At 49.9% G+C, this 69,295-nt stretch overlaps 4 protein-coding genes across 5 annotated transcripts; 2 read left to right on the top strand and 2 right to left on the bottom strand.

The window, feature by feature from the left end:
* Nucleotides 1-16,833: 16,833 nt before the first annotated feature.
* Nucleotides 16,834-35,616, top strand: JSRP1 (junctional sarcoplasmic reticulum protein 1). The gene is made up of 7 exons (XM_065422020.1): nucleotides 16,834-16,849; nucleotides 23,805-23,942; nucleotides 26,783-26,829; nucleotides 31,384-31,537; nucleotides 32,182-32,334; nucleotides 33,968-34,059; nucleotides 35,071-35,616. The coding sequence occupies exons 1-7, from the start codon at nucleotides 16,834-16,836 to the stop codon at nucleotides 35,614-35,616; spliced, it is 1,146 nt and encodes a 381-aa protein (XP_065278092.1).
* Nucleotides 35,617-38,725: 3,109 nt separating this feature from the next.
* AMH (anti-Mullerian hormone) lies at nucleotides 38,726-47,956 on the bottom strand. Its single transcript, XM_065422278.1, has 5 exons — nucleotides 47,326-47,956; nucleotides 44,832-45,010; nucleotides 41,328-41,451; nucleotides 40,745-40,928; nucleotides 38,726-39,641 (listed from the first exon to the last, which is right to left on the bottom strand). The coding sequence occupies exons 1-5, from the start codon at nucleotides 47,954-47,956 to the stop codon at nucleotides 38,726-38,728; spliced, it is 2,034 nt and encodes a 677-aa protein (XP_065278350.1).
* A 2,282-nt stretch (nucleotides 47,957-50,238) lies between these two features.
* Nucleotides 50,239-60,597, bottom strand: SF3A2 (splicing factor 3a subunit 2). Of its 2 annotated transcripts, none has more exons than XM_065422065.1 (9): nucleotides 60,488-60,597; nucleotides 58,031-58,202; nucleotides 56,833-56,904; nucleotides 55,299-55,345; nucleotides 53,791-53,900; nucleotides 52,847-52,896; nucleotides 52,204-52,344; nucleotides 51,542-51,610; nucleotides 50,239-50,722 (listed from the first exon to the last, which is right to left on the bottom strand). In XM_065422065.1, the coding sequence occupies exons 2-9, from the start codon at nucleotides 58,154-58,156 to the stop codon at nucleotides 50,387-50,389; spliced, it is 951 nt and encodes a 316-aa protein (XP_065278137.1). In that variant the 5' UTR covers nucleotides 58,157-58,202; nucleotides 60,488-60,597; the 3' UTR covers nucleotides 50,239-50,386. The 2 variants fall into 2 exon arrangements, with proteins under 2 accessions (XP_065278137.1, XP_065278136.1); XM_065422064.1 differs by having other exon boundaries at nucleotides 60,493-60,597.
* Nucleotides 60,598-60,782: 185 nt separating this feature from the next.
* PLEKHJ1 (pleckstrin homology domain containing J1) lies at nucleotides 60,783-68,921 on the top strand. Its single transcript, XM_065422243.1, has 6 exons — nucleotides 60,783-60,876; nucleotides 62,073-62,140; nucleotides 64,224-64,290; nucleotides 67,046-67,136; nucleotides 67,700-67,763; nucleotides 68,856-68,921. Exons 1-6 carry the CDS (start codon nucleotides 60,783-60,785, stop codon nucleotides 68,919-68,921), a joined length of 450 nt encoding a protein of 149 aa, XP_065278315.1.
* Nucleotides 68,922-69,295: the final 374 nt, after the last annotated feature.

The raw sequence follows: 69,295 nt of genomic DNA, 5'->3' as shown, positions 1-69,295 counted from the left end.
GTGCCTCCTGCTGGTCAGTCCAGGAATTAGCTCATGCCAGCCTCAGAGCACCTCCTGCTGGCCAGTGTCTCTCCTGCCTCAGGCCATGTCCCTCCCAGACCCCAGTGCCCCTTACCTTGGGGTGCTGCCCCACAGCAGTGCCCCCACACTCTGGGTCTCCCTTCCCAGGGGAACCCCCTCTGCTTATGTCCCCCTTGCCTAAGTGGCTACTGCCAGTTGTCATCTAGCCCCCCGTTCTCTGGGGCAGACTGCAGTCTAATGGCCACTCATCATTGGCAAGGGGGTTGGACCAGCTGCCTCTGCCTATCCCCGGGCTGCACCTCCACAGCCCCAGTACCTCCTTAGGCCTTAACAAGGCCTCAGCCTGGGGAGTCACCAGGCTGGAGCTCCCCAGCTCCCCTTGCCCAGTACTGCTCTGCTTCAGGTACCCTGGACACCAAGACAGCTAGGTCCAGCCCACTCCCTTAGCCCTTATATCAAGGCCAGCTGTGGCCTGATTGGGTGTGGCCACAGCTGTGGCTGCCTCCCCAATCAGCCGATCTCAGCTGCCTTTAACCTTTTCCCCTAGGAGCGGGGTAACTGCCCCCTACATAGAGCAAGAATGAAATCCTTGTTTCCTGACTCCCAACCCCATGAGTCTGACTTTATCGCTGAAGTCTGTTGCATTCTCCAGCCAGTGGGTTTCAGGCCAACCCCAGCATGGGAATGGATTGGACTGCTCTGACAAGTGTGGTGTTCTGCTGGTAGTGAGAGGCCATGCTCAGTAGTGACGAACCCACACTGCATTGGAGAGATGCTTTCAAGATAAACATCTCTCTCTGCACCTGAGAGTCTTGCTTCTGCCTCTTCGAGCAGCTTTCCGCCACGCTTTGAATCTCCCCAGCGAGCATAGCAGCTTTCTGAAAGAGGCAGTGCCCAGTGTAAAGCAAATTGCAGTGGAAATACCTAGGGTAAAAGGCAATGCTGAAGTCTGAGGGTGCTGGGCTTCTCTCTGCAGTTTGGGGAGGAATGTGTCAGCCTTGCATAGTGAATAGTTTGTGTTTCTTCAAAACTCCTTTCACCTTAGGGACTCTCAAACATGGTTTGTGGTGAAACCCGAACAGATACTTATAGGATTTGGAGTGGGGTGGGTGGGGAGAGAGAGTCAGGGTCCTCTACTTATAGCATTGGGGAGCTCCTTGTATCATTCCATTTCCCCAACCTTATTTTACTCCATTCATCTCCCTCAAAGACCTGGTGTCACATCAGTTTTCCCTCTGCCTGTTGGTGCCACTCCTTGAGTCAACCAGAGAAAGCAAGTAAGCAACAGCATGCGCCCTCCACAGCATTGTGAGCCAGCAGGCAGGGTTCTCCTTTGGCTTCAGACCTGGAGTCCCCACTACGTGACAGCGCAGGCACCAGACCAGTGCCTGGCCTCACTGTTCAATTCATGTTGTTTGCCTGTTATTTGAAACTTGGCTCTGACGTTTAAATTAGATACATTAGCAACATCCTTTCACTTAGTTTTGAGTTCTTTGCATTGTCTTTTCTGGCATGCTCACGCTCTCCAAGCAGAGAGCCAGTTTGTTTCAGCTGTTTCAGTGATGGTGGATGCATGGTAAAGGTGCCTCCAGAAACATGCCTCTTGATCCCCTGTAGGCAATTTAAGGCATTCCCCCTGCCTCACATCACTCTCTTGCCCATGGCTTTTAAAAAGGCCCTGGACACATTGTACATATAGCCAGGGCAGAGCCAGATTCATACCTGGTGTCATACCACCTTTTGAGGGACATCGCTCATTCTAACCCCAAAGTTACTTTGCTTCACACGAAGTGGCAGCCCCTCTGTTTTATTGTTGAAAATAATTTACATCAGAAATAAAGAATCATGAAACTAAGATTATGGAAAGTGCCAGTTCCGCTAAGGAATGAAATACCACAGCGTTTCAAGTTTTCTGCATGAATATTTTGTGTGTGTCTCATGTAGGGTCTTTGGCATGCATTGCATCCCACCTTTGGGCCTTGGCAGGGTGAGAGGCATGTCCAAGTCTCAGGAAAGTGTGAGATACATTCATTGGCAATTTAAATAGTGGAGTAATCTGGGCTAGTGGCGTATGGGGCCAGATTCTGATATCAGTTGCACGGCTGTAAATACAGAGTAATGCCATTGACTTCATTGAAGTTGTTCTGAATTGATATCGGTGTAATTGAGATCACAGTGTTGATGCTAATGGGTGAGAAATTTGAAGTGCATGTGTAATTTACAACACTTAGGAATTCAGTGGGTATGCAAAACCAGTATGATTTACGTGCTAAAGGAAAAGCAGACAACTGCAGGGTATAAGATAAATAAATCTCCAAATATTTTACCTTCCATTCTCTTTTTGGCTGCTTTTCCTGTTATACCTTCACCTCCCACCGTCTTGGTGTGTAAATCACACCCTTCACACACCTATTGAATTCCAAATCAGTGCAAGTTACACAGCTTTCCTCCTTATGCTGATTTCTGGTCCATTTACATCCCGTAAATTCAGCCACTGATGAAGGTGGCATTGGATTGGGTTATTTTTACAACAGGGTTAGTTTCACCCCTTCAATTAACATTCCAGATTTATCATGAATCATGCTCTTTTATGGAAATCCTTGGCAGAGTAATTCATGGGAAATTTGTTTCAAGGTGCAGCTTTAGCCACTGATTCTGAACTTGCATACAGCAGTAAAACTGGTATAAATCCACTGAGTTAGTAGAGTTGCTTCTAATTTACACTGGTGTAAGTGAGAGTGGACTTGTACCCTTTTGTATAGAAAGCCTATCCTTCTAACAAGTTAAGTCAGTTATCCATTATCCAAGAGGATTTCAGGTAGTCTCATCCCAAAAAAAATTAGACCGTTCTCATCTCACAGATGACATCAAAATTCTCCTTGACATGATGGGTCAGAGTTTCAAAGGGGCTTCAGAAAAAAGCATTCATAAAATTTGCTAATGTACCCGTACCATGTGCAGAACAGCTGCTTTTGTATGTCTGATCACATGTATCCAATCATCATGTGTACATCCACAGTCTCTTCACTGTTTTCCACATAAAGCCTTGAATAATTATTCCCATGTGTCTGTCTAGCTAATCCTATTTATGGAGTTGCCCTTCACCATGGTATCTAAGCTTTTAACTTTTATCCTTAAGTTATTCACTTCTTAGACCTACCTTGGAGCAATTACTCAATGAAGTTCTGCCCCCAAAGTGATATTAAAGGAAATTCTCATGAAACAGCACTACAGAACTTCAACCTTTCCTGAGGCCAAAAACTAAATCAGCCCAGTGTGGTGTGATCAGTCGAATCTCCTCCTGTAATTCTCAGCCTGGCTATATTGTTCATCCCCCTGCAAAAGTCATTAGTTGCCTCTTACGTTCCTCTGCCATTCACTGTTATATACCAGAGCAAATCACACACTCCATTGTAGCCTGGTGCTGTTTTATTGGACAATCTAGTTTTAAAGGGAGTCTTTTTCAATCTCTTGTTTGTTATCTACTGGGCCAACACACGGCTTCTATTTCTTGTCCTAGTAACTGTAAAATGGAGCAGTCCAAGGGTTACAATGGAACAGTATGAGAGCAGTTAGTTCCCCAGCAGGGAGTGGCCTCTGTGTGAAATTAAAGGGGTAAATTGTCCCTGTAATCTGTGGGTTTCTACAGCACCCATTACTGCAAATACAGGAATAATTAGCTCCTAGGCTTGTTCCATTCCAGTTAGGCATCAGGATTGTTCCTTGGCCCTCATGTTGTGTGCTGGATTCATTATTCACCGAAAGAGGCTTATTCCTAAAGATTTGCTGTGAGTGCATGGTCCAGGGGAAGATTGTCTCTCTCCAAATCTTTTGAAAGGGACAGAGTTGGTTTAAAGTTATATAATGCTCTTGCCTTTTGCGACTAAAACTCCAGAGATTACAGAACCTGAAATAATGATTTGTACTTCAGTAATGATCAAAGGCCTCTCAAGATTGAAGTCCCATTGTGCTAGTTCAGGGGTGGCCAACTTGAGCCTGAGAAGGAGCCAGAATTTACCAATGTACATTGCCAAAGAGCCACAGTAATATGTCAGCAGCCCCCCATCCGCTCCCCCCCCCAGTCCCAGAGCCTCGGTCAGTGCCTCCCCCTCCCTCCCCGCAGTTCCTGATCATCTGTTTCATGGTGTGCAGGAGGCTGGGGGGGGGGGGGAGGAGCAAGGGCACAGCAAACTCAGGGGAGGGGGTGGGAAGGGGTGGAGTGGGGGCAGGGCCTGTGGCAGAGCCAGGGGTTGAGCAGTGAGCACCCCCCCCGGCACATTGGAAAGTTGGCGCCTGTAGCTCCAGCCCCGGAGTCGGTGCCTGTACAAGGAGCCGCAGATTAACTTCTGAAGAGGCTCCGGAGCCACAGGTTGGCCACCCCTGTGCTAGTTATTGTTTGCGATGACCGGGAGAACTGCATGGTGAATTGCCTGCTGAGTGCAAAGGTTGTGAGCCTCTCAAGACATTGAGATAGACCCGTGCAGTGCAGAGGAGGAGCCAGTGATCTTGGTACATGTAGGACTACCAGTGACATAGGGAAAGGTAAAAGAAAGGTCCTGCAGGCCAACTTTAGGCTGCTAGATAAGAGATTAAAGTCCAGGCCTCCATGGTAGCATTCTCTGAAATGGTTCCAGCTCCACGTGCAGGGTCAGACAGACAGAACAGCAGGGTCTCAATGTGTGGATGAGACGATGTGTTTGGAGGAGGGGTTTAGGTTTATTAGGAACTGGGAAACCTTTTGAGAGAGGAGGAGCCTGTAAAGAAAGGATGGGCCCCCCCTAAACTAAATCAGAACCAGATTGCTGACATGTAAAATTAAAAAGGTTGTAGAGGAGTTTTTAAACTAAGGGCTGGGAGAAAGCCGACAGCTGTAGAGGAGTAAACAGTTCAACTGGAAACACCCTTCAAGGATGAATTTGTTAAAGGGGAAACTGCAGGGCCGGCGCTTCCATTTAGGCGACCGCACCAGGATTTGGAGGGGCGGCGTTTTGCCGCCCTTGGCGGCAATTCGGCGGCGGGGGGGTCCTTCCGTGCTCCGGGTCTTCGGCGGCAATTCTGCCGCGGATCCTTCACTCGCTCCAGGACCCACCGCCGAAGTGCCCCGAAGACCGGGAGCGCGGAAGGACCTCCCCGCCACGGAATTGCCGACGACGACCAGGAGCACGGAAGGACCCCCGCCTAGGGCGCCAAAAACCCTGGCGCCGCTCCTGGGAAACTGTCAGGGGCGGCGAGTTATATGGGGCCGTGGTGCCCGTGCTCCAGCAAATTCAGGGCCCAGGGAGGGAGGAGGGGAGCAGGCGCACACGTGATGGCAGCCCCTCCCCTCCGGCACCCACCACAGGGGAGACGGGGGGGCTTCCTGGACCTGAGGGGGGCCTGGCCCCTAGGAGCACGTACAGTGTGCCAGGTGAGTGTGCTGCCGGGGGGGGGGGGGGGCGGACAGGGCTGGGAGGACTGTGGAGTCCTCCTCTCTGGCCCCAGCCTCAGGGCAGCCTGCCTGCATCCCAAACTCCTCATCCTCAGCCCTGCCCCACCCCAGAGCCCGCACCCCCAGCCAGAGCGCTCACCCCCCACTACCCAACCCTCTGCCCCAGCCCTGAGCCCCCTCCTGCACCGTGACCCCCTCATCCCTGGCCCCACCCCGCAGCCCTCACCCCCGCACCCCAACCCTCTGCCCTAGCTCAGAGCCCCACCCAAACCCCTCATCCCCAGCCTGAGCCCTCATCCTCCCCACACCCCAACCCTCTGCCCTAGCCCTGAGCCCCCTCCCACACCCAAAACCCCTCATCTTCAGCCCCACCCCAGAGCCCTCACCCCCAGCCAGAGCCCTCATCCCCCCCCACACCCCAACCCAGTGCCCTAGCCCTGAGCCCCCTCCCACACCCAAAACCCCTCATCCCCAGCTCCACTTGAGCCCTCACCCCCAGCCAGAGCCCTCATCCCCCCCACACCCCAACCTTCTGCCCTAACCCTGAGCCCCCTCCCACACCCAAAACCCCTCATCCCCAACCCCACCCCAGAGCCCTCACCCCCAGCCAGAGCCCTCATCTCCCCCACACCCTAACCCTCGATTTCAGTTACAGCACAGAATACAAAGTGTACAGTGCTCAATTTATATTATTTTTATTACAAATATTTGCACTGTAAAGATGATAAAAGAAATAGTATTTTTCAATTCACCTCATACAAGTACTGTAGTGCAATCACTTTATCGTGAATGTTGAACTTACCAATGTAGGGTTTTTTTGGTTACATAACTGCACTCAAAAACAAAACAATGTAAAACTTCAGAGCCTACAAGTCCACTCGTCCTACTTGTTCAGCCAATAACTAAGATAAACAAGTTTGTTTACATTTACAGGAGATAATGCTGTCCTCTTCTTAATTACAATGTCACCTGAAAGTGAGAAGAGGCATTCGCGTGGCACTGTTGTAGCCGGCGTTGCAAGATATTTACGTGCCAGATGCGCTAAAGAGTCATATTCCTCTTCATGCTTTGACCATCGTTCCAGAGGACATGCTTCCATGCTGATGACGCTTGTTAAAAAAATAACGCTTTAATTAAATTTGTGACTGAACTCCTTTGGGGGAGAACTGTATGTCTCCTGCTCTGTTTTACCCGCATTCTGCCATATATTTCATGTTATAGCAGTCTCGGATGATGATCCAGCACATGTTTTTCATAAATTTGACAAAATGCAAAGACGAGACCAATGTGAAATTTCTAAAGATAGCTACAGCACTCAACCCAAGGTTTAAGAATCTGAAGTGCCTTCCAAAATCTGAGAGGGATGAGGTGTGCAGCATGCTTTCAGAAGTCTTAAAAGAACAACACTCTTGATGCAGAAACTACAGAACCCAAACCACCAAAAAAGAAAATCAATCTTCTGTTGGTGGCATCTGACTCAGATGATGAAAATGAACATGCGTCGGTCCACACTGCTTTGGATGGTTATCGAGCAGAACCCATCATCAGCATGGACGTATGTCCTCTGGAATGGTGGTTGAAGCGTCAAGGGACATATGAATCTTTAGCGCATCTGGCATGAAACATCTTGCGACGCTGGCTACAACAGTGCCATGCGCACACCTGTTCTCACTTTCAGGTGACATTGTAAACAAGAAGCAGGGAGCATTATCTCCTGCAGATTGTAACCAACCTTGTTTGTCTGAGTGATTGGCTGACCAAGACGTAGGACTGAGTGGACTTGTAGGCTCTAAAGTTTTACATTGTTTTATTTTTGAATGCAGTTTTTTTTGTACATAATTCTACATTTGTAAGTTCAACTTTCATGATAAAGAGATTGCACTACAGTACTTGTATTAGGTGAATTGAAAAATACTATTTCTTTTGTTTTTTACAGTGCAAATATTTGTAATAAAAAATAAATATAAAGTGAGCACTGTATACTTCGTATTTTGTGTTGTAACTGAGGAGGTCACGTGCCTCCCATGTCCCCTCCCGCCCCGTACCGGTAAGAAATGTATTCCACTTGCACCACTGCACAGAGATCAACATAATTTGTTGGGGAAGAGTCAACACGGCTTTTGTAAAGGAAAATCATCCCTCACCAATCGGTTAGAATTCTTTGAGGGTGTCAAAAAGCATGTGGACAAGGGCGATCCAGTCAATACAGTGTACTTGAACTTTGAGAAAGCTTTTGACAATGTCCCTCACAAAAGTCTCTTAAGCAAAGTAAGCTGTCATGGGATAAGAGAGAAGATCTTCCCATGGATCAGTAACTGGTTAAAAGACAAGAAACAAAGGGTAGAAATAAATGATCAGTTTTCGCAATGGAGAGAGGTAAATAATGGGGTCTCCCAAGGATCTGTACTGGGACTAGTGCTCTTCAATATCATAAATGATCCGGAAAAAGGAGTAAACAGTGAGATGGCAAAGTTTGCAGATGATATAAAATTACTCAAAATAGTTAAGTCCAAAGATGACAGTGAAACATTACAAAGACTAGGTGATTGAATTTCATCTGCCATTTTCTTGCCCAATGTTGATGAGTTCAAAGTAATGCACATTAGAAAACAATCTCAACTATATATACACAATGGAGTCTAAATTAGCTGTTGCCACTCAAGAAAGAGATCTTGGAGTCATTATGGATATTTCTCTTTAAACATCTGCTCAATGTGCAGCCTGAGTCAAAAAAAGCTAACAGAATATTAGGAACCATTAGGAAGGGGATAGATAATAAGACAGAAAATATCATAATGCCAATATGTAAATTCATGGTACACCCACACCTTGAATACTGCGTGCAGTCCTGGTTGTTCCCTCTCAAAAAAAAATATGAAATTTGGAAAAAGTACAGAGAAGGGCAACAAAAATGATTAGGGTATGGAACAGCTTCCATATGAGGAGAGATTAAAAAGACTGGTACTTTTCAGCTTGAAAAAGAGACGACTAATGGGGGATAGGATAGAGGTCTATAAAATCATAAATGGTGTGAAGAAAGTGAATATGGAATTATTTACCTCTTCACATAACACAAGAACCAGGTGTCACCCAATGAAATTAGTAGGCAGCAGTTTAAAACAAACATAAGGAAGTGCTACTTCGCACAATGCACAGTCAACCTGTGGAACTCATTGCCAGGGGATGTTGTGAAGGCTGAAACTATAACTGGGTTAAAAAAAGAACTAGATAAGTTCTGGGAGGATAGGTCCATCAATGGCTATTAGCCAAGATGGTCAGGGGTGGAACCCCATGCTCTAAATCTCTGTCTGCCAAAAGCTGGGAGTGGACAACAGGGGATGGATCACTCGATAAACTGCTCTGTTCTGCTCATTCTTCCTGAAGCATCCGGCACCGGCCACTGTCGGAAGACAGGATACTGAGCTAGATGGACCATTGGTCTGACCCAATATGGCCATTCTTAGAGTTGACATTCTTGGGATTTCCAAGGTTTAAAGGAGGAGAGGGAGAGGGGAAAATAACCAAAACAAACTACCAAAAAAAACCCAGCAGAAACCAAACCTTTCAGGCTCTTTCTTTCTCCATCATAAAGAAGTAAAAAAACAACAACAACCACCGCCCCCCATGAGCTCCATGTCTAAAAATCCATTTGCAGGTGATGTTTAAAGCTCCTGGATTTTAACTTGGGAGGTCATTGGCCAACAACAACAGGAAAAGAAACGCTGCTGCAAGATGGACGGGTAGGACTCAAGTCCAGTAGAAAGAACTGGGGGAACAAACGGATCTTGGAAAAAGCCAGCCTAGGATTTATTTCCTTAAAGATCATGCCGTCCCAGTTATTTTGACATCGCTTCACTGGCTGCCCATCGGCGTCCAGTTGGAGTTTAAGGCATAATTATGACCTGTAGAGTCCTAAATGGTCTTGGACTGGCCTACCCGAGGGATGGCCTTTCTCCTGGTGCCACACTGCCACAGCTGCAGCCAGCAGGAGCACTAGCTGGATCCCCTCACTGTAAAAGAGAGAGGGCAGCAGGCAGAGTGTTCTCTGCACTGGCTCAGGAACTTGCTCTGAATTAGCCCAGATTTGGTGAGCTTCCAGGCATGGTGCAAAAGCCTTCTGTGTGAGAGGTTTGAAGGGGGCTGAGGGTATGCTTAATGCTTCCCACAATGATAAAGGGACAGAAAGGAGTTTTTCTAGGTATCTGTCTGGCTGCGTTGCTATCGAAAAGGTCACTTAATGTTGCAAGGATTTTATTGTGTTATTAATGGTGTTAGAGCACCTAGAGCCTTGGCTTAGGCCTCTATTATCTTAAAGCCAAATAAAGAAAAGCAGAGTTGCAAATGGCCAGCGCTAGCTCTGCTGTGAGATGTGGTCTCTGCAAAAGGCTGAAAGAACGAGGAGTCCTTGTGGCACCTTAGAGACTAACGAATTTATTTGGGCACAAGCTTTCGTGGGCTAAAACCCACTTCATCGGATGCATGTACCATTGAGCCACAGTAGCACTGTTACACACTTTTCCCTGCTACAAAATATGAATCTTTGTATTGGATGAGAGCCCTTTTATTGTTCAGACTTCGCCGCTCACACTTGTAGGAGACTGCAGAAGCATGTATTGAGTTATTTTGCACATGCCCTGCTCTGAGCAAACCCGAGGAACCAGCAACGTCAAGGAAACGTGTGTTTCATTGCAGCTTGATTCTGAGGATTGTCAATTAATAGGGATCGTGATAGGAGAGAATGAACATGTACCAATTTGTCTGCTGTGGGGCTCGCAGGAAGCAATGGCAGAAATGAGGTTTGTCAAGAGCACTGCAAATAGACATTTCTGGGCTCTACACCAGCTTCTGTCATTGACTCTCAATGTGTCACTTAGGGCCAGATCATGTGGTTGAGGTGTAGGTGGAGAAGGACAAGGAGTTTGTGGATCCTTGGATCTGCAACACCAATACGTCAGCCCAACTTAGCTGGCTAGTGGCAGGAGGGGAAGTAGAACTGGTCAGTGCCAATAACAGATGACTATCCTGGGGAACAGGGCGGGAAACAGAGAGGCATGATTCCTTCCCTACTCTGCTCCTAGGTTGTGTAGCTACATGCTACTCCTTACACATTGCAAGGAATGAAAGCTCAACCTGGTCCTTGAATCTCCCCTTGCCTCAGTTTCCCCATCTGTCAAATGGAGTCTAATATTTCAGGCTAGGTTGACTCTTAGACCTACTAATTCTCAGCAGTGGCCCTTTAAGAGCCAAACAGTGGGGCCTGTTTTCACTTTCCTGCACGGCAGTCCCAAGGACAGTGTTTTTGAAATGTCGTGTTCAAACAGTCGCTCGCTTGTATTTTCCTCAGAGGTACTAACGGCTGCAAATCTTCAAAGAGAATAATGATTAGCCCTGAGCAGCACTTGGCTGTGAGAAAATGGATAATGGAACAATTATTGAAAGCAGCCAAGACTAAAAGTAGCATTTAATGGGATCCAGCATCTCCTCTTTCAACTGACCCAATTGCTGCTGCCCCTGCCAAGTAAAGAGAGTGAAAAGCTTCTGAGATTTATAAATCTGGATATTTAGGTCACACGGGGATTAGAGTGTGATCAGATCCGCTTTAATGTGGAGCTGCTCTGTGTGTGTGTGTGTGTGTGTATATATGTATGTCCTCTATCTACACGTACACCCGGATAGAGAGAGAGAGATCATGTAATATACAAGGCAATTTCAAAGCCTCGATTCCTTAAGACTGATTACAGAGAGAGCTTGCTAAAGCACTCTACCTACAGAGATGGAGTCACATTTTGTAAGGGTTTTGGGAGGCACAAGTGCTTTTTTAAAAAGACTTTTTACATTCCTATGAATGCAGGGCTGGTGAAAGGTATTGATTCAGAGCCCCGAGGGAAAGCCATCCACTCCATAAGTTACAGCATGCTCACTGTCAGAGCAAGCTTCCCCCACAACATACTCCCATCATGCCTCCCCTAGCAATGTGCCTCACCCTCAGCTGGATGAATGGTCTCTAATAGCAGGAGGAGAGTTCACGTTCTCTGGCGTATTCTGTCCTTGCATTCTATGCTGAGATTGGCACTAATTGTCTCGTTTGTTGGCTTGGCAAAGTCCAGTGGCAAAAAGAGACCCAGCAAATTCAGTTCAGTCAGATAGTAACAGCTTTGTCACTGGTGACCTCAACTGGTTTTGAAGCAGTAACCTAAAGATGAGGGACTCTCTAGTCCAGTCCCCAGTGCCACCCAGATTTAGAACATGTACTAAATAGTCAGAAATACCTGTGAAAAATGCCAGACGGGGGACACAGCCCCGTTCCCTCATATCGGGTTTGCAAGGTTCAAGGAGGCACATCAGGTTGTTCTTGGGCCCTTTGCTCAGGGTGCTGCTTGCAGTTGCAGGGCCTCAGACTAGGGATGAGATGGAGAATATGATGGGCGAGCCTAGATGCCACCTCAAAAAGACGTACAGAGATTACATTTGATGGAACTAGAACAGGGCCAATTGCAGGGGCGGGGGGGGGGGGGGGATAGTAAATTCTCCAAAAATGCATTTTTTTAGAGCACTGAAACTGTTTGCAAATTTGGATCAAATTCAGCGTGTAGTTTGGGCTGGAAAAAAATGGGATTTTGAAATGAAAAGTCAAAATGTGTCATTTCAAAATGGCCACAATGAAATATTTCCACAATATTTCATTGTGGCCATTTTGAAATGACACATTTTGACTTTTCATTTCAAAATGTTTTATTTAGAAACTTAACAGAAGTTTAAAAAAAAAGTGAAAGGCACCCAAAAACAACACAGTACTAAACAAAAACTGGGGAAACAAATTAGGTTGGACGCAGTGTTTCATTTCATCCAAAATTTGTTATTTTGTTTTAGTGAGAAACTGGAAAAAAATCATTTTCAGTTAAAACCAAACTAGGGTTTTCCCCCCCCATTTTTGTTGGTATGGGTTTTTTCGTTGTTTCAGGGGTCGATCCAAAAAAAAAAAAAAGATTCAGACAGCTCTAGATTGAGCCTTGTAGATCCCCCAATTTAAACCAACCCCCTCTTTTCTTGAGACTTCTAAAATTCCAATCACAGAATTGGCCAGAGGGGTTGCTGTTGAAAGACAAGGAATTTCCAGCCCCTGCTGGCCCGTGGTACAAATCAAACTCAGGCCTGTCATGCTGCAATGCCAAGTGCACTATGCCCCAGGTGGCCCTGGCAATAAGGGGTTCCTAATTGAGCCCAGGAGTCAGTCCTATGTGACAGACTTGATTCATGTCATCTGAGCACCTGAATTTTTACCACTGCAGCCGGACAGGTGATTGAAGTTGGCTTGAGGCCAGAATGGAAGATTATCAGGGCTTGTTCAAGCCAATAATTGTTCAGTCTGAAATTTTGATCATCCTTCCATTCTAATGTGCAGAGAGAACAAGTGTAGTCAGCTCCACCTGACCAGTACCAGTACTCTTCTAAACCTCTTCGGACATGGCGAAGCACAGAGATGGCGACGCTGTTGGGCCTTTTTTATGGCCACAGACATGGGTGAAACATCCATGTAAATTCTGCTTGTTCTAGAAGTTGCACTTGAGGCCTTCGCTCACAAAGAGCTGCTGGTCCACCAAAGAGCTTTTAGACTGCATAGACTACTGTCCCCTGTTCTTCTCTGGCAGATCCTTGTGGGTCATGAGGGGCTGCTGCTCCTCCTCTTGCTTGGGGAGTCCCTCAGGCCTGAGTCCTGCCGCCACTGCTGTTAATGACCGATCCTTGCTGGGAACAATCAGATAACACAGACTCTGACACCATCAGTGTGCTGATGACACATAGCTCTGTGTGTCCAGCACAGCCGCTGCTTTGTCCCAGCTGGAAGAAAGGCAGCTGGCTCAAGCTAAATACAGGAAGTATGGAGGTGACATGCAGGAGAGAGCTGTCGTACACTGTGATCTTGTCCTCTCTCGGGGTATCTGCACTCCAGTGGTTAACATAGTACACAGTCTTGGGGTCCTGCTGGGTTCATCACTGTACCTGGAGACCCAAATAGTCTCCAGAACTGCCTCCTTCTATCCTGACGAGCAAGGACGAGTCATTGTTTCTCCTCAGCTGAGTGCCTAGCTATGCTGTTTCTTGTGTGTGTCCCTTCCAGGCTTGCCCCCTGCCAAGTATCCTGTGTAGGAACAGGAAAAGGAAAGGTCATGCAGAAACTAGTAACTGCTCTTGATCTATCACATGCAAGCCTACCTCCTGAATGGAACAGTTTGATGACGGCACATATCACCCGTGCTCCTGGAGCCTCACTGGCCCCCATCCAGTTCCAGATCCATTTCAAACTGCTGGCCCTGATTTTTAAAGCCCCCAGTGGTACTAGCTCAGAAACCATTGCTCTCTCTGAGTTACTATGGCAGCCGTAATCACCTGGGACACTACAGCCCCTGAGGGGACCGTCTGCCACCAGGGACCCGAAAGAGGCTAAGTCACGTTGCAATACCCATCCTTCTTCAGGCCTTCCTATAATCGTGTGAGAGAGAAGAGGACTCGCACTGCAAGTTATGAGCAAGTCGTTTCACCTCCCTGTCAGAGTTCCTATCTGTAAAGTGGGGATAAGGATACAGAGCTCCTTTGTAAAGTGCTTTGAGATCTATGGATGAAAAGCACTAGGTAAGAGCTAGGAATTAATTATTATTACCCAAGATAAATCACTTTTAGCCGCAAAGGTGTGCTAAGACACTGCTAAATTAGAGAGGAACGATGATCCAGTGGTTAGAGCACTAGCCGAGGACCTGGCATCAGTCCCAGCTCCACCCCAGATTTCCCACCTTATCTAGGGCAAGTCACTGAGGCCTGGATGCACAGGAGTTAGGCAGCTGTACACCGGTCTTCCCCCAGTTTGTAAATCACTCTGGGGCTTACGTGGGAGATAGGCATCAGATGGCTGGAGAAAGGCAGTAGTATGCATGCTCAGCAGAACATAGGCTCTGAGGGAACTTTTACTTCAAAAATGTAGGTGCCAAGTGAGTTTGGGCACCTACAGGGTTCAGTGGGAATTTTGTGCATTGCAGAGGTCCCGAAACTGGGACTTAGGCATTAAACTCCTTTTGTGCATCCAGCCCTAAGCCTCTGTGCCTCAGTTCCCTATCTGTAAAATGGGGCTAATAGCACTGTGCATTCTGTGAGGATAAATACAATAGAGAGTGGGAGGTGCCCAGATACTGTGGTAATGGGGGCCAGAGAAGTACCTTAGATAGATAGTTAGTTCATTCCCAGCTGTTTGGTTTGCACTGAATGAATAGCCCTCCTAAACAATTTACATTATGAGATTGCTGCAGCCATCTTAAGTCTGGCTGTCGAAACTTCACAGTGAAGAAAAGCTTGTCGTTGGCCTGCAGGTGGTGTGTACTTTTATCTAGGTGAGAGCGTTTTCCTTCCACACTTAGTGAAAATGGGAGTCAGCGTTGTGATGAAGTGGGGGTTTCCCCCTTGTTCTGTTGTACATGAGCCTGTGTGAGTCTTACTGTTTTGCATGAATACTGTGTGTACCTCAGTTTTCCTGTGTATTGCACCAATGCCTAGGTGGTGGAAATAAGGGTGTGTGACTTTTGCTGAGACCCTCTGGGGGGGGAGGTTAGGTGGCTCCAGCTGCCTGCATGTAAGCAATGGCCGATGCCCTTCATAACTTGAGAACCAGGAGGGGGATGCAAACAAGTGACACTTTGCCCGGGAAGCAAGACGAAGGGCAACGGGGGTGTCAGAGGTCGGGCGACTGGAAGGGGTCAGTCTCCTGTTTGGAACTCAGAGCAGGGACTTTGGGGCACCAGGCCCAGGGTCCACCCCAGATGGACTTTGCTGAAAGTTCCTGATTTCTGTGCTAGCAAACTCTGTTCTATGCTGCGTTCCTGTCGACTACTAAACCCTTATGTTTTACAACGCTGGCAGGGAGTCACTGCTGACGGCGAAGTTGGGCTTCCCCAGGGGTCCTGTCCAGGTGGACCTGCTGCGGGAAGTGTACAGTGAGAATAGGGGTGCTGAATGCTCTGAGGTCAGACCCAGGAAGGCCATAGCCGAGGAGGCTATTTTCCCTGGACAGCGTGTCCTGAGCGGAGTCACGTTACCCAGAGCCCTGTCTGGCTTCACACTGAACAGTTCCAGAGCATCCGGCCTGTGACTCCGTGACAAGCATTTTCTCTAGCACTTAGCTATTCTTGGCAATCTCCCACACAAGCGCTGACTCAGCCTGCCTCTGCTTAGCTTGGTGTAGCCAGGTTGATCTCAGGATATTAGAGAGGCAAGGTGGATGAGGTAATAGCTTTTATTGGACCAACTTCTATTAAACACCTTGTCTCTCTGCGTAGCTTCTGAGGTCTGATAAGATCACAGCCCAAGGTGGTATATCTTGCATCATCTCTTTAGCAGGAGCCTCCATGATAGCTCTAGAAGTCAAATTATAATCAGGGCCCTTTGTAATTGGGGAGTTTGTATCTGTGGCACTTGCTACAGAATTGTACTCTTGAATCTCCACTTTAAAAAAGGTTTGTGGCCCTTATGGTTCTGGAGATAACTTGGAAAACAAACCAAATGTAACCATTGCTTGTTGCTTACATCAGTCTGCCTGAAACAATAGCTCTGAGTGGTGTGACTTGTCCCATTTGTCTCCATCAGGGCCTTGTGGACTCCATAATTCTGCAACCACAGAAGATGGCATTTTTGAAAAATGCCATTCAGTTCAGCGTTTTTGCTGCAGAATTCACCATTTTGCGGCAGCCTGGTGTTTGTTTTCAGTTTCCCTGCCCTGCTGGAACCTGCCTGCAGCTTCCTCTCGATCTCCAGCATTCCCCACAAGGGAAAGGGGGTAGGTGGAGCGGTGGAGTGGATTGCAGGGCATTCTCTGTGCACTGTTCCATGGAACCAGGCAGCCAGGGCCTGGATAGCCAGAGATGGAGTCAGGGGAGCCAGAGGCATAGATTGGCGAGCTAGTAAACCTGGATGAGCCACAAACTGGCTACTGGCTCCTTCCTTCTGTAGCACACGTGGGAAGGAGGAGGTGGTTTGGGGCTGAGCTGCCTGGAGGGCATGGCGAAAATCCATCTTCAACACTAATCATTGTTGAAAATCATCATTAACTAATTTTGTTTATGAGCATTTTTCAACTGTGAGCAACAGGAGTATGTGCGGGAGGGTGGAAAGGGAGGGAGAGAGAAATATGCTGGTAGCTGGATAAAGTAACGTTGCTATGGAATGTAAGAATTTGCTGCTGCAGGATTTGGTCTGGTCATGCCGCAGACTACACAGAGCCTTGATTATCATTTCACCTCAGATCACAGTTCAGCCACGTAAACCCACCAAATGGAGCATGAGTGATGGGAATATTTGAAGTAAAGCAGATGATGTTTCCACACATAGACCAGTCATGAATCATGATTACAGCTTGGGGTACGTAAAGTAAATAAAGTTCCCATTAACAAATAAAATCCAGCAACTCAGTGGTTCACGTCAGCTCAGAGAATGTTACGGAGATTCTCTGAGCTCGTTTGGTCCCAAAGACTCTTTATCTGATTTGGGTCAGGTGAGAAACTGGGATCCAGTGGGGTTTCAAGGGATTAGAAAAGAATTTGCCTCTGGGAAATTCCTTCCTGCATCTGCCTTGGTTTAACTGTCCAGTGAAGACTAGAGTGTTTATAACTTGGCAGTGAGCTCTTTAGAGCTAAACATGTGGAGGAATTTGCCTGTGGAGGCAAACCAGCCCCACTCCCTGTTCATTGCAGGTACCTGTATATACGTTGAGAGATTCCCTGTAAATGGGGGGAGGGGTGGATTTGTCCTATTTTGCTGCTCTGTGATGGCTATGAACAGGAGAGTGGGGGAAGCACTGCTTGTTTTTGTTTTTTTAACTAAAAATTCAGGTCTTGACTACCATGTTTTTCCTGGAAGACTCTAAAGTCAGGGCTTTGGAGCGGAGTCCGGAGCTGGAGCGCGGAGCAGTAGGTTTTTGCCCGGAGCTGGAGCAAAGCAGTTCCAAAATGTGATTGCTCCATATCCCTGCTAGAAGTAGTAGGATTATGATATCATGAGCACAAAGTGAAACATGATTGCATCAAAATCCCTTCTGCTTTGAGTTAGTCCATTGAGAATTTTGTTTTCATTACGTCTCCTAAAACCCAATAAACCAAATATGCCTTTTTAATTATCTACAATGACCTTATTTGGCAGGAAAATCACAGCAAGAAATATAAAGAAAGAACAAAAGCCAGTCAAGTTAGTACAGACAGAGGGTCGTTATTTAAAGGTACATCCACTCCCACTGAAAGCTTTGGGTTCAGTCTTTAGCAATATCAGCAGTTATATTTCTATAACAGTTGGGCCCATTGCATGCTTGGCATTGTCCCCGCAAAGAAGGAAGACAGAGTCCCTACCCTGAAAAGCGTACAGTCCCTTGCTGGTTTTCTGAATACATATAGTAACCACTACGCCATATAGGCTTTGCTTTCAAACGCATAGCATCCAGAAATGGGGCCAGGATTTTAAAAGACCTCAGCATGCAGATCTCATGTGAAAATTCATAGATTCATAGATTCTAGGACTGGAAGGGACCTCGAGAGGTCATCGAGTCCAGTCCCCTGCCCTCATGGCAGGACCAAATACTGTCTAGACCATCCCTGACAGACATTTATCTAACCTGCTCTTAAATATCTCCAGAGATGGAGATTCCACAACCTCCATAGGCAATTTATTCCAGTGTTTAACCACCCTGACAGTTAGGAACTTTTTCCTAATGTCCAACCTAAACCTCCCTTGCTGCAGTTTAAGCCCATTGCTTCTTGTTCTATCCTTAGAGGCTAAGGTGAACAAGTTTTCTCCCTCCTCCTTGTAACAACCTTTTAGCTACCTGAAAACTGCTATCATGTCCCCTCTCAGTCTTCTCTTTTCCAAACTAAACAAACCCAATTCTTTCAGCCTTCCTTCATAGGTCATGTTCTCAAGACCTTTAATCATTCTTGTTGCTCTTCTCTGGACCCTCTCCAATTTCTCCACATCTTTCTTGAAATGCGGTGCCCAGAACTGGACACAATACTCCAATTGAGGCCTAACCAGCGCAGAGTAGAGCAGAGCGGAAGAATGACTTCTCGTGTCTTGCTCACAACACACCTGTTAATGCATCTCAGAATCATGTTTGCTTTATTTGCAACAGCATCACACTGTTGACTCATATTTAGCTTGTGGTCCACTATAACCCCTAGATCCCTTTCTGCCGTACTCCTTCCTAGACAGTCTCTTCCCATTCTGTATGTGTGAAACTGATTGTTCCTTCCTAAGTGGAGCACTTTGCATTTGTCTTTGTTAAACTTCATCCTGTTTACCTCAGACCATTTCTCCAATTTGTCCAGATCATTTTGAATTATGACCCTATCCTCCAAAGCAGTTGCAATCCCTCCCAGTTTGGTATCATCTGCAAACTTAATAAGCGTACTTTCTATGCCAATATCTAAAATCTGGCCACTTATTTTGATGCCTAGATGGAACTGAACTCTCTTGCAAATCTGGCTCCATGTTGATCTGTTTTCGTGAATTGGGTATGTCAGTGATCCCAGTAACTTCCTTCCATTTCACTTTCAGCTAATACCCTTTGGTCCTGGGGAAGGCTAGATAATGGGTTCTTAAGTCTTGAAACAAGGTCAGGCCATTCGATACATCATAAAGCAGCAATGAAGGGTCATCTTTAAACTAATGTGGCATGTCTGTTTTGTAAAATAAAGCTTTGACAGCCTAAAAACAACTGCCAATAGGAAACAGACGGAACCATTTCAAAGCATTTGCAGTGCCCTGGACTATGCGCAGGCCTAGGGAATCGCTCGCTCATACAGTTTTTAGTGGGGCAATCAGATGTTTAACTATTGTGTTTGGAGTCCCGGAGGAAAGTCTGATTTCCCATCACGTAGGCTGGAGACTAGGGACAGCAACTGAAATTAAAGAAACTGCCCTGTTCTGATATTTCAGTTGCTTTTGGCTCTATTGAAAATATTTATATTTTAACAAACAATTTCTCTCTGTTTTTTCTGAAAGCCCCAGTGGCTGGAGTCGGGTAATTACGCAGGAATCTCTACTTCCTTTTTAAAAAGCTCCAAACTTAAGTTTCTAGTCATCTTGTTTGGACAGAAAAGCTTGAAAAGATTAACCAGAAGCCCAGGAAGACAACCCAAACGTCTTCTTTTTTTTAAATGTCATGCCGTGTAAGCCAATTTCATGATTTTTGAATGCTTGGGATTGGCAATACAATGTTCTCCTGTTTTTGTGCTAATTGCTACATGCACAGTTAAAGGTTTGCAGTAGTCTTTGTACATGCAAGTAGTCCCAATGAGTCCGGTGATACTACTCGTGTAGTAGGAAGGGTTTACAGGACTGGGACCTCCATTTTTAGAAATATAGGGCCAGATCCTGGGCTGCATCCAGTCCAGCTCAGGAGTGGAGGTAAAAGTGGTATTAAAGTTACCTTTTACACACTCTGCTGTGGGACCAACAGGCTGCTAGCCAGTGTCCCACATAAAGTACAGTAGCCTCAGAGAGTAAAGACCCTGTGGACAGCCTCCCACCCCCTATATTCACACACAGCAGGAGCCAAGAGGAACGCTGCTATAGCAGCTGTATCCTACCTAAGGATTCCCATATCCAGGAGGTATCCTCAGGGTCCAGAACTCCTGGTTTTCCAGCTCTTTTGGCACCACCGTGCAGGGACCAAGCTCTGGCCTAGGTACTGGCCCACAGAATCCCCACGATGTGGGTCGTATTACTGGAGGAACCTTGCTTTTTGCATTTCCCTGTTTTTAAAAACTATTGTTTAACTGTGCAACAGAATTTTTGCGTTAACGCCTTTTGGGGGGTATTTAGTTTCCTTGTTTTGTTAAGGGGAGGGAAGAGAGGGGAAATTCTCATGGTTAATCATGTTAGTATTTAAATGTTCCCAGTTAAGCTTTCAAGTCCCCACCACAATAGGGTGGCAGGGGCAGATATCAGACTGAGTGAGATGAAAGGAGAGGGGCCATGGTGAGTTCATTTGGTGCTGGTTGGCTTTCAAGGCTGAGTTAACAGGGCAGCAGCACAGCTGCGAGCAGACCTCTACGCAGCAAGGTGCCCAATTTTATCCCCCTTCCATGAGTAGCCCCATTGGCTTCAGTCGGACTCATGAGAATAAAGGTTATAGGAGCAGGTCCTATGGTTGAAGTTCAGCCATTTGCGCCATCTGCAAATAAAGAACCTGCTCTTGACACTAGGAAATAACGTCCGTTTTTTACCCTTCTGTAACCTGAGTGTCTGAAAACACTCGGCCCGATTCTCCTCTTGCAGACGCTGTTGGAAATGGGGAGTTACTCAACTCAAGTTAGCAGCGTTTGCGGCTATTCAGCACTATATGCAGTAGCACTTTACAAACATTCATTAATTAAGCACTTTGCACTATTGTGCTCTCAACAAGCTCCAGTTTGGGGAACGAACGTTTGACAGATTTTCAGTCCTGGCTTCCTAGCACCATATTCCTGGCAGGGTAGTCCCAACCCTATTGCTTTTCATAGGCTACTCCTTCACCCTTCCCATTTCCCATCCTATATCCCTGCTACGCATAACAGTTCCATGGGTCCCTTGTTTCTGGGAGCAGCCAAGGCAGCAGCTGGATCTGTCATGAAAGGAAGCAAATGAGCCTCATGTTATTCTCTCTCTCGCTCAGAGTGAAGTCAGACCCTCTTCTGTCTCCCAGGGCTGAATCTGAAAGCTATGGTGGCATTAGCTTCCTGTGATTGGTTGATATTTTGCTCTGGCAGAAGTCAGCACCTGTTGCTGTATATTACTCTGTAGAGACTGAGCCAGACAAGAGGCTGAAGGAAAGACGGCTGCATTCAAGCCCTAGGTATGCCTTTTGTGGGATTTTAACTCTTTTAAGCGAATACAGGAAAACCCATGGCCACGGAATGCGCGCCTGGAGTCAGAAGTTAGTTGCTGGCTAGCCGGGGACAGATCTGTGTCTGGAAAGAGCCTGTAATTCCGCTATCTTGAAGGACCTGATGGAGAGGGGAAGGGGGCTATTTTTGGAAGCTTCTTTGGTGAGAGTTAGTGGAGTCAAACTTCAGTTCTTGGACCTGAGCTCATCTCTGAAAAGTCATTGCTGACATGAAGGTAGAATTGTAGGATTATTTACATGTTATCTCCATGGTGTCCACAGACACGTTAGGTTCTTTACAGAGCTTTGCACTAAGGAGTATACAACCAACAGAACAAGTGTACTGTTGTGTGCAGGGGAAACACACCAGAAGCCATTCTTAGGTGAGTCTTTCAAGACCTTTTAAAAGGATTCAGAGAGCACAGTGGAGGAATGAGTTTGAATAGCAGAGACTATGCGTGTGAGCTGTAATTGCCACATTTGGCCTATGCCGTCGTCACAGTGTTAGTATCTTAACTGCTACTTTGTAAAATGCTGTGAGAGCTCAGAGATCTGACCCATGAAACCAAATTCTGTTCTACTGGCTGATGGAACCTGTTCTATGACCATTTTGACCATCTACGCTGTTGACCCAAGCTGTCAGCTTAGGCTTCCTCGCTTTATGAAGGCAGGGACATATGATGGGTGTGAATGGGGGTCCACAAGGACCCTAATTCAGCTGTTGGAATCCTGGAACAATGGTGTCCGTGTGTAAGCACACGCTCCCTCCCAGCCCAGAAGTTCTGTCAGCTGTGGTACGGCATAAATGGACCAGGTACCAGCCATTAGTGAGCGTGGGGCTTCAGGGTATCCACGAACCACATCTAGTATTGGCTCCTGGTTTGGCGCAGTATCACACTCCTAGTCCGGTTGAGCATGTACTGGAGTTGGGAGGCAGGAGCAGTCAGTGAACTGGCTGAGGAGAGGGAGAAATTCCAGCCGGGCTCAAGTTCTGTCATCACCTCCCTTAACGCTGTCTGAAAAAGGAGGTTTTCTGCAGATTGAGCAGAGCAGCCGCAGCCCAGAACGGGAGAGGAATCGATGACTCAGCGCTGAACTGTTGAGACTAGAAAGGTGCTTCTGTTAAGTCATCAATTTCCCTTCCTGGTAGACAGCAGCCTCACTCTCCTATTTGTACAAAGCTTCCTGCTCCAGCAGCATCAGCCCAGCTTGGGCAGAGGGTGAGGACAAGGGCTTCATTGTTATAACAGAGGGACCCAGAGGGCAACTGGGGCCCTTCACGGCTTCAGGAGTCCCCCTGTTGCGACAACCTTCGCAACCAAAGGCTGGTGCGGTGCCTAGGACAGGTATTGGAGCTGGGGATTGCTTTGCTATTCGGAGACTCTACCCAGAGACAAGGAAGTGAACCCAGAACGGGGAGTGAGCCCAGAATTTCAGAACTCACTGTGCAAACCCTGCTTTAGGAAGAGTCCAACTCTGAACCTCCTAACAGTTAATGTATGTACCTGATGCATCCTGACAGCCCGCTAGCCTTAATCCGTTGACAGTGGGGAGCACAGAAGATTGCATTGGGGAGCAGCAGCACTGAAAGTGTTAATTGCTTTGGGGTTAGCGCATGTGCCATTAGAACACTGGCATTCTGTTAACAATAGCAGCCCTCCCTTTCTACAGCCCCTTTCGCCTCAAAGGGCTTTGCTTCACCTATCCCTGCAATGCAGCTGTCTCCAGGGTGGAGCGCTGCAGCTGTTTAACAGTACGCAGCAACGCTGCCCAACAGTTAAGAGCAGGACGCAAAGCAGAAGTGGAATTTGAGGGGGAAGTTAGAGAGACAGTGGCACTACCCAAATTGGAAGTTGTTCAGAACACCATGGTTTGCACCTCTATTTTTAGAAAATTGCCATAGGATCTTTAATGATGACACATGGGCTGGATCTCAGTTTTATGTATCCAGATTCCAGTAGAACGTGGGCATTTCAAGTGGGGTGCGCCGTTAACAGGATCTTAAGGACCGATGGTATTTTCCTGCTGTGATCCATGGAATCTTGATCCTTTAAACATATAGACGTTTGTAAGATTTCTGGTCTAATGGGCTGAGCACAAGACTAGGAGCCAGGAAATTCCTGAGACATAATCCCAGCGCTGGCACTGACTCTTGTGGGGCTGAGTCACTTAACCTCTCTGTACCTCGCATTATTCCTCTTTAGAGTAGGCCTAGCCCGCAGCAGGGTTGTGAGAGGGCTTTGAGATCCTCCACGGAAAGGCTCTCTGGAAGTGCTGTGGCTGGGATTGCTTGTACAGCAGGGCTAGCGATTGCTTGCAGCGATGTTTTCACACATGGATACCTGTGTCATTCAGGCACTCCACCTGAATTCCATTGTCTTGGACGCCAGTGCTCCCCCTTGCCAGCTGTGTTGTGTGCCGAATGCAATGCATTTGTTTTTCCCCCTCTCTCTCTCTATTTAGCAAGACTCCCTGGAAGTGACATGGCAACAGGCACCTGTGAGGTATTGGAGAGAGACCTGGAGTGTCCTGAGACCATAGAAGAGCTGCCAGTGCTGGCAGAGAGAATTCCAAGGCTCTCGAGGGAGGACGTGAGAAAAGGTACCTCATCCCTACTTTGACACCGGAGGCCGTACTAGGAGGACTTTCCCAGCAGTGGATGCACAGGCTATTCTTGCCTCCAGGGAGTTAAAAGGCAGTTGGGCTGTGCTGATACCATTGGAAATGTTCCTTGACGTGTCTTGTGAGGGGATTATATGCTTAAAATCCTGATCTTTGCAGTGAGAACGGCTTATTGAAAATTATTAAGTGACCTTAGAACTTGCAGAGAGCTTAGTGCCGGCTTTTAGAGATGTGCTAAGATCCATGTCAGGAATGCAGGCATTGGACTATTTGCCTTATTCTTTAAAGGTGACCTCTAAAGGAGAAGATATGAGATTTTTATACCCAGGTTTGCTTCTTTGTGTAGCATTGCATTTAATTAAAGGCCCAACAGAAGATTTTAAACGTTCTCTTTTCTGCTTTTTTGCTTATACTAGAAATTCAGGGCCGTTGCACCCTATTTCCTAGAACACTGTATGGATGTCTGGGGAACTAGGAGGTTTAAAACATATATAGCAAGATAGCAACATTGGAGTGAGAGGAGAAGTCTTTTTTATTCAGACTGCATAAAATATTTTGGATTGTATGGTTCTCTGAATGCCTCTTACTCAAACCCTGACAAACAGTTGGGAGAAAAGCTCTTTTGTTAAAGATTCTTCATATTTGCATCTTTAATCAGAGAGTGGTTCCAGTCTATATCTCTGGGTCTTCGTTGGGATTTCTGACTCCCTGGTTTCTGCAAGACCAGATTTAACATTCCTGATATTTCTAATGCAGAACACAAGTAGACTTTTGTAATTATTAGTAAATACATTAGGCCTTCTTTACACATCAGAAAGAAAAAAGGGAAAAATTCAATTGTTCTGCTCTTGATATGACCTTTTAAATTACATTTCAGGAATCTGTATTTTCTTACTATTCACTGGTCCATGACTAGTGCTAGGGGGTGGAGGTGGGGAATCTTACTGGTCCTGAAAATCTTTAGTAGCCCAAAGCTTAAAAAATTCCAGAGCTTTGATGAACCTTTACACATACCATATGCAATTCAGATCCAATCCGGCCCCTCACTGAAACTAAGGGAATTTTGCCGTTGACTTCAATGAGGGCAGGATGGGACCTTTAAATACTGTAGATTTCCCCAGGATAGATAGAGCCTCATTAAATTGAGGCATTATTTTAATGAGTTTGTATTGAATTTTGATACATGCCAAACCAATGGAAATAGAAAATGACAGTGAAGAGCTAACCAAGGAGACGCCCCATCACTGTATTTACTGTATCAAGCCACCAGAGAAATCCAATTACCAACCTGCTTTTTCTTACACACTTCGTTTGTGACGGGATGTTAACAGCCACAGTCTCAAGATCCAGTAATAAGGACCCGGCTTTCAGAGGCGCTGAGCATCTGCCTCCAATTGCTCAGGCCCTGGGACGACACGCCGTTGGAAAGCTGGGATTCCAAGCTGCCCTCCGATGGCATAGAGCCCCGGGCTGGGGCTGCTGCGGCGCTCCAGTTAGTGGGCTGTAAACGTAGCTGAGAAAGTAGGTTGGGAGAGTCAGATGATAGATCCTGACCCCCGGGGTCTCAATCGGCTCTGACTAGATATAAATGGTATCTTCCACTGGAAAACAAAAATTCCCAGCTTCCCGGGGGGTTATTGTCATCTTCCGTAGCACAGGGGATTTCTGAGATCTCGGCTCTTGGTTCCTCAGGCTAACTGTATTTTAGATCATCGTTTCAGGAATGACGACAGCCAGCATCCAGTGTCCTTTTCTAGCCTTGCTGAGACGCCGTTTTCAGGGGATTCTTGTGCATCTCAGGCTCCATCAGGTTAGAAAGGGAGGCCCTTAGCCATTGCCGGTCAGCACCGCCTGATGTTGACCCTGTTTTTGGTGCATCCCTGGAGCAGAGCAGGAAGCCAGGATGCCTGGTCAGCAGATAAATGTGTTTTGCGGGTGACATCAGTTTCTCCCTCCACTTTTTTTTTGCCTGGGAGGTCCAGGGAGTTTGTCCCATCACTTTCATTAGCCTGGTGCTTGCCAGCTCCAGGTTCCATTCCTACACCCAGATTTCTCATTTGAAGGCCAATTGGGCTGCTGCTGTGAAAGGGAACTTTCAGTGTGGCACGTGAGAACTGGCTTTTAACTCCTGCTTCCCACGTCTCATTGTAAGTGTGAAAACCTGCCTTGCTGAGCGATTACTGATTTGAGAAAAGCACCCAAACATCTTCCCCAGTAATTGCATCCACTTCACTGCGCAACATAGCACTACTTCATCCCTGGAATCCTGCACGAATTCATGGGCCGCGGGCAGCATGGTAACAGTTTTCAAGTACATAAAAGGTTGTTAGAAGGAGAAGGGAGAAGAATTGTTCTTCTTAACCTCCAAGGATAGCACAAGAAGCAATGGGCTTAAATTGCAGCAAGGAAGGTTTAGGTTGGACATTAGGAAAAACTTCCTAACTGTCAGGGTGGTTAAGCACTGGAATAAATTGCCTAGGGAGGTTGGGGAATCTCCATTGTCGATTTTTAAGAGGTTAGACAAACACGTGTCAGGAATGGTCTAGATAATACTTAGTCCTGCCATGAGTGCAGGGGATTGGACTACATGACCTCTCTAGATCCCTTCCAGTCCTACAATTCTGTGGTCTATATAGAGGCTAGGACCTTTGGGTCCAGATGCACAGCTCCTTGAGTTAAAGGACAATTTATTGATGTAGTAGTAGTAAGGCTTTTATCTTCTCTGCAGGCCGGCCACTAGGTGGCAAGATGATCACATGCTATGAGCCCCTCATGCTGTCCATACTTTGTTTTATTTTGCTTGCACTTGTTTTTAACAGATGCTGAAGTGCTACAAAGCGAAGAGGAGGTAAACAGTAGCTCACTTGTAAGTAGCATCTATCTAGTAATCCTGTTTATAACTATCTCCAGACTTAAGTTCGCGGTGCTGAAGGCCCGGGCTATGTGACACTGGATGTTTGGAACAGCCCTTACAGTCTACAAGAAAGGCAGCAGAGGCCTGGTCTTTGGATTTTGGGGAGCAGGGTGGGCCTACTACCCCTTTCCCAAGATTTGCCTGCATACTTGGTACATCCAGTTAAATTAGCAGCAGGGCCTTGGATTCTTATGATTCTGATAGATTAAATTAGCACTGGTGAGAGGCGCTGGATTGACAGCCCAGGAGAGTGAAGGCCTCAGGTTGCCCACAGCAAAGGTGCAGGTGCAGGGCAAGCATCCACTGTATTGTCGTGACAATGTGCCTTAACTCTGGCCAGGAGGGGCTGCCCCTGTAGGTAGGAGGGGAGTCCCATGGCCCACTCAATCCTGGGCCTCAGACTGCCAATGAGGGGGGGCGGTTGTGAGGTGTCTGTTGGGACTCAGCTCACTTCCTATCAATCATTTAACACAGGCCACCAAGCCGCCATCAGATGGATCTTACCAAGCTGGGCTGGTCCTAGACATGAAAGGCTCCATAGCTCATTGCCCTGATCCCTCCATTCCCTGGGGGAAGAGCTCTTGGCATGCGCTCTCAAAACCTCTGCTTCATCAGCTCCAGGAGTTCTACGGGAGTAAGGACATACAGGCTCAGATCCTCCCTGGTATTTAGGCTCCTAACTCCCATTGATATCAGTGGGAACCTAAATACCTCTGAGGCTCTAGGCAACAGTGCCTCAGAAGGCCTTATAGTAGAGGAGGAAAGTAGCAAGGAGACCATTGCTTGTTACTTGTAGGCATAGCTTGGCTCAGGGAAACAGGGAGGAAGAGACCAGTCACAAGTGTGGAAAACGGCCTCCCATAAACTAATAGGGCTCTGGGGTTAGGCTCAACTTGGCGTTGTGTGAGGCAGTGGGAGAGAAGATGCTGGGCAGGAAGCTCACCATTACTAAGCATCCAACAAGCAGCTGAATGTGCAAAGGAGTGTGTTAAAGATTATTGACGAGCGGGGATGTTGGGTGCAGGTGCTTAGGGGTGCTGATGCAAAGGAGAGGTTGGGAAGCGGATGCAGATGTTCTGGGGGGGTGATAGAGGAATTTCTGGGCTGATAGGCTGGGCTTGTGGGGAGTTGCTGAAGGTACCACGGAGAACATGATAATGGAAGAAATAAAACTAGGAGCATGTAGTTGGAAGACAGGAGTGAGAGGAGACCAAATCAGACCTCCTGTCTACTTCATCCCATAACAGAAGAGCAGGAGAGAACTCACTGAAATGAAAGGGAAGCCAATCCGCAGGAGAGAAAACCGTCTTTAGAACATCACAGTGATCAGGTTAACCACTACACTGCCCCCTAGTGGTCCATCAGGACACAACTCACCCAGCCACAGGTTTCCACTGGTAGGTCACTGTCTCTCACAGGGTCCAACATAGCAGTGCATTAACCCTCCAGCCAAGGCACACTTCAGTCCTTTCCAGGGTATTAAGGTCCAAAAAAATCAGGAAAAAACACAACTCAAAACAGGGAAATGCAGCAAACCTTCAGCAGGACCCTACCCTTCTGTTCAAGGCTTGTTTCCAAATAACCAGTACTCCAGCCATTCTCCTAAGGGTCGGTTCATCCCTTATCCACCCAGCAAGCTACCCCAGTCTCTGGGCTGTAAGCAGCCTTCTCTCACAGCAGGAGAAGTGGAGCTCTGCAGTACTTCTGGGTCATCCCTGCCTTGGGCTCGGTCTCCTTCTTTTAACCCCTCTCTCCATGCCAGCAATTCACTGCAGGGATATTGGGGCAGGGGCAGTTGGGTCTAGTGACACTAACTAAGATAAAACCATAAAAGAAATCAGTCCTCATGCTTCAAGGTGTAAACCAATCCTCAGAGGGGGTCAGGACTGACTCCCTGCAGCAGCTGCTTTTTCACAGTTCGATGAATCATGAGGGTTTTCCACCTTCCCCTGAAGCACGTGACATTGGCCACAGTCAGATCCAAACTACAGGACTGGCTGGCCTATTGGCTTTATGCAGGTGAGGAAATTCCAATGTCCCCCACTGGGAACAAAAGCAAGAGTCCTTTCTGTGGGCAACATTTAGCTGGAAACGTGGCCTCCGCGGGGCTTTGAGGGGAATCACAGCCCACCCGTGTGCAGTCAGAGCCAAAGGTATCATTAGTCAGCTGTTGCCGTCACTGATCTCAGTTGACTGGCAGCTCTCCCCCATCTGCTAGGAACTGGTGCCTCTGACACATTTATTCATGAGTCAGTCGTACTGCACCTCTGCAGTCTGATTCATGGGGGAACCCTGGTCTCTCTGTACCCTAGCAGGAAGGGACTAGAACCAGAACCAGGCCTCGGTGCCTAATTTATCTCCGTTTCTAAGCTCCCTCTCTCCAAAGGATACGTTGTCCTCTGGGCAGACACGTCAAAGCGGATTAGCGGCAGCAGAGCGCTTGTGCTCAGCAAAATGCCTTTTGCCAAAGGTTTGGCTCCCGTTCACGTGCCAGGGATTGAATCACATAAATAAAATGAACCAACAAGAGCGTGATTGTATCCTGAGCTCAGCACAGCCCTGCTTCCCCACCCAGCCCCTGCCAGTTTCCACAGGAGGCCGGGCAGAGATTGATAGGGCTCTCTGGGGCGGAGTGGGACACTGCAGTGGGGGGTATTGTATAATGCAGGAGAGTTTCAGATGCAGAGCTAATACAGAAGGGATTCTAGTAGATCTCTCACACTGCGGCAGATACTCGAACCCTGTCAGGTTCAGCTTCATAGTCATCAAGCAAAATGTCGAGCCTGTGAGATTAGACAGACTCAGGTAATGAATATTTCCCCTACCCCTGAGTTTTCGTCCTTTGTGCTGTCATCTCTTCTCAGGCTTCCAGGCTTTGACACGCAAAGAGCACTTGTTGGCAGGCACTGTACCACCACCACTGGCTCCTCAGCGTGCCATGGCCCACAGAGCTTGGCAGGCCCTGAATAGGGCCCCATCAGAACGGATCCGTGGGTACAAACATGGCCCAGCACAGTCATTAGCTAAACTGCCCACGTGCAGCATAGAGACTAGAACTGCTCCCAAATCTAGGCTTTGTCACTTGACCTAAGGGAGAACCTCCAGCAGCTGGCACTAGTATTAAGGTTTTATCCTCTCTAGGTAGAAGTCACTAATGGACCTCATAATTGACTACATGTGAGTGAGTCTGGTTCTCTCCAGCAGAGGGCAGTGGTGCACCCCCCCATCACATTACAAACTACAGCCCCCTCTGTCCTCGTTCCCTTCATTAGACCCACTTACAAACCTCTCCCGTCCTCTCTGCCCGCCAACAACTCTTCCCTACTGGGGGGATACACTGTAAACACGAGAGCTGTGCGCAGCCCGACCAGCCTTGCTGGGAACTGCATTGCGGGCTGTTACGAGTCCCACAGATTGCCACCCTGCTGGTCTTGACCAGTCTGTCCAGTTCATCCGCCTCTGGGGTGGAGCGCGATAGCTGCTTAACAGTCCTCCTCCATAGTTTGTCAGGATGTGGAGAAGAATACGGTGCGTGTAGATGGAATCAGTCCTTCTTAAACAGGAGGTGTTTGCTAAAGAAAATGGCGACGTGCAGACAGACAAACAGCCAGGGTTCCACACAGATTGAGTCCCATCTGTGTCTCTTCTTAGCCAGGCACAACGTCTTGTTTAGAAGTCTGTGCAGGCAGCATATAGAGACATCTGGGGGAGGAATAATATCTTGCAAACATCATTACAGATAATTGTAGTTTGTTGCTGAGGGGATTACAGCCAAACTATCTCTGGTTTGGAATGTAGCAAACACCAGGGTAAAAGCCTCCACTGTTGTGATGACCAGAACTGGTCAGGGCCTTGGTTTTACATCTCATCTGAACCACCCCCGCCCCACCCCGGCACTTTGCTCGATAAAGTATCAGAAAGAAGAGTGCTGCTACCTATCAAGTAATTTCCTACAGGAGCTGGGTGTTCTTAGAGGTGTCCTGCCCCAGGACCTGACCCAGCCCAGCCCTATTTAGCTTTCAGGAGCTGGTGTGATCACAGTACCCTTGCCATTTTTAGCTTAGCATAGCTGTATATGTTCATCTTATTTCTAGCCACCTGTCACATCCCTGGCTGAAATGTCCTCATGTAATTGTCTCAATAATGTCCATCAGTGGTGAGTTCCATAAGTCAATACATTGTAGAAACATATTTCTTGTTTCCCATATTCATGTCTTCTGTCTTTTAATCGTGTGACGGCCAAGGTATCAGGCACTGAACCAGGGACCTCCGGAGAATACAAGCATAAGCTGTTGAGTAAACCAGCTTCCCAGCTAGGGCTCTAGCAGCCACCTGTGCTTTCGATTGGGGACAGAAGGGGCCCTAGAACACACATGCCCCAATGGCTTACAACGGCACTGCTGGTTTTTTCTCCATAATAGTTGCAGACAGATCCCCTGAGCTGTTTTGCTTCTCTCCCCCAGCTGCTCTGGCCACGTGACCCATTCACTTTCATTCATCTTTCAGGGGATAGAGAAGGAGGAGAGGAACACGCTGCACGTCATCGAGAAGGATCTAGATGAGTTTGTGGAAAGCATAACGGACACACCAGTCGTCACGGAGAAGACCGTGACGAGGGTAGAAAGGGTGGAGGAGACAGCCAGCTCTGCTTCGCCACAAGGTACACTCGTCCGCATTTCTCCTATCGGCCCAGGAGCACTGACCCTTCAAGCATGGTGATAGAGCTCAGTTCTCTTCTCCAGCATCCCAGTCCAATTCCATAGGGAGCTGCAGGTATCCACCACCTCTGAAAACCAGGCCGCTTATTTAGCCGCTAAACTTTAGGGCCCCGCTTTTGAAAATTTTGACCTAAGTGACTTGCCCCTATTGAGTCACCGGAGAAACTGGAACAGAACCCAGGAGTCCGGACTTTAGTTATCCAGCAAACCCCCTGCTGGGCAGTTTATAGTAGGCCCATTTTGAACCTTGGCGGTAGAGCCACACAAAATTGCAATTGAGTCACAGCCCAAAACGGAGTAGCTTGATTCCCTCCCCGCAGGGGGACCTAGTGAACCCCAGGGGGAGCTGGGAGTGAGAATCCCCACTTATTTACTCCCCTCCTTATGCGCCCAACCCTGCGATGGGGCCACTCTCCACTGGCTGGGATACAACTCAACAGACAGGAGTCCCTTGGGATTGTACCATTGTGTCTCCTTTGTGACCAGACTAGGTGATGTTAAGGGATCCCTGTTCCCCCTCTTAGCCCATTCTGCCAGGTCAGGCCTGCTCCCCTACTGTAACACCACTTTCTTTGTGTCTCGTAAGTTCCCAAGACCCTTCCATTGAAAAGGAAGGCTGAGCCCTGCACCATCGGCCCCATGAAGGAGGAGGTCCCCTGGGAGGGGCTTACCCTCAACAAGTGCATTCTCATCGCCTCCTTTGTCGCTCTGCTAAGCATGGGCTTCCAGGTCTTCCAAGGTGAGAGACGTCAGAGCAGTGAGGCTGGGAGCTGCGCAGCATCAAGGGTCCTCCTGGGGAGCAGCCTGTCCCCGGGGGGGGGTGCTGGGCCTGGAGACTGACCCCCCTTTTCACACCCAGAGGGCTCAGGTGTGAAACACATTCCTGGGACAGAGTGGGGGAAGCCAGCTCTGCTGCTGACCATGGAGCGGGTTTGTATTAGCGGTGCCACCTAGACCCCGGTGTGCTAATTACACAGCAGGCGCCATCTCTGCCTCAAAGAGCTTACAGTCAAAACAGACAAGACGGGTGGGAGGGGAAACAGAGGCACGGAGAGCGAAGGGCCTTGCCCAAGCTGGAATAGCAGGCCTGGGGCAGAGCTGGGGCTCCGGACTCCTAGTCCAGTGCCCATGGATTCTGAGCAGATTTGAAAGCAAGCAGCAAACTCCTGCTGCCCGATAAACGTGTTGGGCAGTGTCCGTACTGGGTCCTTGTGCTGGCCCAGGACAGATCCTGAGCTGCAGGAGCAGCTTGTGGCCGTTTTCTGTCAGTTGCCGGGGCTTAGTCTCCTTCAGCAGCATTCTCGCAGCCTGGAAGCGAAGGATTGAACTGTGAACTGGAATTGTGTCAATAAATCTGCTTGGGAGCCCAAACCCTTCACCAAATCTCTGTGCAGGCAGGAACCAACCAGCTCCAGAAGCTCCTCCAGCACTTACAGGTTACTCATTCCTGCTGCCCTAGCTAGTCACACCTAGATCCATGGGGCAGCATTTTCAGACTAGGCCCCACCAGCCATACTGGGGCTTGGTAGTAAAAGGGGGCTCAGTCTGGGCATCCAAAAACAGAGGCACCCACCAGTAGTGGGCACTCTGAAAATGGTGCCAGTCCTCACTCTGGGCCTTAGTTTCCCCATCTGTAAGACAAAGGATAAATGATAGTTACCTGCCTATCGCCCAGGACTTGTCTACATGGGGACACTAAGGAAAATTAATCCAAATTAAGCAAAGGTGTAAATTTAAAGTGGATTAGTTAAACCACATTAAATCCTTGTGTGATTATCTTATTCAGACTTAATTCATTTTGGAAATGAATTAAGCAAACTCTGATAAAGGCCATTTTTTTCTGAATAAGAGCATCCACACAGCAATTTAATGTGGTTTAACTAATCCACTTTAAAAATTAATGTGGATTAATTTCCTGGAGTATCCCCTATTGACAAGCCTCCACAAGGGGGAGTGAAGGCAAGCTTCGGTACTGCACTTCATGAGCCCTGGATATTATAGATCTAGAAACAAAATGGATCCACAGCACCTGCTCAGATCTGAACCAGCATGTCCTCCTTGGTCAGACAGTTCTGGGTCAGGCGTTTGGCTTGAGCCTATTTCTAATGCATTCCCCATTGAAGTGTAACCAGCTCTGGGGTGGAAAGCAGCAGCTGTGAACCAGCACACAGGAACACTGCACAGTCTTTCCCTCTGGGCATCTCCAAAGGGCTGACCTTGCCCACTCTCTCCCCGTTCCCAGATAGGGTGACCAGATGTCCCGATTTTATAGGGACAGTCCCACTGTTTGGGTCTTTCTTATATAGGCTCCTATTACCCCCCACCTCCTGTCCTGATTTTTCACACTTGCTGTCTGGTCACCCTATTCCCAGATGTCATCGATGTAGACGAGGTTCCTGAAGCAGAGCCCAGACTGTGGGCCCAGCCTGCGTGCAGCCTTCCCAAGGATGGTGCCAGCGAGAGGGTAAGGCGAGGAGCCGCAGTGCAGGAGGGGCCTTGGAGACACCATCTCCGAAAAGCAGCCGCTGGGCTCCGGGGGGGCGGGGGAGGTTTTAACTCTGCCCTCCACTAGTGACCGCAGTCACGTGCTGGGCTAGCGGTCGTGGCAGCGAAACCCATTTGTGGCACCATGTCAGGGAGGGAGCTGGGGGGGGGGGGGGCACCATCCTCTCCTCTCCCCCCTTCCCCCGCAGCAAACCTGAGAAAATCAGCCAAACACGTCACTGAAGCCCTGGAGTCCCCGAGAAGGGCTTTCACCTTGGACAGGGCCCATCCTGCAGCCCTTACTCCCACGAGCAGTCAGTCCCATTGAAATCAGGGGGTGACTCCCAGGAGAAGGGCTGCAGGGGCAGGCCACAGCCACCTGGAGCCTTGGGACCCATTTAGAGAGAAGGAGCCAGGCCAGTCTCAGCTCATTGGGCCCAATCCTGCGAGACACAGGCCCCTGCACCATTGGAGTAGATAGGAACTGAGGGCACTTTACGTCACCCAGGGACACTCGCCATGTCCCAGAATCAGGCCCAGCTTCAGTAAATGCTGAGCTGGTAAAAGGGAGCTTGAGAGCCCATGGCTGTGGTGTTTGAGGCATTGCCGACAGCCCTGGCACCAGGCACCCCCGGGCCAGGTCACTGCTAGTGCAGATGGGACCGTCCCAGCCCCTCTTGATAACAGGTAGGTCTGCCCTGCAGGCACTAGGGAGCTCTGAGCTTGTCTGGCTGCTGCTCCGAGTGCCCGGGGGCCACAGACCAGCTTGGTAGGTCACATGCCACGCCAGAGCAGGGCCAAGGCTCTCTGTAAACAGGAGGGAACGAGGCAGGGTCCTGCACGGAACTGCTTGTGTCTTCTTTAAAGATGGAGTTCGCGCCAGCTGCCATGGCAATGGCCGGACAGACAGACGAGGGTCCTGGCGCCCTGGGCTGGCCCAGGACCCGGTGGTAAGAGCGGGCCCGTTGCCTTGCGCTGCTGTCCCCTGCAGGGAGAGCTGTGGTTTTTCAAGAGCTGGTTGAGCTGGTTGGAGCTGGAAGAAGCAGAAGATCCTGAAGCCAAGGTGGAAGGAATGCAGCAGGACTCCCCGGGCAGGGCAGAGCCGAGAAGGGGCCAGAAGCCGAGCGCGCTGGAGAAGGAGGTAGAGAAGCCCAGAGAGAGTGTGGTGGCTCAGCTGGAGAGAGGCGTCAAGAAGGAGATGAAGCCCAAGGACAGGCCCCCAGAGGGCCAGGCCAGCAAAATGCACAGGGCGCCCCCAGCAGGCTCGGAGGAGGAGGAGGAGGAGGGGCAGCAGCGCAGCAGCAAGAGAGCCCGTGGGGAGGGGAAGGAGGGCAAGCGGAGGGAGGGGAAGGAGCGGGGGGAGCGGCCCAGGCGGGACGAGGGGAAGGGCCGCCACCCCAAGCCCGACTCACCACCCCAAGGGCCAGGCCGCAAGGAGCACCGGCATGACGAAAGCGGGAAGCGGGACTCTAAGCAGCACAAGGGCCGGAAGCCGTGGGAGCAGCACAAGTTCAAGGAAAGCAAGAGACATGACTGAGAACCTGCCCCCTCGCCTCTGAATATTCTTGAGCAACGGGGTTGAACACCACTAAATCCGGGGGCACCCCAATTCCCTGCCCCCCAAGGCTCCAGCCTGAAGGCAGCACGTAATCAGCCCAGCACCAGCCTTTCCTGTCATCCCCGAGAGCCGCGCTCACGTGTGAGATTTGCTGGCCATTGTTTTCTCCTCCATAGACATCGCTTGTTTGCTGAATTCCCCAGGAATTACATACACCTGCCCTTGATAACCCCACCTGTGGTTACAGAGAAGCAGCGTGGTTTTGTGGTTAGAGCCACAGACTGGGCGGTGGGAGATCTGAGTTCTGGTCCCAGCTCTACCACGGACTTGCTGGGTGGGGCTGGGCAAGTCATGTCACTTCTTTGTGCCTTGTGTTTCCCCAGCTGTAAAATGGGGATGATGATACTTCGCTATGGCCCAGGGGTTGCTGTGAGTGCAGGTGAGAAGCTTTGAGATCCCTGCATCAGTGCTGTGTATCGCTGCTGGAGTGGGAGCACAGCTGGTGCTGTCATGGGCCTTAGGTGCAAATTTGGACTCCCCTGAGTTCGATGCTTAAAGGAGAGCTGAAAAGGGGGGATGAGTTTGTCCTTTCTTGCTTCATGAGCGGTCCCCCAGCCCCACCAGAAATATTTTTCTGCTTGTTTTTTTGACCTTACAACTAATCAGACTGTCCAGGTATTGCTGGAGGACTCTTTGGAGGTTTTGCATGTACAAAGAGCTCTCTCAGGGTCCACAGATGTCAGTTTTTCACCTGGAGAGCTTTTCTCCCAACTGTTTGTCAGACAGCTGAATTAAATTGGTGTTAACAAAACCAAACCAAAAGACAAAGGTTCTAACAGCCTGAATAGAAATCCCATTCCCTGCCAATGATTCAGGTTTCAGACCTCCATGGTGCCCACAATGCTACCATCCTACTCGTTTTCCAGTCATCCCTAGAGACTTTAAGGAAAGCTGAAGGTCTAATGGCAAAGCCAAGCAGGTGGGTGCTGGGGTGGGGGAAACCTTCTAGTTTTCCTTCTAAGACAGGCGCAAAAAAGGCACAACCCCCTGTTTTCCGGTGCGTCCCCGTTCAGTGGCAGTTTGAATGTCTAGAAACACAAGCGAAGTGCGCTGTTTTTCAATGCTTTAATAAGAACAGAAGCAGCATTGCAGCCCCAAACAGCTGAGGTAAATAGTTTATTCTGACCTCGACTGAGTTAGCAAAAATGTCCTTTTGAACAATGTATTAAATTGAATGGTTTCAAAAACAAATCTGGGTCAAGGTTTTTATAAGTTTGGGTGAATCTTCGCCCTGGATGGAAACAGCCCCACCCACCAGGAGACAAAACTGCAGCCGTTCAGTCACAGCTGAATGATTAAAAACCAAAGCTGCCAGCGTTAACCTGACACAATGAGCCCAGGCCTGCTCCCCTGGGAGTCACTGGCCGTGGGACTTTGCCAGCGTCCTCCCTCGGGTTGGAGTTACCGTTCTGTGGCATGAGGTGGCAGCGGCTGCCCACGATTCATGCTAGACTGCTACAGCAGAGGGGGCTGCACGTCAGGCCTAGAGGCTTTGTGAATAGCCAGGGCCTGCGGCAAGGGAGGGGGACTGAGCAGCACTGGCATAGCAGGGGGTGCGCCCCTCCCGCAGCAAACAGAAACAGCAGAGCGCTAGGTGCGGGGCAGAGGCCTGTAACCAGAGCTCCCCATCAGCATCCATGGAGCTGCACAAGCGCCGGGTCACTCGGGGATTCTGCACCAAGGGGCTGACTGTGAGCTGCACCCCAGCAAAGCCCTGGCTGGGCTGGGGAGGGGGTGTGCCCACCAGCCTTGGGATTAGCCAGCTGTGATCAGTGAGGGAGGGTCCCCAAAGCCCTGGTGAGCGGATCTTCCCTTCTCTCGCTCCGCTCTCGAGGAGCCGCCTGCCCAAAGCATTGCTCCAAAGCACTGGTTCTCAACCAATTTCCCATTGGGGGCAGCACATGCAGCTTTCTGGGGGTTCTATGGGCTGCAGCCACACAAGATACACACTACCTGTATGGCCCTGAGGCTGTCACATGGGCTGCAGCCGGGTGCTGATTGGGCTGCAAGCGGCCGGCGGGCTGAGAATCACTGCTCTAAAGAGCCACAGCGTGCTCCCTCCACGTGGGGCTGAGTTAGCTGCCCCTACAGCACCCTGCCAGAAGAGGGCAGTCATGACCCCTGATTGCACCCTCCTGCCCCTTCTTCAACCGCACAAACGTTGGGGTGGATTTGGAGTTGAACTGAGAGGCTAGGCAAGCTTCGCCCATAGCAATGCCATGCCCCTCGTGGCTGGCTTGCAGCACCCCTGCCACACCAGCCTGATCCCTAGCCCTGCCATGCAGCACCCCCTGCCCTGCCAGCCCCCCCAATGCACCACACACCTGCTCTGCAGCACCCCATGCTCCACCAGCCCGATCTCCCTGCCTTCCACGGGCCTCTGGCCTGCGCTACACGGCCCCTGCTCTGCCAGCCCAGGACCCCCACCCTAGCGCTGGCTCTCAGCACAGGATTTGAATGTCTGCTTCCACAATGAAGTGGCTGGTGTGCAAAGCCCAGCACCTGACCTAGCCCATGGCATCCCTCAGTGGCACTAGCATGTTTGCATCAATCTCCTGTCTGCAGACAGACTCCCCCTCCCCCATTACAGATTTTCCCCCAGGATGCCCCCCCCCCCCCAATCACCCTCAGCACGAAACGGTGAGAAATGAAACCAGACGATATTGAGAAATAGCTGCACATACAAGAATCAGGCAGGAAGGGGCCGGGGTTCTGCTGCCCATCACGGCCCCTCCACATCCCACCTCTAACAAAGCTGGAGCGGGTGGGGGTCAGATTTGGCCTATTGCTGCCCTCTAAGCTCCAGGAACGCGTCATTTGCGCCGCCCCAGCGCTCGGCTGCCATCAGCTTCCCGGAGCGTGACGGGCCCATAAACCTACCAGGGCCAGGGGGAAACAACGAGCCAGTATTGCAGGGGAAAGGCAGCTGTGGAACCAACAGCCCAGGCCATGGCCTCAGCTCAGTCGCCTCCCTCCAAGCTCTGAAGGCCAAAGGACGCCAGGAAGAGACGGGACAGGCCGGGCGTCTCTACCGACAGCCGCACTCCTCTACCACCATTTCGGGGTACGTCGTGACCTGCAAGCCCTCCCCGGTGAAGAGGATGACGTCCTGGCTGGAGTATTTGACGGGCACACAGCAGGGGCTGCGCCGGAGGGGTGTGCCCCGTGCCTGCATTTCCAGCAGCAGCACCGTGTGGGAGGAGTAGCCAGGGCTGCGGGTAGAGAGCGGGCGGCGGCAGGGGCCCTCGCAGTTGTTGGCAGTGTATTCCACAGGGACGATGATGAAATCGTAGCGGAGGTTGATCGTCAGCTCCTGCAGCCGGCAGTAGGCCTGGGGCCCAGCGCTGCGGTTCTGCCGGGACACCTTCCTCTTTTCCTGCCAGTGGGCGCGCACCGTCTGCAGGGCTTTGAGCAGCAGCAGCGTGCGCAGCTTCCGGTGGCCACGGGGCAGCTCCGTGGGGTCGCTGCTGCCCGACCCCAGGGGGTAATAGCAGAAGGCCAGGAGGTGCTGGAAGAGGTCCATGTTGGCTTGAAAGGCTGGGATCTCCCTCAGCTCCTGGATGACAGCCTGGAGCTTCTCCAGCAGCCTCTGCAGCAGGCTCCCCTCCAACCGCCAGTGCCCGAACTGCTGCTCCAGCAGCGCCTGGCTGTTCTGGGGGAACAGGAGCACCAGGGGCTCGTCCGACTGCACCAGCCGCTCCAGGGCTGCCTGCTCCGACAGGTTGAGCAGCCGGTGAGGAAGCGTCTCCATCGTCTTGAAGTCCAGCCAGTGGTGGAGGCCGGAGGCAGCAGGCGGCTGCCCCGAGGGGCTCAGGACCCTGCTGACGAACCTGGTCAGGCTGCCTAGGAACTGGTCATGGCTGCCGGGCGCTGGGGATGAAGCATTGGCCTGGCCAGCAGCTGCATTAGAGGCCATCTCCTCGGCCTTGCCACCAGGGGGCGAGCTGCCAGGGAGACACAGACCGGGTCACAAAGGGTCCTTTATGCGACGGGCCCAACCACAGGCCTGGGGGTTCCCCCTCCCCCATGGGGCCCAGATTCCCCCCCCCCACGATGGGCACAGGGGTTTCCCCCCCCATGGGGCCCATCCCCCCAATGGGCAAAGGGCCTTCCCCTCCCCCATGGGGCCCATCCCCCCCTCCATGGGGCACAGGGCCTTCCCCTCCCCCATGGGGCCCATCCCCCCCCCCATGGGGCACAGGGCCTTCCCCCCACACACTTGGGACAAGGCACCGCCCGCAGGGCCTGGCACTCCCTGCCCCACTCCTGCCATAGGACACGAGCAGGGCACTGCAGAGCGCATTTTGCCTGACCCAGTCTCCTCGCACCCCAGTGCCCCCTGCTGGGCTCTGTACTGGAACGGGCTCCCAACCCAGGAAGGCTGTGGGGCTGGAGCCCGAGGGGGTTTCTTCGTGCCCCACAGGGAGCTCAGTGCTGGCAAATGGTGGCCAGCTGGCAGCCACGAGAGCTCTAGCCACAGAGTAGGTGCAGCCGCATGAGCCTCCCACCCTCGCCTACCAATGCCCCCCTCCCACTGTCCATCTGCACCGTCTGCGGGGCTCGCTGCCCCTTGGGACTCTGTGCTGGAGCAGTAACAGGCTGGAGCAGAGGTTGCCACGTGGGCACCTGTCTCCCAAGAACAAGACTGAGAACCACCCAACTCATTTCACATGGCCCTCAGAAGGGAACATGCTGCACTCAGACCTGGGGGCAGCCCCTTCCCCAAGCCACCAGCCCCTGCACCCGCCCCCCCATCTTCAGAAGTGCCCTCGACATGTGACTGGGCTGCCCCCAAAGAAGCCAACCCATGCAGAGCCCTGGACATGGAAAATAGCCCAGAAAGGACCAGTCTGCTGGGACACTGTCCCCCCATGCCCAGCACCGGCGCTGCTCCAACCTCAGACACTCGGCCTGTCCGTTCTAACCCCATGGGCAAAGCAGGGGTGCTAGGGCAGGCTGAGCTGCTCAGAGCTGACGGCAGGTGACTGGGGGTCTCCCCAGCTGGAATGGCGGGCGCTCCCCGTTTCCATCCTGAAAGCCTGCACACCTGGGCTGTGGGTAAGGGACCGTCTCCACCACGCCACCCACTGAGAGGAAGGAAGAGGGGGACGGGGCGTCTTCCTCGCACCGCGGCTTCACCAGCAAGAGCAAGGCTGGGGTCATCCTGGTGAAACACTTCTCGTCAGCGCCGAAGAGCAGTTGCTGGGCCTCCAGGGGGGGCAGGAGGGAGCCTGGCAGGGAGCGGAGAGGTTGGAGAAGCGAGAAATCAGCAGCAGCAGGACGCCCCTTCCCACTAAGGGGCTTGGTGCCCTCCCCAGACACCCACCCAGCCCCTGGGGTGGAGCCCACCATTGTCCTCACGCTACAGCGGGGGATGAAAATGATGGGGCTTTCCAAAGGTCCCCCAGAGCCCCGGATAGAACCCAGGAGTGTGGGCTGCCACTCCCCCGCACTAACCCCTAGGCTGTACTGCCGACGCGGATAACCCCTCTGTGGTTGCGTACAGCAGCCAATCAGCAGGAGCTACCTCTGCCACCATGCCTCCCCCCACTGACGCTCGAGACCCCCATGGGCTCCGGGCCCCCCAGCCATCAGAGAAGTCTCAGCTGCCCGGGGGCGCCCCCACGTACCTCCATCACTGGGACGCCTGAGTGCCAAGGAAACGTGGAAGCTGAGCTGCCTGTGTGAGCGGAGGGCAGACCTCACCGAGGCCCTGAGCAGCAGGTACCGGGTGTCCCTGGAGAGGCAGAGAGCCTGCAGAGAGAGCAGCGCCCCGGGTGAGGCGGGAAGGAGCAGAAGGGGTGGGCGACGGGGGCGACCCTTTGCACACGGACCCGTCCCTGCCTGGTTCACCCCATACGGTGGGACAAGAGCTCAGCAGGCCCAGACTGTACCCAGGGGACGGGCCTGCAGGGGCCCAGGCAGCTGAACATGAAGGAATAGAACTGACTGTTCGGGAGCTGGAGGGGAACGGCAGTCTGGTCTGGATCTCCCCCTGCCTGCAAACCAGAGGCCTTGCTGGCTACAAAGGCAGCTCTATTTCCTTCAGGGATCTACACACTGACGCAGCATTATAATCTGTTCCTGGCTGTTTCAGGCTTCTCAGCACATCCGCTGAGCGGCTCCCAGGGCTTCAGGGATCAGAGGGGGCAGGCAGGGCCATGCCCCCGGGGAACAGATCAGAAAGGGGAACAGGGCGAGGGGGACTCCCATCTCTTCAGCACTGGGAGATGCTGGAAAAGGAAAGGGCCAGAGTCTGGAGCAGTGGCCACGGCATCTTTCCCCCTGCTCCTCCCCTCTCAGGCTGGGAGTGGCGCTTAGTGCTCATGGCCCACTCAGCCCTTGGCCCTTTTGCTGTGACTGCCAACAAGGAGCTGACAGGGCTGCCCCGAGCAGGCAGAAAACCCGAGACCCAGCATGCTCACTCCACACCAGCCACAGAACAGCTGGGAGGCAGCTTCCAGCCCCTGCTGACCTGAGATGATTTCACCCTAGTGCTGGAGGGTCAGGGGCGTGCCCCCAACCCTGCCATGCTGGAAATGCTGACGCAGAGCCCACCTAGCCCGGGGCTTGGTTGTAAGTTCAGATTTAAAGAAGCAAGGAGCTTTTAAGCTGCCTGGGATTCTCCCTGTGCAGCCGACTGGGTGGCAGACCCTTGAAGGCCTCCTCCAGCCACGGGGCAGCTCAACGCTAGAGGAGCCTGACCAGTGCTCCAGCATGTCCCGAGGGAGAGCACTCACGTGCCTGCTGTGCTGTGCCCCAGCACAGGTCCCTTACTACTCCACTGATGGCAACCGGAGCTCGGTCGCTGCCTCCGACAGGGCTCCTGTATTTACTCCTTCCCCAACACAGGGCGAAACCCTACAGTCAGAGGTAGTGTTGCCTGAGTAAAGGCTGCAAGCTTTGGCTGGACACGTCTGAACGCCATTAGCAGTCTCTGTATTTATTTCCTCTCAGTGGTTCAGCCTCAAACACGCTCAGTTCACATGCGCGGAGCAGATCTAGCCAGCTGGCTGTGCCCTCCCCCGGGGAGCTGAAAGCCAGCAGATGCACAAGGCTCACTCTCCTGTAGTGGGATCAGCTGTGACCGCCTCGTTTGCGTCAGCGACATAAGCGAATCCTGGACGTACAGGGAGCAGCCGTGCTGAGAGAGAAGGCGGCAAGGGGTGGTTCCTATGAAATAAGTGAAATGGCAAAGGTGTGCCTGTAGGGGGCACTGCCTCCAGTCACGCCCTTCTGCTGCAGAACTGCTTGAGGGAAAGCACTTGAAAAATCTGGCCGCTTATTTTAGTGCCCACATGGCAGCTGAGCTCTTGGAAATCCAGCCCTTCGTGGGCACTTCTGCTCTGAAAAGTGACAATTAAAATGCCTCATCCTTATTCAACAGCTCTGCCCCGTGTGTGTATCGGAGCCCATCCCAATCGGCCCAGCTGCAGAAGACACCAGAGTCTGTTCCCGTTAGCGCTGCAAGGCCAGTCCAGCTCCAGGAGAGGGCGCTGGAGTCTAGTCCTTCATGTGCATCACCCATGGAACTGTCCGAGATTCCCCTTGCATGGCCAAATTTAGCCTTGGGTTTCTCCTGTCCCACCCCGTTGGCGCCGAGGGCAGAATCTGGCCTGCAGACTCTTAGCGCAGGTGACGGGCCAGGTGAGAGAGGGAAAGAGTCATTCTCGGGGTACCCCTACACTGCAAATGGCAGCCCGCGGCCGTGAGTCTGAGCCCAGTTCTACAGCCGCCAGCATGCGGGGTTCACGCTCCGAGTCCGGCACGAAAGGCAGCGGTGTAGACGTTGCGACTCAGGCCGGAGCTTGGGCTCTGAAGCCTCAGAGCCTGAACGTCTACACGGCTGCTTTTAGCACCAGAATCCAGTGCTCTGGGACTCGAGCCCAGCTAGAGTCCACAGGTGTAACGCTGGCTAACAGTGTGGCTCTGTGCCCCCCTTCAGTGGGGACAACATGTACACACAGTTACGAGTTGGCTTCAGCCAGCAGAACTGGTCCTTTAGCTCATGCATTTAGATAGAGGCGCTAGTTTTATTCCTTACTGATGACCCAGCCAGGGCTGTCATTACGAGTTCAATGACCCTGCACGCCCCGTGTGAAGTGAGCACATTTGAGCTGCAATCCCCAGCAGCCAATATAGACAGAGCCCCCCGGGGCCATTTTTACAGTCGCCACTCGCAGCTCAGGCAACTTGATGCATTTTTATCAGTGGATTCATATGGAGATAGAGAGCGCAGCAGGCAAGCAGGGTTGGTGCATCCGCCCCTGCTGCCTGGTTACATGGGATGCCTCAGCCGGGGAGGCACTAGGGTGACCAGATGTCCCGATTTTATAGGGACAGTCCCAATTTTTGGGTCTTTTTCTTATATAGGATCCTATTACCCCCCACCCCTTGTCCCGATTTTTCACACTTGCTGTCTGGTCACCCTAGGAGGCACCCTTCCCAGGAGTAACCCCGCCTCTCCCTTGCTGGACACAGCCTGGTACGCCGATGCTAGAGAGGTTGGAGCATGGGAGTGCTGGCAGGTGAGTGGTGCTGTCATTTGACTGGGTGATGAATTGATAGTGAGCAAACCCCCCCCACGGAAGCTGAGAGCTCTCTGCCTGCCTCACCAAGGAGCATGGGAAGTTCTGGTTGCACACAGAGATCCCTGTCCCCTTTGTCTTTCCCACAGTACTCAGTTTGGATGATGGGATAAGAGCGCCACCTACAGGAACACCAGGGACACATCAAATCTCCACCTACATCAGGGACTCCAAGAGAATCCATGGAGGAGGTGGTGGAGGGATGGGCACCAGTATCATGGCACAAAATAAAAGTTATGGTGCAAGGTGATCTATGCAACCTAAAGCAATGTGCTTACTTGGTTGGTAGCCTGTGCCAGTCCCAATCCAGCTCCTAGTGTGGGGACCTATGCTGCAAAAAACCCCATCATGGCAGATGCTCCTTGCTCGCAGCAGAGGGGGCCAAGGATTGACTGGGCCATGGAGACTGAGCCCTGTTAGTGATCTAGGACAAGGCATGTTGGGGGGGGGGGGGGAAGAGCATGCCCTGCCACTGCTCAGCTGTGCCTGCTCTGCGCATAGCAGTTGGGAACAGATAAAGAAAGCCAGCCTTGGGCAGCTGCTTACCTGCGTCTGGTGCAGCCCTTCTCCTGCTGCCAGGAGCTTCTCTCTTGCTTTGCTGCCCTTCCTTTCCCTGCTTCCAGGATAAAACACCAGCAAGGCAGACTGGAGCTCTCCAAGTGACCGCCCCACGTCCTCTTGAAAAGCCAGCTTAAACCTGAGCTTTGTCTCAGCATCCCACTTCACTGCCAGAGAAAAGCCAACACAAACAGCATGACTCTCTCTGGGTAAATGGAAATATACCTTAGCATGCAGCTAACCTGTGGAACTCCTGGACACAAGATTGTCAGAAGCGCACCCCTATCAGTAAAAAGATTTTGAGCACGCACCCCCTGCCGCGCTGAAGCAAAAAAAAAAAAAAAAAAAAAAAAAAAAAAGCGCTCCTCCTGCCACGCACCCCCAGGGATCCCCCAAGGATCCGCGCACCCCCCTTTGGAGACCACTGCCTTAGAGGGAAGCCATGTTTAGCACCGCAGTTCTGATTCCGTCCAACAGAGGGCAGAAGACTCTCCCACACACGCTGCACCCTGAAACCTTCCCCCCTTTTCAAACTCTGACCCGTCTAGTTTCTCCAGGCTCTCACTCCTGCTGTCTGACTTTAAGATAGACCCCTGGTGCCCCTCCAGAGATGGCTCTCCGCACCCATAGCAGCCTCTGGGGTAAGGTGTGATGGGTGTGGTGATCCTGGAGAGATCAGAGCATTAGAAAAGGCATCAGAGCCAAGATTAAATTGAACCGGTCCTGACTCCCAGGCCTCTGTTCAATCCAGCAAGCCACACAGCCTCCATAAACCTGGTTTTGCAAGAACGCCCTTAACTTTGCATTAATTAAGTGACATGACTAGTGCTAACTAGCAAATGCAAGTGATAATGCAGCAAAATATGGCTGAATGCTTAGGGGACACCATTTTGCTAAATTGAAGGGCAAATTTGTTTTCATTAAAAAAAGTACAAAAAATGGTTAACAGCAAACGCTGCCTGCTGTTTCGCAGGCCCTGGGAAGCTTCCCCAGGCCAGAACTAACAGATTATTCAGAGCCACACACAATAAATACAACTGTCCTGGGAGCAGTTATCGCGTGGTTTCTCTCACCAAGTATGCCCAAGATTTCTCTGTCTGAGAACAGTAATACAAAGCTATGCTTCAGGATGAACTGGATAGCTCGGGGCACTGCCGCCCAGGGACAGCACTCTTCAGCTCTGTGTTGCTGGTTCAAATCCAGCCCAAGTCAGAGTTTTCAACAGCTGCTGGGTGCTCAGGGACGCCAGGCAGGTATCCATGGAACAAAATCCAGCTTCTGACCCGGCCACCACTGTACAGGCAGGCTCAGCAGAGAGGCCAGAAAAAATGGATGTGCCTTGGAGACTGAACTCCCTTTTCATCCATGGACATGATCCCACCCCTGAGCTGGAGAAGCAAAGCGAGGGAACACTGACATTGCAGCTGCATATGACTAACCCGATGTCAAGACCTGAAGGGCCCCATTATGATCATCTAACCTGACCACCTCAAGCCAGCACTAAGTCTTATATATTTAAATATGCTGTTGGCTGGGTGTAGGGGAGTGGGAAGAAAGTTCACCCACTTTAACTAGCATAGTTCTCAGCCAGGTCAAAACCTTGCCCATGCTAGAATGCTGCTGGTAAGAGATCCCTCAGCCAGATGTGGCTGCCAGGGTGAACAGGGCCAAAGACAGAACCTCACTGATTTAGGAGAGTCTCAATGTTGCCTTTTCCTCACAGCCCCCCCAGGGTAAGAAGGGGGGCTACGCCTGGACAGATCCATTCACATTTGCCTGCTTAAGAGTCCTCGTGCCATGTACTGCAAAAGAGGAACGGCAGGGTTTTTACACAGGCAAATTCACCCTGGCAGCAAGGACTGAGATATGCTTCAAGAACAGGATTGGAGACATTTCGCAGGAGATCGACACTACCGGGGAAAGAACAAGAGTGAATTGTTCTCAGCAATCGGCTCTCTCGAGGATTTTCTGCCAGGCCCACCGCTGGGGTATGAAGAGCTCCTATGAACTGGGTCACTGCTAAGAGCAGGCAAAAACATTGTTGCCACCTTTAGGAACATATCCTCTCTCCCCCCCCTTTTCTCCAGTAAGAGAACATGGTCTAAACTGATCCTTTGGATTTTACCGTAAATATTGGAGGAACGAGTGAGATGGCCCTTGAGGGCCAGGAACAAGGGCAGTGGTGGAGTCCATTAACCCAGTAGCATTGGAAGTCACAGCAGAGGATGGGAGGTTGTTAGGGATGGGGGGACACACTCGAGGTGATCACCACAATTCAGATGGTGGCTAAAGACAAATGGGAAGTTTATTGTACTGATTAGGTAATTTCTACTCAGAGAGGGACTCCCCTTCCCTCCCCCATTTCATCTTCTACCAACCCCTCTCTTTGGTGTGCAAAGCAGTATTTGCTGGGTAATACCACGCGTATCAACATGGTATCGGAGCATCTCTCTCAACCCATCAGGGGTCTCTTAGCACGTACCTTCTTCAAGATGCAGCACAAGGAACCTGTTCTCCCCTGGGTCTGCCAAGTGGGCACTGATGTGTTTCAGAGACAGGAGAGCAGAAGGGGCCTCCCCAGCAGGACAGATCCCAAAGGTCTCCAGCCGGCCTTGATCCCAGCTTGAACGTCTCACCACTTTGAGGAAATCGCTTTCATAGCTGGTAAGGACCCCCACGACTTCCAAGTGGCTCTGGCCCAAGCCGTACCTCCTGCCCATTTTCACCGTGCACACTGGCCCTTCCAGCCCACCAATGGGCCAAGGGGGGAGGCTGGAATCTGACCCCAGAACTGGGAAAACTGCCTTCTCAGGGATGAGCGGAGGGCATTTTGCTCCTTTGGCATCATCTCCTGGCTTGTCACTCTTCAAGAGGAGACGAGTAGCAGTGGTGGCCTTGGGCGTCAATGCCATTAAGTTGAGTTCTGCTCCTTCATATATGCTCCCGTCTTCCTTTTCTCTCCGCTCCTCTCCAAATCCCAACTCCTTTGAAAAGGTTATTTCCAGTTCTTCAGCAGGTGAAAGTCCTCCCTCAACACCTCCTTTTCTTAGCAGAGCAGTTGAGGGGAGGAGCAGCAGCAGGCACTGCAAAGCCATTCCAAGCACGGGCCTCATGTTCCAGCTCCGAGCAGCTCTAAACTCCGAGGCTAGTTACTCGAGTGCATCCCTCGAAACACTTATGTAAGGGGAGGACTGCATCTCCCGTTCAACCAAAGTGACCTTGGGTTGACAATGCACAACACACCTCCCTTGAGAAAAATTCAGAGGCCAATGTGCTATAAAGGAGGGAGGGCCGATTCAAAGGAGTTTTTCTGTTCTATTTTCGGCATTGCATCTAGTGCTTGGAAATGTTATAAAATTAAAGCTGTTTACCTTATTTGTAGGGATGCTTGTCCTTGACTTAAGATGTTTTTAAAGAAGGGTGTGGAGAAAGAAGGCCAGTCCGGCTTGAATCTTCACTGGGATTGGCAGACATTTCTCTTAGGATTTGAAACATCCAGGAGGTCAGAATTGCTTAGACTGGATGGAATGGGTATAAGTAGCGAGAATGGGAAGAAACTGAGAGAAGGTAGGTTTAGACTGATCAGCTCTCTCTACTGGGAAGCTTCCCTTGATTACTGGGAGCACCAGCTCTTCCATTCTGCCGACTGTTTAGAGAGGTCACCTCATAAAGATTTGCATTCTATCTCATAGAGCTGGAAGGGACCCTGAAAGGTCATTGAGTCCAGCACCCTGCCTTCACTAGCAGGACCAAATACTGATTTTGCCCCAGATCCCTAGGTGACCCCCTCAAGGATTGAACTCACAACCCTGGGTTTAGCAGGCCAATGCTCAAACCACTGAGCTATCCCTCCCCCCAGGAGTTCCAGTCCAACTCCTCCCAAAAAACTCAGTGCTTGGGTCTTAAAATATTTCATTTTGCAGGAGCATCAGGAAGGGGTCTCCCAAGGGAAGTAATGGAAGCCTCAGACCTTGAGACAAAAACTGGACTGGATTAGAGAACATAGGGAACAATCCTGCAATAGCCTGTCCCCACTGGGCCATAACTACTGGCAACTTCTTTTTTTTACCTTCTCTGATACCAAACGGCTAAGGCTGGCCACCACATCTGTTCCATGGAAATTTGATGCCCACGGGTTTTTAAAAAGGTAATTGTGTCTTCAAAACCAAGTTCAACACACAGCCAGACCTTTCTGTTGGTCTATTCTGTGTGCAATACTCATGAGCTAGATACAGAACAACGACTCTCAATCTGCAGAAGCGCTGAGACCACGGTCTGGGAATAGACCAAAGGGCTTGTTTGCTCAGCGTTCTCGTCTACTGAGAGACTCACAAGTGACAGCCTCCAACCCATCTCAGGGTAAGATATTTCAACCTGATAGTTCTACAAGTTAAAAATCGCACAGTTTTCATTTTAAAACATACGTTTGTGGCTTTGTCCACTTCGAAATTCTATTTTACACTGACCTTGCCCACAGCTGTCTGACACAAGCCATGTAAGTTCTCCGACAGAATCACTGTACAGCTTCTGCACTGGAACAGGAGTCCTTGTGGCACCTTAGAGACTAACAAATTTATTTGAGCATAAGCTTTCGTGGGCTACAGCCCACTTCTGTAGCCCACGAAAGCTTATGCTCAAATAAATTTGTTAGTCTCTAAGGTGCCACAAGGACTCCTGTTCTTTTTGCGGATACAGACTAACACGGCTGCTACTCTGAAACCTTCTGCACTGGGTATACAAGATGCAGCAAGAGACAGCCCACAAGGCAAAAATCTACTTCTATCAAAAGTCTGCTGAGACACATATGGCCAGATCCAAACCTAGCAAAACAAGTGCAACTGCACTCAAGTGAACAGGAGCGGAACTGTCTCAGACCAACTCTGAATTTGGACCACACTGTACATGCTCATCAGAAGGCCAGTACAAGTTTAAATTCTGGAGTGGGTGAAACAGCCAAGGGAAAGTCAGCTGTCATGGAATCCCACAAAAGTTTTTCGTGGGTGTGGGTGTGTGTTGGGGGGGAGGAGGGGGGGGAAGGGAAATGGATGATGATCCTAAGTGCCAATGTAGAGCAGGGAACAGTCCCCAAATGCTAGGACTCCCTTGCTAAGCAAAAACAACACTGGGAGAAGTGTTGTGTTGGAGCTCATGAGACTGAGCTGATGTTACTTCAAGTACATTTAATTCATGGTTACTTCAGTTATATAGTTGAGATTTCATGTGAATTCTACTTATTTTCCCAATGATTGGATTATAACTTTGAATATATACCACTAAGGATAGCAAGGCTGACAATATTTTCCTATTTACCCATTTTCTTGGGCCCTTTAAGGCTACTAATGGGGAAATACAGGCAACATTCTTAATCCAAAGAAACAGACGTAGATACAGAAAACAACATAGAAAGCCTTTTAATGAACCTACAGGATTCAGGCAAAGCTATTAGCATATAAAAAGGACAGATTTCCCTCTGAGCAAATAATGGTTTGTAATTAAAACACAAATCAAAAGGAGTCCACTGGGAAAAGAGTCCAGGAGGAGCTTCAGTTGGAAGGAGGTGGGGGGGGAATAGTTCCTGGCCCCTCTGTGGGAAGCGGTGGTCTCATCATGGGGGGCAGAGGAGCAGGGGGATGTACCCCAGGAGCTGGGGGCAGCTGAGGTGGTGCTGGGGGCGGTACAGGTCCAGAGGGAGGCATAGGTGGCAAGGTCATGCCGCCTGGAGGAGGAGGTGGTGGCGGCATGGAGTCCGGGAGAGGTGGTCGTGGGGGCAAGCCATTCATCAGTGGGGGCGGTGGAGGCCTCTTCACGGTGGGGGGTCCAGGAGGGATGCTCTGGGGAGCTGGGGGCTTCTCCATTTTGAAATGGAACTGAAGGAAAAACTAGGGCAAAAAAAACAACAGGGACAGATTCAATCAACAAACCAGCTTGGGAACCTCACGAGGTGGCTGCCCCGCCATGTTCTCTCCCAGGACCCCAAGAAACAGAGTTAACCATTGAAACATTAGGCTTAATGCTTCCAGCATTAGGTGTCAGATCACATCACACTCAGCCTCTCCATCCACAGACAACTCCTGGGCTTGCACCAAACAGTCCCACTTCTCATTCTACATACTCCGAAACACCCTCTTTGGATGTTAAATTGATCACTACTCGCTTAGTGATTACTCAGAACCCAATCACTATTTATGTCACCCCATCCCTGCTGTACTGTGCCCAGCATTCTCATGTATATACTGTGTGGGCACATCACCCCCACAGTCGCAGGTGCAAGTTAGTGGTAGTGCATGGTGCTACTATGTATGGGTCCCTTGGTGCTGCCCCTTTAGTAACTCAGATGGGCCAAGGAAGTTCACGTCACGGGCCAAAGACACATTAGACGAGAGAGACTGAAAACGGAATTTTGAGCACAGGCCCAAGGAAAGAAGAACTCCAGCACACAATGTCTTTGTGCTCAGGGTCCTTAGGAAACTGGGTAAACGTAATCAATCAGCCAGACCCATCACCAAGCATTCAACCCTCACTGGAGATTGGAGTTCGGAACCTGGGCTTGCGAGAGGCTCAGCAGGCCAGCACTGAAGGAACATGAAGTATCAGTACTAGTATACTGGTAACCACCGGCCTGTGCTCCCCCCCCCCCCCCACCCCCATTATCTTTTCACTCCCTCACAAAGAAGTGAGAAATATGAGTCACCAGCTACCTGTTTGGTTTCTCTGTTCCAGTGGGTCCAAAACTTTCCTTCTGCTTTGTCAATTTCTCTGCTTGGCACCTGTAACAAAAGGAGTAAAGAACTATTATTAGCACCACCAGATTAGCTCCATGCCCTCCCCCCCCCTTTTTTTTTAAGCACTAGAGCTACAAGATAAACAGAGCTATTCCCGGCTTTTGTGAGATGTGCTAGTATCAGACATTAATAGACAAAGGGGAGGAATTAAGTCACTTTCATATCTGCCAAGGGCAAGTGTATCGACAGAAAACGGCTCCTCCTAACACCTGCAAAAAAGGACTCGGGAGCACCTTTCTGTGCTAGAGGCAGAGAATGCCTCGGCTGCCCAGATGGCCTGGTTTCCATGCTCTCAGGCACATGCCTCTGTTGATCCCAAAGGGTGGTCCAGAAGTCTATGCTCGCCCTCCTCTTTCAACACTGCCAACCAATCCCCCCATCCACATAGGCTCGAAGGAACAGGTCTACACTGCTCTTTATTCCCCACTGTGAGCCCAACAAATGCAGAAAATGCATGGGGTGGCAGAGAGACCAACATGCAGGAGGTCAGACTAGGTGATCGTGGTGGTCTCTTCTGGCCTTAAAGTCTATGAGACACATTCTCAATCACTATTAGCCCATAAGCCCTTAAATTGTACCTTGAAAGCAATGGTTTCATAGGGCTCTGCCGCCATCAAAAGGTATTGCCAGCGTCTGTCTGGGGGCTCAATCCTTTGCTCATATGCAGACATGAACCGATGTCTAGGCATGATGGTTTCAGCAATCTCTGGGTAATCTATCTGTGGGGTGATATTGCAGCATGAGATACAGACTCACTCCTCCCTCCTTCTCTCAGCAAAACACTCCAGGCTATAAGGAAAGGCCAATACACATCCTTCAAATGGAGACCTTCGTACATTTACTGCTGGTGAAAGAAACCAGCTTGAAGCCTTGGTCGTGGATTCCTCTAGTCATCCAAATGATAGTTACAGCATCATCAGGAGCAGTACCAGCAGCGAGAATCTCCCCCAGCACCAGTGCCAATGTGCCAAACCGCAGTCCTACAGAGACCATCCCTAGGAACAAGAGGGTTGTTCAGTCTCCAGGGCCCCTTCAGTCCTCAGCCCGTGTCAAGAATATTATAATGTCTGGTTTTAATCGTGTGGGAACATGTCTACCAGGAACTGAGCCAAGACCCACAATGCCAGTCTCTCTTTTCTAATGCAGCCTGCTGGGAGCTTCCAGCTGAACAATTCCTTTACTAGCATCTCTCAGAGGGATGCGAGGTGAACAGTACCTTACCTGGAAGAGGAGGCTCTGTTGGCCCATTTCTGGATCTCTCTGTTTGGTCACTGTAATAGAACAATGAATGAGTTCAATACAGCAGTGGTTTCAACCTGTGGTCCGCAGACTATGTCTAAGATTTCCAAAGGGGTCCGCACCTCCATTCAAAATTTTTTAGGGGTGCACAAATGAAAAAAGGTTGAAAACCCCTGCAATACAGCATTGAGGCTGGAGTGACACTAATCCTATTTTAGGAACTGATAGTATTGCAAATAGCACCGTTCCAGAGAAACTACAATTGTGCGAACATTCAGAGTTTTCCAGTGTTCTTAATACTCTACATTATTTTAACCCAAAGTGTTCAGCTATACATATAGCACCAGTGAAGTGCAGCCACTTCTGGGGCAGAGGCAGAGAACTGGCACACTGCAAAACAAGTGGAGATAGGGGGACACAAAATGGAAGAAGCAGAAGGGAAGTTTTGGCCAAGAACACAATGACAAAGCCTCATTTCTATGAAATGTGCCATGGGATTATTTTTTAATTTTTAATAAAAATGGGTGGGCAAATTTGAGACTACAAATCTCGCTAGTGACCCTCAGCATTTGTGGAAAGAAAGGGGGACACTTATACTCGGGGGAGCAGCACAATAGTAGGTGACAGAGGAGAGCCAGATTACATCTGATGTTGTTCACCTCCTGCATCACTGATGCTGTAACAGCTGAAAGATCGTGACTACCAACGTATTACTGAACAGGCCCTTGCTTGACTGCCAGCTGTAAAGAGTCATTCTATGGGCAAACAAAACAATGCAAGGAGAGAGGGACGAGGGCCTATAATTTATGACCAGATCTGCTAGAAGGCTTATTTATAATTAATACCCACCCACCGCATTGCACTTCAAGCAAACACCAAAGAGCACGAGGTACCCTGATGCAACAGACATGCCAGTCACTAGCTACCTTTATAACCTGGTCGTCCAATTTTCACAAACTTTTTCACTTCCACTTTGACTTTTTCTGGTGCAGGTTGGGCAGGGGCTTCTTTAGCTTCCTTGGCAGCTCGGCGAGCCCTGAAATCGGGAGAGGAGAAGGTCATCATCTAACTACACCTAGGAACATCACCCTTTCAATTCAGAGTTCTCTCTCCAGCCTTGAAACCCTGCCCTCCGTCTCTTTCCAACCCTTTCCCTGATGCAGAAAACTACAGCCCCTACGGCTGTGAATTTGAACCCACCACTGCAATGGTGCTAAACCAGGAGCTCCCATGTGTGTGAATCAAGGGCACTTCTGTTATTTAATTCTGTGGGTGAATTTAGTGCCTGTGAAATTAAGGGCTCAACAGCACTGGCTTGAGAAGGACATACTGAGGGGAGCCCCGACCCCTCTGCACCAAGCTCTTTATTAGCATTAAAAATAAATATGTAAATAAAAATTTAAAAAGAGATAGTATGGTCCAGACCCAGTACTCCACTCCGTCAATCAAGGTTAACTGTGACCCACGGTTTCCCCTTAGCAAAGGCTGTCAACTGAGCCACACTGAATAACCTTAAGCTGAATGTGGTGTCTTGACATGTGGATTAAAGGCTCCAGACATGAAACAGTATTTATCGAAGGATTTAGACACTGCAGTAATGGAGACTGTATCGCGCCACAGAATCTTTTGTTGTATTTCTCCTCCCAACACTCCTGTGAGGCAGGGAACCATGTTTTGCATTTTAGAGTTGCAGAACTGAGGCACAGACACTTGCTCAAGGTTACCCCTGAAGTCCATGGCAGAGCAGGGGATTAAACCTGGTCTCCCACATCCCGGGCGAATGCTTTAACCAGCGGGCCACCCTTCTTCCTAGGCTAGCACCCTGAGCCACTGCATCGCTCGGCACCTTGGAAGTAAGCTTCTAAAATGTCATCCAACAGCTTAGCAAACTTTCACACTCTACGTTCAAATCCCCCACGCTCATGAGCTTTTGCTCATTTTCAGAATGCTCTAAAGAAAGTTATTTTTGTACTGCAGAAGACCCATAACTTGCTTTGTTAGGTCATAGAATTAGCCATCATATAGATCACAACTGTTCCATGCCTGCTGATCCCTACAACATATTTGTCTTTTAGTGTTGTCAGGTACAATGTGTTTTGGTGTAACAGCTTCCCAGATATTCCTCACCATCAGCAGCAACCCCTTGCGTTCAGCCACTTTAAATCACTCAATACTTAAGAATAAGACATGAGACGGAGAACAAGAACTACTTAATGGGCTGCACCCAGGGAAAGAGGGAAGCTTAAAAACCAAACCAGACTGTTTCACCTCCTGCACACAGCAAAACTAAGTTTGCTCTCTGATTTCTACTGCAAAACAAGTAACTCGGGGATGAAGTATTTGTTAAAACTTATACCCAGTACATATTAAAGAGTAAGTAAGTTTGTATTTTAAAATGTCCAGAGACTGGAAAATGCTGTAGTTAAGAACTTACAAATTGGTCTGATGCTTTTTCCCCTGGGTATGTGCTAAATAGCTTCCCTGCAACAAAACAAGACATAAGAAAATGAAATATGACAGTAACCTGGGAGGTATCCAACTGTCACAGATGAGATACTATTGGGAGTTAAGCTGCCTTGTGAAGGAAACTAAGAAACGCTGACATTTTAACCTTTACAGCATAAAGGGAAAATTTATTCCTCCTCATAATTGCACCGAGGAACTGGAAAATGTATATTTTTGTTTTCAGGGCCTCATCCATCCCTTCCACAAACCCAACTCTCAACCACCAATCCCTTCCTCTCCTGCATGTCCCCAAGAAACCCAACCCTCCACTTCTCACAACTCACATTGGGAGGTCTCGCCCCTTTTCCCTCCCACACATCCAATGGTCAGTTCGGGAACTGGCAGTCAGGTAACAGACCACACAGGGAGTTGTGGAGGTATTTTGACAGCGGGGCTGTGGAGTGGTACTTGCTTCAAACAAGAGTCTGGATCTACCACTCTCCCTCCGTGAAAACCAACCCCAATTCATATAATTATGCTCCTTCTTACAAAGAAACCGTCAAGTTAATCAATTTAAAAAAACAAAAACAAAAAAACCCACGTCTTTAAGGTACTTCTAAACTTTCTTATTAAAAAGTGAAATAATATGAAATGGCAAATTTACTTATTTTGTTCTGTTTCTCAGCAATCACTTTCTAGCTTGCCTGCACTAGCTTTGTGCTGTAGTGCATTGCAAACGCAGTCTAGGTTTTTCAGCCTAATAAAACCTTTCCATTGTTTTTTTGAATTTTTAATTCATGGATACATTTCTACTGGTCTTAGGTATTATAAGAACCTGTTGTCACAAAGTGAGATACAGGGACAAGTTTTATCCAGTGTCCTCCAAAACAAAACAAAAAATAGCCAGTTTGTAGGAGTCATCCCCTTGGAAATCAGACCATCTCTAAGGGGTTACATCTGAAGACAGCACAACAGTGTCTCTATTATACTCAACAGCAGAGTAGACAGAAGACCTAAAGACATTCACTCAAGCTTGATGAATAATTGAATAAACTTCCAGTGGGTCAAATTCAAATACACACCCAACATAAGAACAGTTTGCATTAATTCAAAGGAAAGCCCTTTTAAACAGAACTGCTCTGAAGGTGAGCCCACATTAACAAGTAATGCTGAGAGACAGCACAACATGAAAAGATATTGCATTCAGAAATTCCTGAGAGGTAGCTAACATTTTATTGCTTTGAAGATGGATGACAGTTTCTGTGCTATTCTTGGATCTGCTCCCTAATAATGTTCATATTTGGGGCCCCCTTAACGTCAACACCATATTTTGTATGGCAGAAGAATTTGCACTGAATAATGTGTAGAACGTGCACAAAACCAGAGCACCCAATCTACAGCGTAAGTTTAAATGTGCTTTACTCTCACCGCCCCCACAAGCTCTGAATCAAACTTGCCAGAACCCGATGCAACTCTAGAACGGTGGTTTTTCACTAAGATCAACAGCCAGATGCTCAACTCACCTCATTGTTGTGCAGCGTTAGGCAGAGTTTGCATTCATAAGAACCCAAGTGATTTTTCATAAAATAAGGATCCTAAGGAGAGAATAAGAACAAGAACTGAATGAGAGAAGTCACATGCAAATATCAGCAACCTGCACTACACTGAATTTTCAGACAAAGGTAATTAGTATACCTAAGGCAAGATCATTTCTGGACTGGAGAGAGGAATCTTAGGCTCACTGATTTCAATTATGAGACTAACATTCCTTTCAGAAGGATTAAAAAACAATGTATTTGTTAAGCATCAACTGCATGTTCCGTGCTGTACAAATGACAATGGGAAAGTATGGTCCCGTCCGGAGAAGTCTGCAATCAAAGCAGGTGTACTGTTTATGTGATCAAATGACAGTGTTTCAATTCAATCTTTAAAACCCTTAACAACAGGTCAGAAGATCAGAATTCTCTCTCTCTAATCCCTGGTCCAGGATCAGCACTTAGAAAAAGATTGTTGGCCCTGGCAGAGTTTTACTGCTCTGAACAAATCACATCTAGCATCTTCAAGTTGCATGTTACTGGACTTTAAAGTCAATTACACCATTCTGATTACAGTCTTGCATTATCTCATATCACTTTCAAGACTGACTTGATTTTAGTGCCCATTACATGGAGAAAAGCTAGAATTAAGAAACGTTTTATATTTTTCAGAAAATGGGAACCCCCGTTTTTGGATCTAAGTCTAAGCTTGAGAGGTAACACCCACTGAACAACCATATCAGATCTGAAGTAGGAGAGGGCTGGGGTATAGGTGAGAAAGAAAAGAGGATTATTAGAAAAATCATGGAACTAATTTTAAAGATCCAATATCACGTGATCTGAAAGGCCAACACCTCAGCTTTCCATTGATACACAGGAGTCATATTTAGTCCTAGTAGTCTGCAGGATAATACACATGAAATTACAACTGATCCTTCCGTCTAGTAGTGGGTTCTTTTTTGGTACTGACCTTGGCCTGAATATAGCAAGTCCTGGAATTTGGCGCAGTGTAATACTCATTCCCTATGCCCATTAACATATTACTTCTTTAAAAGTTGAAATCCATTTTTATTTAAAAATATTTTCCTGATCGCCTGTTCAGTTTATGGCAATCCTGTAACACATCTCTTTGGTAAGATTCAATAGGTCTACTTCTCTCTATGTACATGAAGAGATCAAAGTTCACCTTGTTGATGTCAATAGTTTCCAGAGCCAGCTGCCGAAGCCTCTCTCTGCGGTCTCGGTTACTTTCTGAAGACGAGGCTACGCCTCCACTCCCCGTTTTACCTCCAGGGCGATGTTGAAAATCCATGATTGGGGCTTTTGCACTTCAAGTGACTTAGGGTGAGAAAAGGAATCTGGGAAAAATAAAGAGTACAATTCACAGTGAATCATTGTTATTTAAAGGCTACACTATGTTCCTTCGTTGGCAGCTGGATTGCAGAGAGCGCCCAGTGGAAGCGGTCAAGTGTTGAAGTGACTCTGGTTGAATTTCATCTCCTGCCATGTTCAAACTCCAGATTCCAGAGCAGCCTTTGAATAAGGTAGTAACCAATTCTCCTGCTACCAAATTCCCCAAGATCTGCTAGCAGGCTCTCTCTCATCCGACCTGCCCACCAAGTTTTCCAACCTAATTTCTCCAGCATAAACCCCGTCAACAGACCAACTCTCATAAAAAGCCTGCTGGCTACTATGCACCATAGGAAGCGATGCAGGATCAGAATCAGCACCCTCAAGCAGCACTAGCACACCTAATACAATGGCTCGATGGGAGCCTCGGGCAGTTTCACAGGTGATTTCATTTTCCTGGCTACTTTTACATATTTTTCTCCATTACAAGATTCTGCATTTTTGCCTGAGATATTTAATAGACTCAAGAATGAGGCAAAAATGTTTGAAAGCTACTAGTTAATTAGTGGGCATGTCTACTGGCCCAGATCTGTGTTGTAAAAGTTGGACATGTAACACAATTTGAAATTCAGCATGGCTACAAATCATTGATTATTTGTGGTAAGTACTATATCTTGCATTGCCACGTCAAGTATTTTATACATAAAAGAACCAAATGATACAAGAACTAAACAATAAGCAGAAAAATACTGGACATCAACTATAAGCAAATTGGGGCAGACACCACGTCATCAGAGGTGTTTGTACATTGCTACTTGAAGTGCCAAAGCACTGGTCCTGAGTGGTGGCCTCAGGGCACAACTGCACGATAACGTAATAATTCTCATTAACAGCAGCTTGCTGTGAATAAGTGTACAGTTAGCATTGCACCAACGAACATGCTTATTTTTGAGTTGTGTAAGTAGCCACAGTGTACATCAGTGGTTCTCAAACTTTTGTACTAGTGACCCCTTTCACATAGCAAGCCCCTGAGTGCGACCCCCCCCATAAATTAAAAACACTTTTTTACATATTTAACACCATTATAAATGCTGGAGGCAAAGCGGTTTTGGGGTGGAGGCTGACAGTTCACAAGCCCCCATTTAATAACCTCGTGACCCCCTGAGAGGTCCTGACCCCCAGTTTGCAAACCCCTGGCAGAGCCATCTAGGATTTTCAAAACACGCCATGGCCTCAGTCTCTGAGGCTCAGATCTGCTCCTGAAGGCATGCCTGGAAGCTACCTGAGGTGCTGCCTCACGCTTTGGAGAACAGTCACTAGACTTGACAGGCATTTTGAAGACAAGTATCAGAGGGGTAGCTGTGTTAGTCTGGATCTGTAAAAAGCAACAGAGAGTCCTGTGGCACCTTTAAGACTAACAGATCTCTTAGTCTTCAAAATGCAACAGAGAGTCCTGTGGCACCTTTAAGACTAACAGATCTCTTAGTCTTCAAAATGCAACAGAGAGTCCTGTGGCACCTTTAAGACTAACAGATCTGTTAGTCTTAAAGGTGCCACAGGACTCTCTGTTGTTTGAAGACAGAAGCTGGATTGTCAAAGGTGCTGAGCGACCACAGCTCCCGCTGGCACATGTAGACTTTGGGGCTGGCGCTGCTCATTCCCCCTGAAAACCAGAAGCGAAACGTGGCCTCTGATTTTCCGAAGGAACGACCGACTCCTGCCCCGAATCCCACACAGCCCCCGCTCCTCTCAAGTTCAGCGAGGGGACAACACGCCTGACGTGAAAGTCCTGCCCTCCGGCCTGCGATGGGGTCTCACGGCCCCTCAGCCCCAACACGGGACTGGGCTCTCCTGTCCCCGCACCAGCCTGATCCATCAGGGCAGAGACTCAACGGCCTCTCAGAACAACCCGCCCCCCCCTCCAGCCCCAGCCCTTCCCCCCCCCGACCCAGCCGGGCCCCGGAGCTCCCCCCCTTCCCCCCCCCCAACCCAGCCGGGCCCCGGAGCTCCCCCCGACCCTCCTCCCCCCCAACCCAGCCGGGCCCCGGAGCTCCCCCCTCCCAACCCAGCCGGGCCCCGGAGCTCCCCCCGACCCTCCTCCCCCCCAACCCAGCCGGGCCCCGGAGCTTCCCCCCCCCCCCAGCCGGGCCCCGGAGCTCCCCCCCCAACCCAGCCAAGCCTTGGAAACCCCGCCCCCCAACCCAACTCGCCCCTAGACCTCCCCCCCAGCAAAGCCCCGGACGCAGAGGGCAGTTCACGTTTCACCCCGAGGCCTACAACCCCCCGCCCGCACCTCACCAGCGCTCGCGGCTCCTCTCAGGCCCGCCAGAGAGCCCCTCACTGCGCACGCGCAGCTTTCCGCACCGGCGGACGGGGAAGGAGGCACTTCCGGCTTCCGTGCGGGGAAGCGCATCCGGGTCGCGATGGGGGTCACGAGAGACAAAAGGCTTCCGGGTTCGGGGCGGGGCCAGGCGCTTCCGCGTTGTGTAGGGGAGGGGGGGGTGGGGAGCGGCTCGTTGGGGCCCCGCAGGTGCGCGCGGCTGGGGCTGGGGGATGCGGCGGCCGTAGGGAGCGCGCGGGGCCTCGCCATGCGCTACAGCGAGCGGGAGCTGCTGTCCCTGTCCCGGCAGCCGGCGGAGAAGGCGGCGGAGATCCTGATGCGGGTGCCCAAGAAGGGGAGCGGTGAGGGAGCGGGGCCGCTGGGGGGGCTGGGGGTGTGTGGGAGCGGGGCCGCGGGGGGGTGAGGGAGCGGGGGCGGGTGTGTGTGGGGGGTGTGGGAGCGGGGCCGGGGCTGGGGGGGGTGTGGGAGCGGGGCCGGGGCTGGGGGGGGTGAGGGAGCGGGGCCGCTGGGGGGGTGTGGGAGTGGAGCCGCGGGGGGGGTGAGGGAGCGGGGGCGGGTGTGTGTGGGAGGTGTGGGAGTGGGGCTGGCTGGGGGTGTGTGGGAGTGGAGCCGGGGGAGGGCTGGAGTATAGGGGGAGGCGGGACTAGCCGGCGGTTCTAGGGTGGAGGGGGGTGGGGCAGAACCAGGACCAAAGTGGGTGGGGGGGATTAAGTGAGGTGGGGGGCCATGATGAGGAAGAGCCAGGGGGTGGGCCAGGACCTGAGGTGTGTTGGGTGAGCCATAAGGCTGGGGGAGGGGGTTGGGAAGATGGGGGGGGGGGTGCCCATGCCTGGTAGGAGGGGGCCTCTTTTGTGGGGATTAACTTCTTCTAGCCAGGAGACGGTTATTTGCACGCACACACCCCTTCTGAAGCCATCTCTTTCCCCTTCCTCCTCCCCAGGCAGCTCTGTTGAGCCCCCTGCACTGTGCGTATCCCTTGGGGATATCAGGGACCGTGGAGGTGCTTTCTCTAAGAGATGGAGTTTATGCTGGTATCTCCAGCCCTGAATTCTTCTCCTCTCTCCCCATGTTGGTGAGGGGGTGTATGTGGGTGGGCTGCCTCCCTCTGCCCTACAGGTGGCTGCCTTTCTGTGGCGTAGTATGTACAGTTGGTGGCCTGCATTGGGATCCTACCAGCTGGGAGGTGCTGTGGAAGCATGCATGGTTGTAGTTTTATAATTCATCAGCGATGTCCTAGCCAAGGCTGGTGAGTGCGGGATGGACTCAAGATTGCTTGAGGTGTGGTCACCAAAGAGCTGTTCAAGTGAGAATGAAATGCCAGAAGCTGCTTAAATAAGCAGTGGGGACTTAAATTCTAATGGAGCTGCCCCATAGGGTCCATTTAATCAGCGAGGCAGAGATGCAACCTAGCAGCACATTGCTGTGTACCAGTGAGGATGGCGTGCGCCTGTCTCTTCCCTTCCCAAGCAGCTCCAGCTCTCCATCCTCCACTTCTGAGTTCTCAGACCTCCACTTCTGAATGCTCTTTTCTTTGCAGTGCTGAAGAAACGCCTCGTGAAGCTTGTTGTCAACTTTCTCTTCTACTTCCGAACAGATGAAGCGGAGGTATGGAAATAACCTGCTTCTGCAAACTGGTGGCATGTGCTGGTTAGAGCTGGTGCCACAGGAACCTGCCTTGTTTTTTAACGTGTTTATTCCTGCAGTGTCTAAGAACCAACCAAGAGTAAAAGCCCATTGTGCGAGGCACTGTACTAACACAGAGTAATAAAGGCCCATGCCCTGAAGAACGTACAATTGAAATAGTCATGTGATGTTTGCGGTTGGTGTTTGACAAACATAATGAAACCTCTGCTTGGGCTGATAAGTAACCACTGTGCCGCCCAACCCTGGCCACTGTGTTTCTGATGCTATGGTCCAGGGACGATCTCTGAAACACAGCCATTGCCACGCTTTCCTGCGGGACTGCAATTCATGTATGTGAAACTAGTGAGGTGGATTTTAAATTTAGACTCATCCCCTAGCAATGGAACTGGGGTTCCTTTGTAAACAACAACTGCATCATTGCTTATGTGCCAGACCTGGTAATAGTAAAAAGAAAACTGGAGCCATGTAATAGTTGTCCAAGTAAGGAATATTAATAAAACACCTTTATAAGTGTGCAAGGGCATTGTCTGGTTGCTAGAGCAGAGGCATTGAGAGCTGGGGACTCCTGTGTTCTGTTCCTGCAAATGACTTGATGTGTGTCCTTGAGCAAGTCGTTTGATCCATCTTTGCCTTTGTTTCCTCATTGGTAATAATAAAACCCACTTTAGAAAGTGCTTGGATATAAGGTGCATGATGAGTGCAGCGTGGCACTGTTGCTGCTATGCCATTTAACAGTCTTGAAGACAAGGCTTTTGGGGTGATGTTTTTGTAGTTTGTGCCAATCACAAATACATGTGACCCTAAGAATCCTTGCACTCTCAGTAGGGTATTCTCTCCTTCTTACCTATCTCCTCTGAGAGTCACAATCACAGGATCTGGCCAAGAAGATGCCACACTTCACAACCACTCTTGGGTGATTGTGAAATCATGTTAGAGCTCTGACTGCATGAGACTAGAGGCCATTCCCAGTAGCAGATTTCCCTCCACTGCTGCTTACGTGATTTTGGCTGCTTCTGCTACTTGTCCTGGCCATAAGACTATAAATATTTCCCTTTGTGTTTAGGGGTAGATGATCCAAAATGGTCCAAAAATAGTTTGGAAGCTTAGAATAGTGTGTGGTGAAGGGATACTTAGCCATGATACAAATAACACCTTTTATTAAAACTGAGTCGATTTAAAAAAAATCTTTGCTTTCCATTTTGTTTGTCTCTTGCATTTCATTCAGCTGGGACAAAGAATAGAATAGTCAGATTCACTTTTGTTTATACTTCGCTTTGCTCTCTGGTTGCTCATGCCCTAGCTCAGTGCACCAATATATGAGTTGCAGATTTTGCAGGTGAAATTCATTTGTTTAAAATCCATTGAATTGTTTGAATGCACTGACACATTCCATTAGTCTTCTGCCAAGTCTCAAGCCTTTTCTTTACCAAACCTAAATTTGGATTTCAGTTTGTCCTGCTGCACCTTCCAGCCAAACTTGCTTTGCAGACTCGATTCTGGAGAACTAGAAATAAGCTTTTACCTTCACCTCTCTTTGGGCAGATCACTGAGTTGTTTATTAAATCACCATAATGATACTGAGCACAAAATATATTTATACAGTGAAGCCTGACTGCAGAGACAAAGAAATCGGCTGCCTAAAGAACGCTCCACGTTAAACTCACTCAGTTCTATTCGGGTTATGATGCCTTCCCTGAGGTCCATCCCTCGGTAGTTTTTTGTGGTTTATCAGTGTCTTCCTATCTTTAAAAATATTTTCGCTTGCTTGAGTTGCTGTGGAAGACCTGCTATAGCAACCTAAACATGGGAAACCGTGAAAGATCTGTGAATATCTAGATAGTACCAAAGATCTAAAATGCCTTAGGAAATGTAGTTTCTGCATTAGCATCTCTTCATAGTTATATCTGTCTCTCATGAATCAGTCACCGTGTCCCCCACGTCACTCTCAGTGTTCCCTTTCTCACGACGATGTCTTGCATGTTTATAGAACTGGCTGAACAATGGGGAGGGGTGTTTTAAACCTTCTCTTTGGGTTTCTTTCTAGCCAATTGGAGCTTTGCTGTTGGAACATTGTAAAATCACCAAAGAAGAGGAGAATGTCTTTTCAATCAGTGAGTTTTGGATAAAGATTCTCATGGATTTCCCTCTCCTTAAGATGTGGTGTGTAACTTTTCCCTTCTCAGTCAAGCGGAGGAAGGGCAAGAGTAAACATTTCTGGAGTCAGATTATGTACCGTATTGTGGCGGGGGTGTCAGATCTCAAATGGGGCAGAAGCAGTACGTGAAAGGGGAGACACTTAAGGAAAATCCTGGGTGTTGTAGGAAGTGGTGTTGGGGATTTATTGGAGGCCCCTCTTCCCTCTCTGTACTGCATCACCTCATGGTATAATTACTGTGCTTCTGAAGAGGCGGTCTCATGGTTGAGGTGTGAAAACCAAGACCCCGAGCACTTATGGTCATTGAAGACCCTGTCTCACATTTTGTCAGTCAGGATGCTAGCTCTGGTGCCCTGGACAAACAATCTGTTTTGCCTCTTGACTCCCCCTTGTATTATCAATAGGCTTTTCAATAAGAATGTTTAGTTCACTCCCTCTCCTAAACCACGGCACAGTGATGCTGTGTGCTAAGTAGCTGCTGCGCTCTGTCCCAGAGGTGGCTGCATTTCATGGCTGGCTGAAGAGATCCCTAGGCTCTTGCTTTCTGGTAAAAATAAAATGAGGAGGCTCAGATAAAGCACTTGTCAGGGCTGTCCTAGCCCCAGTCCTCCCGCCATGCTGTTTGGCCTTGTGTTGATAGCAGTGGCTCCAGCTGGCTTGCGGCATGTTGTCCTTTGTAAGCAGCCTTTCCTCCAACAAGCAATCATTGTGCAAATGGTATGTGGCAAAAATAACAGGATGTTTCCTCCAAGGCCATCCCCATATCTGTTGGCCTGGCTGTCAGGCGCAGCTGCTTCAACGTGCGGAGCCTTCAGTCCCTCCTTGCTGGAATGGAGGCGAACTCCCACTGTCTCCGCTGGACCCTCTTGAAACAGTGTGTGCCTACAGAGAGCTGCCTGGGCACCAGCCTGCCGCCTGAATTCCTGCTGCTCTGGGGCCTTCCTCTCCCCTTCAGCAGTAGCAGTAACGCTGGGACATGAGCCGTCTGCTGAAAGGTGCTGGATTGGCAGCCTGAGAGACCGGAGTCTTGTATCCCCTGAATGGGTACAGCAAGGACACTGCTAGCTTCCCCTGCCATCCCAACAATGTGTCTCCTGCTCTGGAAGGATCACCTCCCAGGGGGATGGGGCATTTACTCAGCCTACTAACAAAATGGGGCAGTGAGTGGTGGCTTTCGTGATGTTCATGATCGTCTGAGACCCACCAAAGCTCACTTCACATGGACCAATCATGAGCCAGCAGCTCTGTCCTGGGCTGGAGTCTGTCAGGTGCTCTGAAAGTGACAGATTCTTGCAGCCTATTGCCACCCCATTGAGATCCAGCCCTTCCCTGCCAGCCCACTGGAATGACTCTCTCACACTCCCAGTATCCCAAAGCTCTACACAGCAGCAGGTCAGCAACAAAGCAGGCCTATGTGGCAGTTCCTTCCCTAAGACGTTTGCCTGCACTGCTTTGCCTAGAGGGATTTGGTGATGCGATTTGGCTGAGTTCTCGCCAAGCTGGAGCCCAGATCTACATTAATTATCTCCTGAAGAGCAGAGCTAATTAGTTAAAGGGTCTGATGTGATCTTGGTAAAGCGTTAAAGTCAAACAGGGAGTCCATTTCCAATCTGCGGCAGTGCCAGCTTTTGGAAAAGAGCCAAGAAGGGTCAGTTCCTGCTTCTAGGGTAACTTAATTCATCTCACTTCTGCCTCCTCTGTACGTGTATAACTCTCGTACCCTCAGCTTGTGGTCATTAAAGAGCTGGTGGCTCTTTAAAAGGACTGAGGTGTTAGGCTGGTCAAATTCCAACTTGTTCAGCTACGTTCTCCCTCGTTGCGTTCCCTGCTAAAGCTTTGAGAGATGGGGTGCTTTTTGCTGCCTCTCCTGAAATTTGGTGTGGTTTAAACAGCTGACCCGTTCCACCCCAGAGGTGGCTGCATTGCAATGGTGCATGAGCTGATTTCTTTGTGTATCCTTCATACAGCTCTTTGGTAGGGTATTTTTTAATATATGGAGATATACCTATCTCATAGAGCTGGAAGGGACCTCGAAAGGTCGAGTCCAGCCCCCTCCCTTTACTAGCAGGACCAAGTACTGATTTTTGCCCCAGATCCCTAAGTGGCCCCCTCAAGGAGTGAACTCACAACCCTGGGTTTAGCAGGCCAATGCTCGAACCACTGAGCTATCCCTCCCCCCTATCTTGCGGGATGAAAGGTGCAAATAGATCCGTGACCACGAGCCATTGTAAATGTGCATTAAGGGGGAGATGAGCCCCTTGGCCGGGTCTGTGCCACTTTCAATGGACAGTTGCTGGGCTGTGCCAGTGACAAACGACGTTACTGTGCCGCTGGCACTGGCTTTCCTGGAGGGGGGTCACAGCAGCTCTGCCGCAAACTGCACCTTGGGGGTTTGAAAGTAACTGAGTAAAGCTTTAGTCCCACTGCGAAGTGTGTGACCGGGAGGCTGGGTGTGTCCCTTGCTACAGAAAGAGGGGAGTGGGGCAGTGCGTCTGAAGCCATGCTACACAAGGGGCTTGAGTGAGGAGATGGTGGGAAGAGAAAGGGGGCCGGGGCCTGGTCCTACTAATTTCTGCCAGTGGATCTCCTGCCCTTTTAAAATAAATAAAGGCATAGTTGTGGCTTGGCACAGGCGAAGGGGTAACTCGTGGTGACACCTGCTGGTGGGTGCAGGGAGCATTTCTCAACCATCCTTTCCTTGTCCCCGGCAGGTTTCGTTGAGGAGCCGGACAGGAAATACTCCTTTGAATGTGACACCGAGGAGCAATGCCAGGAGTGGATTGAGGCTCTCCGAAGAGCCAGGTAGGCCAGCCGGTTGGGCGCGGGGACTTCTCCACCATTGCGCTGGTGTTCTGCAGAACGCAGCTCAGCGCTGGGTGTGCCCCGCTGGAGTTGGGGAGAGAAGAGGGAGCTCGCTTGGCAGCAAGCAGCACCAGGAGCTCTCTGCCCAGTGCAGTAGAGAGCAAAACACGGGCCTGGCTGTAGAGACATCTCGTGTACGTCGATATCTTGGTCACTGAATAGGGAATTATTCCTGGACCTGGACTAATCCTTCTGCGTGCTGTTTGGTGGACTTCCCTGATCGCAGGCTGAGCTCTGTGGAGAGAGGCGTTTAGGAAGCAACAATGCGCCCTGAAACGTGTTCGCTCTCTTGACGAGGCTGGGAAGGTGGCTGTGGCAAATGGTCCTTTGCAGAGGCCTGTGGGGAAAATGCCCACTGGCCATCTAGCATAGAGTCTGCCCCATACCCCACTAGTATGGGTGCACATTTTTGCAGCAGTGACTGAGCTGAGACCTTCCTTAGGACTCTGACCAGCGTGTGAAATACATCCCCTCTATTCAGCCAGACACTCCTTGTCTTACAGCTACGAGTTCATGAGAAGAAGTTTGATTTTCTATCGGAATGAGATTCAGAAGATGACAGGGAAGGTGAGTGTCTCCGATTTATCATCCACTAGCCCCTTTCCTTCCATCAAGGCCAGGAATTGTCAATCCGTAGGGAGCGGTGGGGGGGTTTGCTGCCTGGTTTATACCGGGAGAGAACTGGAGCAGCCAGAACTGGGGGAGACTGTTTGTTTTTCCCCCTTGGCCTTGTTGCAGCCCATGGGAAAGATCAACCCCTTAATAACTTAGATCTTGAACCCATCAGTGTCAGAGCTTCCAGTCAGTTTTAAGGAACCTGCCTGCACCAAAGGGTTGCTGTACAGACTACCTCAGTCTTTCACTATGCAGCAGCAATGGCCTATTTAACTTCATGCCTCCAGCTGGGGAACCTCCAGTGCAGGAGGCCAGGTTAGATCCTGCTCAGTGCAGTGGCACTGGTGTATGGGGGTGGCCGGGACTCTGTCCTTCAGGTGCTTGGTGCTCAGGTAAGGTACCTGCCTATGCAATGCAAAGTGCTTACAGGACGTCACATCTTCTATGGGGCTGGCTGTGAAGCAGGCGTGTAATTGTCCTGATGCCCAGCTGTTCTCATCCTAATTTAACACTGATGAATGTTTGAACCTGGCAAAACCAGGCAGGGGCTATGTAAGATCCCTTCTTCCAGTGCAGTCATGGGCTTCCCCCACCTCTGCCCTGCTCCTGCTTTCTCACGGAGAGACCAGCAAGCCATAGGATGACTGTGTGACACCAGCACACACATGTCTGGACTAAGATGGCTAAAAGAACAACCCCCATAGCTGACTGTCTTACAGCCTCCAGAAGGGCTGATGGACTGTCCTTGGCCACACCTCCCCATCCCCACCACCCTGTGTTTCCTGCTTTGACTAGGAATCAACACTCTGTCTAGAAGTTAATTTGACCATAATCTGATGCCCAGGCCTTAAGTAAATGAATGGCTCTGGCTGTATAATCTCATCTGCTGCAGCTTGTCCTGTGTCCTGCAGCGCCGTGAGGTGGCCCCATGCTATAATGGGAGGCACGGAGATCTTTAAAGGAACCTCCCTTGAGGTGTGCAGGAAAGGCAGGCTGGGTGTCTCGCTCCCCCTTACTTGTGGGCATGTTGTGCTCTCGCTGCAGGACCCCCTGGAGCAGTACGGAATCTCCGAGGAAGCCCGATTCCAGTTGGGAACACGCAAGCTCTAACCTGGCAGCCTCCGCCCCCACCCACCCCCAGTGGGGTTTAACTGGCATTCAGCCACCTCTTTGTGGGGGTGAAAACACCAACCCCCTGCTGGGGGGAGCGCCTGGGACCAAGTGACTTATTTATGGGCCAGATCATTTGTACGTTTTTTTTTTTTTTTTTTTTTAATGGATTCATTGCACACTCCCCTTCCTGTTTATCTTCAGCCCCTCGGAGCTCCCATCTCCCTGCTGGGTTGTAGAAGCAGCAAGTCTTAACTGGCCACTGCTGTGTCAGCTTTAACTTGATCGACCATAAAACTGCTAGGCTGAGGGACATATGGGCTGCCCCGTCCTTAGATGCTTGCTTCGAGGGCTGCTGAAAGCCCTCATCAGGA

Source organism: Emys orbicularis, chromosome 24, assembly GCF_028017835.1.
Source record: "Emys orbicularis isolate rEmyOrb1 chromosome 24, rEmyOrb1.hap1, whole genome shotgun sequence".
In the NCBI taxonomy this organism is placed as follows: Eukaryota; Metazoa; Chordata; order Testudines; family Emydidae; genus Emys; species Emys orbicularis.
The sequence above is the reverse complement of the archived record's forward strand: the minus strand, read 5'-3'. Positions and strand labels throughout refer to the sequence as shown.

Coding starts and splice junctions, on each gene's coding strand:
- PLEKHJ1 (XM_065422243.1), top strand. CDS start 60,783: ATGCGCTACAGCGAGCGGGAGCTGCTGTCCCTGTCCCGGCAGCCGGCG. Junction 64,291..67,045: donor GGAGAATGTCTTTTCAATCA/GTGAGTTTTGGA, acceptor TGTCCCCGGCAG/GTTTCGTTGAGGAGCCGGAC. Junction 67,764..68,855: donor TTCAGAAGATGACAGGGAAG/GTGAGTGTCTCC, acceptor CTCTCGCTGCAG/GACCCCCTGGAGCAGTACGG.
- AMH (XM_065422278.1), bottom strand. CDS start 47,956: ATGAGGCCCGTGCTTGGAATGGCTTTGCAGTGCCTGCTGCTGCTCCTC. Junction 40,929..41,327: donor CAGGCGTCCCAGTGATGGAG/GTACGTGGGGGC, acceptor GCTCCCTGCCAG/GCTCCCTCCTGCCCCCCCTG. Junction 39,642..40,744: donor GTCCCTTACCCACAGCCCAG/GTGTGCAGGCTT, acceptor TCTCCCTGGCAG/CTCGCCCCCTGGTGGCAAGG.
- SF3A2 (XM_065422065.1), bottom strand. CDS start 58,156: ATGGATTTTCAACATCGCCCTGGAGGTAAAACGGGGAGTGGAGGCGTA. Junction 55,346..56,832: donor TAACGCTGCACAACAATGAG/GTGAGTTGAGCA, acceptor GTTTTGTTGCAG/GGAAGCTATTTAGCACATAC. Junction 53,901..55,298: donor AAAAAGCATCAGACCAATTT/GTAAGTTCTTAA, acceptor TCCCGATTTCAG/GGCTCGCCGAGCTGCCAAGG.
- JSRP1 (XM_065422020.1), top strand. Junction 26,830..31,383: donor AGGTAAACAGTAGCTCACTT/GTAAGTAGCATC, acceptor TTCATCTTTCAG/GGGATAGAGAAGGAGGAGAG. Junction 31,538..32,181: donor CAGCTCTGCTTCGCCACAAG/GTACACTCGTCC, acceptor GTGTCTCGTAAG/TTCCCAAGACCCTTCCATTG.